The sequence below is a fragment of the Cololabis saira genome, chromosome 16 (assembly GCF_033807715.1).
Source record: "Cololabis saira isolate AMF1-May2022 chromosome 16, fColSai1.1, whole genome shotgun sequence".
Taxonomy (NCBI): domain Eukaryota; kingdom Metazoa; phylum Chordata; class Actinopteri; order Beloniformes; family Belonidae; genus Cololabis; species Cololabis saira.
Genome location: NC_084602.1, coordinates 37004825 through 37076913, shown reverse-complemented (window position 1 = coordinate 37076913; position 72089 = coordinate 37004825). Strand labels below are relative to the sequence as shown.

General features: G+C 42.7%; 2 protein-coding genes across 2 annotated transcripts in view; one reads left to right on the top strand and one right to left on the bottom strand.

Annotated features, from left to right (window-relative positions):
• The window catches only part of LOC133462355 (lysophosphatidylserine lipase ABHD12-like), a 12758-nt gene extending 3423 nt beyond the window's left edge, over positions 1-9335 (bottom strand). The window contains exons 1-9 of the mRNA XM_061743567.1: positions 9231-9335; positions 8888-9135; positions 4306-4408; positions 4063-4182; positions 3390-3420; positions 3253-3298; positions 873-1002; positions 758-795; positions 227-306 (exon numbers count right to left, since the gene is read on the bottom strand). Of these exons, the coding sequence (XP_061599551.1) occupies positions 227-306; positions 758-795; positions 873-1002; positions 3253-3298; positions 3390-3420; positions 4063-4182; positions 4306-4408; positions 8888-8990 (651 nt within the window). The 5' untranslated portion in view covers positions 8991-9135; positions 9231-9335. The remainder of the gene's footprint in view (positions 1-226; positions 307-757; positions 796-872; positions 1003-3252; positions 3299-3389; positions 3421-4062; positions 4183-4305; positions 4409-8887; positions 9136-9230) is intronic.
• A 13080-nt stretch (positions 9336-22415) lies between these two features.
• Positions 22416-69363, top strand: LOC133462188 (ninein-like). Its single transcript, XM_061743330.1, has 27 exons — positions 22416-22617; positions 23411-23528; positions 28775-28941; positions 32991-33036; positions 33679-33848; positions 34856-35002; positions 35365-35523; positions 36696-36832; positions 36918-37058; positions 38704-38878; positions 39028-39138; positions 39314-39403; positions 40819-40954; positions 41026-41147; positions 44128-45939; positions 48234-50920; positions 51215-51313; positions 52939-53008; positions 54269-54421; positions 55965-56081; positions 56171-56317; positions 56873-57052; positions 57894-58028; positions 59368-59439; positions 61644-61730; positions 65605-65721; positions 69145-69363. The coding sequence occupies exons 1-27, from the start codon at positions 22432-22434 to the stop codon at positions 69358-69360; spliced, it is 7797 nt and encodes a 2598-aa protein (XP_061599314.1). The 5' UTR covers positions 22416-22431; the 3' UTR covers positions 69361-69363.
• Positions 69364-72089: the final 2726 nt, after the last annotated feature.

Here is a 72089-nt window from a genome sequence, read left to right as displayed (position 1 = left end):
GTTATCTGGTGTGTTAGTCCGACCATAACAATTTTGATCCGGTTTTATTTAACTCGGATCGAGACGCATAAACGCTCCTGGGATGTGTCGCCCCCTTGTGGTCAGAGGTGGTATCGCCGCACCAGACTGGCTTTAAACCACGGTTTCAGTCAGAATAGTGCAATTAATTCATAATTATTTCTGAATAAAGGAACAACTCTGGGAAACAAATCCCCGGTGACCCCACCTTAGCGATCGGATGCTCCATCACAACGTCTCCAATCTTCGTGTACGGAGCTTCGAGGATTAAAGCGTCGGCAGCAGAACCTGACCACCAGACAAACATAAAAACACCATATGAAACTTAAATCCTCGTCTTCATGAATATTCATGAATGAAAAAATCTCATTACACTTAAAACAAGAGTCATTACCAGAAAAATAACTTATTTGACAATTTTCATCTGTTTCAAGTAAATTTTCACTTGAAATAAGTAGAAAAATCTGCCAGTGGGACAAGATTTATCTTCTCATTACAAGTAAAAAAATCTTGTTCCACTGGCAGATTTTTCTACTTATTTTAAGTGAAAATCTATTTGAAACACGTGAAAATTGTTGTTTTTTCCAGTGATGAGTCTCGTTTTATGTGTAATGAGATTTTTTTACTAAAAATGAGGCATTTTAATTAGAAATAAGACAAATATTCTTGTTAAGATTTTGAGTTTTTGCAGTCTTGCAGTCAGGTTTCTATTTCAGGTGTGAAACTAAATGTGACCCACCTTGCTCTTGTAGTTTCACCGCAGCGTTTGTCGCCACCCTACGAAATGAAGACAGGATGTTAAAGTGTGACTGTGTGAAAGGTGGACGGTGTTGAGGGTGACGTGGTGAACTGACCCGGAGCCCAGCGAGTGGCCCCACAGGCAGACCGGGCTGCCGCCGCTGCGCTGCTTCACCCAGCCGTGCAGGTGGAGGGCGTCACGGGTCAGGCCGGCCTCGCTGGGCTCGCCGCTGGAGTCCCCGAAACCTGGAGGAGACGAGCAGTCACTGAATAGGAGGGTCCAGTAACCGTGGTTACCGTCACTCTGAATAGGAGGGTCCTGTAACCGTGGTTACCGTCACTCTGGATAGGAGGGTCCAGTAACCGTGGTTACCGGACGCTCCTGCATCTCCCTGACCGGTTGCATCCTCATCCCATTCAATTCAATTCAATTTATATAGCGTCTATTACAACAGAAGTTGTCTCGATGTATGTATGTATATATGTATATATATATATATATATATATATATATATATAAAGATTTCTGACGAAATTTCCAATAGAAGGAAAGTTAAATGTCATATTAAATGAGGATATCATCAGGAAAACAGTTAAATAAACAGATAAATAGCTACGTCAGCTACTGTCAGTATGGGATAATTTGGTCCACAACTTTTGGATTCTGACCCTGTTTTTTCACCTTAATTTGGTTGGAAAGTGACAAATCCAACCATCCAATCAGGCGGCAGCTAGTTCTCTGCTTTTAACTCATCTACAGGTCCTGAAAGTAAATTAGAGGAACCTCTATAACTCTGATTTCATGAACTAAAAGCATCTATTACATCACTTTTACTCTGGAGGAGTATAAAAGCAACTTCTCCTGTTATCGGTTATACTCGCTCGTGCAAATGAACGTCAAATCCAGAAGAAACAGACCAATTAACTGCATCCAAGAGGTAAATAATCGGGATGTCTGGCTAAATTAACAATAGATGGAAAGTTAAATGTCGTATTAGACGACGATATCATCAGGAAAACAGATAAATAACTTCCACATCCAACATCCACCAACTAAAAAAAACATGGGTTTCTTATTTTAATGCAAAGTCAATGTAAAGTCACTGTGGTAAGTGGTAATACCACTTCTGACCACAAGAGGGCACCGCAATACAAGGAAGAATAGAGAATCAGAAGTTTGAACATGCCAGACAGGGAATTTGACTCCGGTTGTTTCGCTCACTGTACCCAGAATTAAATAGTTGCAAACAGTAAATAGACAAATGGCTCTTATTAACATATATACAATTTAAAAAAATTGTTACATAATCCCAACTTTGATCTTTATTTCTAAATAAATCTCAATCTTTTTCCTCTGATGTTTATGACGAAAGGTAAAAGACTTAGGGTGCGTCCCAATACTCCCCCTCGCCCTCCTTTTCTTCCCTAACCCTAACTTTTGCGCGTTCCCGTGAAGGTAGTGGTGTCCCAATTCCTCTTTTCACCTAGGGGGAGGGGGCATAACGAGGGCTAGGGGCTGAGAATAGCCCCTTCAAATCGAGGGATTTCAGATGCTGACTTGGCGAGCGAGGGGGTATGAAAAAAAGAGGCTCTGCGTCGATTTGACTCGCCGACCGAAGGCAAACAGGCAGACTGGTCTCAGAGAAATAGAGAGAAATAATCCTGTGACTCGTCAGATTTGTTTTGGATGTTTCTGATATAATAGTCTTCAGAAACCACAAAGTAATCCAGCTGTTATCTGGGTAATTTACACACTTTCAGATAAAGTTGCGGAAGATCACGCCAGAATAAAGGGATTTATGGTTCCGCGTTACACCAACGCAGAGCCTACGGCGGAGGTTACGCAACCTACGCCGTAGGCTCTGCGTCGATTTAACGCGGACCCAAGCTCCGGACCCGGCAGACAGAAATCTCTAAATTTCGGAGCAAATTTCTTAACAGGCGTAGCTACAACTGTTAGATTTCATCTATTAAACCAACATATTCCTAAATGATTTATTTCAGCCGGCGTGATTCTCAACAGAGCTGCGTCCCGGGAGAGAGTGTCTCTCCCGGGGCTGACGGAGCAGCTTGACCCGGCGGAGACGTCTCTTCTCGGGCTGTGAGCTGAGGCTGCTCCCCGGGGGCGGCGGCTCTTCTCATCTCCGAAAACATCGGGTCAAATTTCTTAACAGGCGTTATTTGGATAAACTGAGCCCCGGTTGGGGATCTTAAGGTTACCATTATACCTGAAAAAATATTAAAGCTTAATACAGTGCCATATTAACAGCGCTACAGCTGAAATTAAAACAGCTTTTGGCTCTCAGCTTCCTGATCAGGGAAGGGATGAAAACGAGGGGTAGGGGGAGAATTGGGACAGGCACCTGGGCCAAGTGCCCTAGATCTCAAGTGCCCTAAAATCTCCCCCTTCTTTTTTAGGGCTTAGGGAAGAAAAGAAGTGCGAGTGGAGAAAAGAAGGGCGAGTGAAGGAGAATTGGGATTGGGCCTATATCTTACCTCTGTAATCCAAAGATAGGACGTGGTACCCTGCAGCGCTCAGGATCTAGCGCAGAAAAAACACAACAATATTGTCTTGAAGCTGGAAAGTCAACGTGAGAAATGGAAGCAGTGGCGTCTCGGAGCAGGAATCTCACCTTCACCAGCTCCACTCGGTGACGTATCGCCCTGGAGGGATAAAAACAGACACGAGTGAGAAGAAAAACAAGCTGGATGAAACTAACGTTGTGTGTGTCTGTATGTGGGTTAATGACATGACGCCTATATTTTCTGAAAAACTGATTTTTTTTTCAATTCAAAAAAGGTTTAAATGGATAAAAAAAATACCATATATAAATTATATATTTTTTGTTTTTTTTACCAGGAATATTTGTCTTATTTCTAGTTAAAATGTCTCATTTTTAGTCCAAAAAATCTCAGTACACTTAAAACAAGAGTCATCACCAGATAAATAACTTGTTATTTGACAATTTTCACCTGTTTCAAGTAACTCTTCACTTGAAATAAGTAGAAAAATCTGCCAGTGGGACAAGATTTATCTTCTCATTACAAGCAAAAAAATCTTGTTCCACTGGCAGATTTTTCTACTTATTTTAAGTGAAAATCTACTTGAAACAGGTGAAAATTGTAGTTTTTTTCCAGTGATGAGTCTTGTTTTAAGTGTAATGAGATTTTTTGACTAAAAATGAGACATTTTAACTAGAAATAAGAAAAATATTCTTGTTATGATTTTGAGTTTTTGCAGTGCAAGTCATGTAATCCCCGCTGGACTCTATTAGCATCATATTCCCTTGGAGGATCCCAACCCACCTGGTCCCCAGGTTGCCATGGAGATAGATGATAACAGGTCTCCCGTCTCCCAGAGTCTCCTGGTACCAGTCGGGGCTTTTCCCAGCGGCCGCCTCCCATTGGCCGGCGGGGAGCGTGTGCCTGAGAGACACAAACATAACGGCTGAGAGACACAAACATAACGGCTGAGAGACACACAAACATGACGCCTGAGTTTCCAGGGGTTTCTGAGCGACTGCGGCGGTCGGGAGACGGCCTGCCTACCACACTCCCAGGGAGACGCCGTCCTCGCTGCTCAGGTAGAAGTTGCAGGTGTGATTCAGCACGTCTTCAGGTCGGCTCAGATCCACGAAGAATGGGAACCTCACTGTGGCGGAGAGGACACAAGGTGAGCAAGCGGGCGTCGGTTCGATGCCTCCCTTCCTGACAGGAGTTAGTGCAGATCCCGTCATAGCACCTCAGAAATTACATACTTAAGATCAGGGCTAGGGATCGATTCAAATGTCAAGAATCGCTTCCGATTCTTAAGATTCAGAATCGATTATCAAGATTTGATTCTGTCCGATTTGATTCTGATATTGATTTGGGTTAGTGTTATTAAAACTGTTTTTTTTAGCTGTTGCATGAATTATATGACTGTAGTTCTGCAACATATTAGTACGAGTATTATATTGAGATTCAACAGCAAGTTTTGGCAGCTAATGATGCTGTAAGGACCAATCAGCTCCCAGAATGCTGATACACTGCAAAAATTCAAAATCTTACCAGGAATATTTGTCTTATTTCTAGTAAAAATGTCTCATTTTTAGTCAAAAAATCTCATTACACTTAAAACAAGAGTTATTACCAGAAAAATAACTTGTTATTTGACAATATTTGAAAACCAGTCTCAGGTCATGAATTAATTACTTTTCTGTTCATGAAATGTGTGCAAATGTGGGAAATACAGTCCTCTTTTAATCCTTATATCAGGAAATAATCGTTTAAAATTATCTTGTTCTCTTTATTAAATCAGGTAAACACACCTTACATGTCATTATTTATTGAAGGAAAACTAACCTAAAGTCTTGTTTTCTCAGCCATGAACTTTAATGTTTGTCTTTCTGGCTGAAGTCTGTGGAGACTAAGTCATAGTTCTCAAGTTTTGTGTTTTTTTTGTCTTGCAATATCTCTGTGACATTACACAGTCCGACCTTGGGCCGAGCACCGAGGACACGACTCCTGGGAAGATTAACAAATGCCTTTGCTGTTCTTGGCTTGTGAATCATCTTTCTGGCAGCAGAACGATGGACTCTAAAGTGTTTAAAAAAAACCAAACAACCTCATAATCCTTCGCATGCCGATCAGCGTCAGCATTTGCTCCTCTAAAATAATTGCTGATGTCTTCCCTGCTTGGCATTGTCAGATTCAGATTCAGACGACTTTATTGATCCCTTTGGGAGTTTGACATCTCCATCTCACTCACTCAGCACTGTCATATACAAATCAAACACCCCAAAAGCCAAACACCCATTAAGATAAAAAGATACAAAATTGAAAAATAGACATAAAAAATAAAAATAAAAAGTGCAGTGCCATAAAATAGAATTATATGGATAGAAAAGAAAAAAAGTGTCATGTAATATTGCACAAAGTTATTGCACAGTCCGGTTTGTTGACCTGAACGCACCACACCAGCAATGTGTAAAAAAGCCTGATTTTATTTACCCTCTTAATCCAAATTGAAGCAGTAAGGGTGCACTTGACTATTTTTGTTTAATTATTTTATGAAATAGTCATATTTATATGACTACTATTAAATAGTCATATTTATATTCAGACTAATCAACCACTATGCCAAAATAATAATAATAATGATAATAATAATAATAATAACAATAATAATAATAACAATAATATAATATATAATAATAACCACAATCATATGCTGTAACAATGCACCTTTCAATAACCATGTCTACCTCATACTGCTGCACCTTTCACTTTAAAAAAAAAAGTGTATATATGTTAATAAGAGCCATTTGTCTATTTACTGTATGTGAGGAACCAGAGCGGCCTCCCCACGTACAAGGGGACAAGGCAAAACTGGAGATGGGTGATGAGGTGTAAAAAGAACCTTGCAGAGCATAGAATGCCAAAAAATAAGGCTGTTTATTGTGTGCAAAAACAAAGCACAAAGACATAAAGGCGGAAGGCAAAAACAGTATTCTAATAAAAAGCACAATGGGGCATAGCCTCGCAACAAGCTACCCCTACTCAGCCGCCTCTTCTGGTATACCGCTGCTGTTTATAAACCCTGGCAGGCTGGGGACGTTGATTGGACACAGGTGTGCCTTAATCAGCAGAACCAGGCACACCTGTGTGCTGCTCCCCAGCAGACCACGCCCAATCCTCCACTCTGCCACACACATTAAAACAAGTCCGGTGATGGTGAGAAGGGGAGGGGTTGCTCACTTTCTCACACTTCCCTCCCCCTCTGGAGTCTCGCCAACCCCGTTGCGAGACCGGAAAACGGCCATTTCCTCCGGTTGCCGGCCGCTTCCTCCCAGTTGCCGAGGACGCTTCCTCCCGGTATCCGAGGTCGCTTCCTCCCGGTATCCGAGGTCGCTTCCTCCCGGTATCCGAGGTCGCTTCCTCCCGGTATCCGAGGTCGCTTCCTCCCGGTATCCGAGGTCGCTTCCTCCCGGTATCCGAGGTCGCTTCCTCCCGGTATCCGAGGTCGCTTCCTCCCGGTATCCGAGGTCGCTTCCTCCCGGTATCCGAGGACGCTTCCTCCCGGTATCCGAGGACGCTTCCTCCCGGTATCCGAGGACGCTTCCTCCCGGTATCCGAGGGCGCTTCCTCCCGGTATCCGAGGACGCATCCTGCCGGTTGCCGACCTCCTCCTGGTCACCGGGTCTCCCAGACTCCTGCTGGTCACCGGGTCTCCCAGACTCCTGCTGGTCACCGGGTCTCCCAGACTCCTGCTGGTCACCGGGTCTCCCAGACTCCTGCTGGTCACCGGGTCTCCCAGACTCCTGCTGGTCACCGGGTCTCCCAGACTCCGCCAAACCCACGGCGTCGCTTCCCACCTCTTCTCTCCAGTTTTCAGGTGGCGCCAAAGATCCCACTCCTGACACCAAATGTGAGGAACCAGAGCGGCCTCCCCACGTACAAGGGGACAAGGCAAAACTGGAGATGGGTGATGAGGTGTAAAAAGAACCTTGCAGAGCGTAGAATGCCAAAAAATAAGGCTGTTTATTGTGTGCAAAAACAAAGCACAAAGACATAAAGGCGGAAGGCAAAAACAGTATTCTAATAAAAAGCACAATGGGGCATAGCCTCGCAACAAGCTACCCCTACTCAGCCGCCTCTTCTGGTATACCGCTGCTGTTTATAAACCCTGGCAGGCTGGGGACGTTGATTGGACACAGGTGTGCCTTAATCAGCAGAACCAGGCACACCTGTGTGCTGCTCCCCAGCAGACCACGCCCAATCCTCCACTCTGCCACACATATTAAAACAAGTCCGGTGATGGTGAGAAGGGGAGGGGTTGCTCACTTTCTCACACTGTACAATGAGCGAAAATAACCGAGTCAAATTCTCTGTCTTGCTTGACCTGATTTGGCCAATAAACCTAATTTATGATTATGATATTTGCTTCAGTTTAACACCTATAATGACCAGATTCTTATTTTGATCGGGCATCAATATTTATAGTATCTCCTAATAAACAGGTTTGAGGATCTAATAGAAGATGCACTCCTAGAAGTTTTGTCATGATGTCAGAAAAATCATGCCAGAAAGTTTTGTGCATATACTTTACATATCTAACTATGATGGAAATGAATACATATCTGCATCTTGAGGAGTATCTCTGTAAAGTTAACATTCATAAATTGTGCATAAGCATATAAATGTTTGACCAATTTGTTTTCTTACAATTGATCTATTCTAACAAACATTACATTGTTATATATAATATCAGTACTCGAGTTGAGAGGGAATGAGGGGGGATGGCATCCCCCCCTGAAATAAAAACGGTCAAAATCACCTCCCCTTGAAATAAAAACGGTCAAAATCATCCCCCCCTGAAATAAAAATGGTCCAAATCATCCTCCCTGTAAAACTGTCATCCCCCCTTTCCATCCCTTATGTCATTTCATCAATGAATGTGGTTTTACTGCTATTTCAACATTTAGAGTCATCACCAGAAAAATAACATCAGAAAAATAACTTATTTGACAATTTTCACCTGTTTCAAGTAAATTTTCACTTGAAATAAGTAGGAAAATCTGCCAGTGGAACAAGATTTATCTTCTTATTACAAGCAAAAAAATCTTGTTCCACTGGCAGATTTTTCTACTTATTTCAAGTGAAAATATACTTGAAACCGGTGAAAATTGTTGTTTTTTCCAGTAACGAGACTTGTTTTAAATGTAATGAGATTTTATTACTAAAACGAGACATTTTAACTAGAAATAAGACAAATATTCTTGTTAAGATTTTAAGTTTTTGCAGTGATCCATTTTACTTATCCTGTGAAGGACAGAGTCATATTGATAAGTTCAGAAAACTGTTTTTTATAGTTGTTTTGATGTATTTGATGTAAGCCCAGTGGATATTTAAAGCTTACAGAAGGCTGCATTTAACTGCTGCTATGTCATTCCTGCAGTATTTCTGCAGGTGTTTTGGTCACTGCTATTATTTCTAATATATTATATTATTTGTAATCAGCACAAATTATCTGTCCCCATATGATAAAATACACCATCCCCCTGATTTTTTTTTTACGAGTACTGTATGTGTATAACATGCAGTGACTGTAGTGTGAATAAATATTAGTTCTGCAGGTGTCGTCACTTACACAGGTGAGAGAAGATGACGTGTCCCAGTAACCATGGAAACAGGTAGAGAATGACAGGCACCGCCGCGTACACGCTCAGCAGATACGACACCGCTCTCCTCATTTCTGCCGCTGCCTTTTAGCAAGGCGACCTGCCTCTCCGTCCAAATCAGAGTCTTCTGCTTCAGAATGTCTCCTGGTTGGACTCCGGCCGGATTTACGAGTGTTGGGACATTCAGAGAAATTAGGTCAACGTTCATCTGAAGCTGCTACGGAAGAGAGAGCGATTTTTTAATAAAATATGACAAAAACTTGCACTTGCGATGTGAAGATTACACAAATTATATTTTCAAATTTTACTCACGGCTTTTAAACGTCACGGTTGGTGAGACAGACGTCTTTGGATGCAACAAAGAAAATAAAACATAAATAACTAGCTTGAGTGGGAGTTTCACACCGAGGCATTGTGGGTAATGTAGTTTTTGACGTACACGTGACTCGTTTTTTTGATTATTTATGGATTATTTCCTTCAGTTTCAACAACAAAACACTACTAAAGACGTGTGGAAGCACATTTTTTCCTTTTTGTCCATTCTCAGCTTCAAATTATATGTTTAAATATCTGTATAATTGATTTTATGTCCCCTTTTATTACTCCAAAATGTTTTTTTGCACATATTTATAGCCAATATGTGTTTCTTAGATATTTTCTGTTACATTTTTATTATTGTGCATATTTCTATTCCACATATGGTGGATTTTATTAAATCTCTTTTTAATCATATCCTAGTTATTTTTGGCCATTGTGTATATTTTTCTCTTTTTTGTTGTTTTTTTTTTTACACCAGCTAACAATTAATGATTCCCAGAACTTTCTGGGAACATTATGTTTTGATTTTTCTTTTTCAGCCACATTAAATGAAAAGAAGCTAAAAAAAAAAAGAAACAACCAACATTTTAGTTGATATATTGGCTGATAATTATTTATATTTTTAAAAAGCTACCCCAGACATCTGCACTGGATCTGTGTCTAGGTGGATAAGAAAACAGAGAACAAAAGCCATTAAAACATACAGTTATCTGTTATAACAATACAGGACTGTCTCAGAAAATTAGAATATTGTTAAAAAGTTCTTTATTTTCTGTAATGCAATTAAAAAAAAAAAAAAAAAAATGTCATACATTCTGGATTCATTACAAATCAACTGAAATATTACAAGCCTTTTATTATTTTAATATTGCTGATCATGGCTTACAGTTAAGATTAAGATTCCCAGAATATTCTAATTTTTTAGATAGGATATTTGAGTTTTCTTAAACTGTAAGCCATGATCAGCAATATTAAAATAATAAAAGGCTTGCAATATTTCAGTTGATTTGTAATGAATCCAGAATGTATGACATTTTTGCATTACAGAAAATAAAGGACTTTATCACAATATTCTAATTTTCTGAGACAGTCCTGTACACCCTAAAATAATCGGTAACTCATGCTTACTTTGTACATCTGGGCCTGTTATATTCTTTAATTTAAATAGTTTTAAACAGAAACAACACTCAGCATGGCCTGAAGTGTCTACTAAATCACTCATTTCCATGTAAATACAGTAACGGTAAATAAACCACTTTGTTGTTTTGAGTAAAGAACCTTCCCTTTTATGTTTGTTTGGCACAAATATGTAGGGTGTACACTGAAATATGAGATGCATAAGGGTTATTTGGTGCAAGAATTGCACAATACAGCTTTTAAAAGTCAGCAAGTCGTTTGCCACAGGCCAGGATGTGTCTCTGTACTTGAATGATGCTGGAAAAAACGACAGTCCAACGGAAGACAGTGATGCCATTTTAGTATTTCTGAAGTCCAGCCCAGCAGTTGCAGGTTCCTCCCAGACAAAGCCGCCCTTCACTTGTCTGGCCCATAGGTCTGGCCGTGTGCGCTCATACTACAGGTATTACGGCTGTGCGCTCATACTGGAGGTATTACGGCGCATGCGCTCATACTGGAGGTATTACGGCGCAGGCGCTCAACACCTTCCTTCAAAATAAGAGCTGGCTTTCTCTGTGTGGCGTTTCACAAGTGAAAGTGTTCTGTGTTTCAGTGTAAATTTTTTTTTTTAAACAAAACTTAATTGAAAATATACAAACTCTCAAAGAGGATAATGGACAAATATCAATTTAAATGCAATATGAAAAGAAAGGAAAATAAAAAAAATGGGGATTCTTGTAAGGAATACAAAAAACAAGGCGCTCTAGGAATTATATATGAATAACAAAATAAATCAAGCATTTAAATTCACATAATGGAGCATAGAAAAGGAGAGGAATTATTAAATTAAAATAACAAATAACGAGCATGTCTAGACTTATTTTACTTGCATTTTTGTTTTCTACTCTTTTGAGACATGTGAAAAAAATCTTAAAATCGTTAATAAAACCCCGGAAGGAGGGTTTACAATTTCTCCATTTGACACAATGAATATGGTACTTACCCAGTAACAAAATTATATGAATAATATCAGAAACAGAAAATTCCAAATCATCCATGAAGAAAATAATATAGCTTAATTCCAAAGGTGGAACATTATTCATTTTAAGAGATATCCAATTGTGTACGTCTGTCCAGAAACAATGAGTCTCAGTGTAATTGAATACTGAATAAAGAGAGAATGAGAATCATTTTATGACTATATAATTTTAAAATCAAATACAAGATTAAGCTTATATCTTAATGCCACTTGTTCTGAACTAAAAATCAAAGTGGTCAGTAGAAACATAAAGCTTAATTAAATAACTGTAAAATAGTCTGAAGGTAAAGGTAGGATAGCTTTTATATGGGATGTGAAAGGGCTTTAATTGTAAAATACAACATTACGCTGCAACCGACAGTGACCAAATATGGAATCACGACTCTTGGCAGTAGTGCCATCCATCCATCCATCCATCCATCCATCCATCCATCCATCCATCCGTCCATCCATGCATCCATCCATCCATGCATCCATCCATCCATCCATCCATCCATCCATCCATCCATCCATCCATCCATCCATCATCCATGCATCCATCCATCCATCCATCCATCCATCCATCCATCCATGCAAAATCCAAGATGGCGTCTTGCACAGTGTTTCGCTCTCTGCTACTTTCAATAACCATGTCTACCTCATATTGCTGCACCTTTTACTTTTAAATTGTATATATGTTAATAAGAGCTGTCATTTGTCTATTACTGTTTGTAACTATTTAAATCTGGGTTCAGTGAGTGAAAAAAACGAAAACAAATTCCCTGTCTGGCATGTTCATACTTGGCCAATAAAGCTTATTCTATTCTATTCTATATTCTATTCTATTCCATCCATCCATCGGTTTTATCCACTTTATCCTATTTAGGGAAACAAAGATCTGCTGGGGCAAATTGCAGCTCTCACTGGGCGAAAGGCAGAGTTACACCCTGGAGAGATTTCCAGGTCACATGGAGAAAAAACAAACATACACAAGTTGATGGACAATTTAGAATCACCAAATAATATGACATACAATTTTGTCAGTAAGTCAGAGTGCCTGGGGAAAACTCCCCCCAGAAAAGCCCTGTAGGGATTCAAACCTGATACCTTCTCCCTATGATTCAATCTTTGTAATTTTCATTTATTTCTATCGTCTATAGATTTCTAATTGCTCATTTGTATATTTTGTTCTTATAGGTATGATATTAAATTTTATGTTAACTATAGGTGGAGGCACCTGATAAGCGCTTTGAGTTTTCGCCTCTTCCTGCACTTTAATTTGTAAAGTTGTTACTTTTATTTGTGTAATTTTTAACTGTGCAAATAAATAAAATCTAAAAAATCTAAAATCAATTGTGCTAACCACCAAATCACAATACTTATTATTATTATTGGCAGATTTCAGCAGTTTTTTTGTAATAAAAAAAGACACAACATGAATTCATCATATTGAATAAAATACTTGTATGATGTAAAAAAAAATCATAAGTACATACTAGACTTGTAGTCCAGACCACCTAAACCGAGACCAAGACCAGAGAGTATCAAGACCAAGACTGGTTCAGCTCCAGACCGAGACCAAAAACAAACCTAGTAATGTCCTGATCCTGCGTGATTGTATTCCATCATCCTGGTTCTAGTTTCCATATGAGCTTGTTTTCAACTGCAGCTCAATAACACAGAGAAGTGGATGATGATGTTGAACTCACTATAAATGTTTCCATCCATCAGCTGAGATCAGATATGTGTGGCGACTGCACTACCGCTATTTCTACACTATTGGAGGATTGACTCCAGTGCTTTAAGGATTGACACGACTACTAACTAGTCCCAAAGTCCTCTAGCAGAATAACCAGCTCCAACACCCCCCTCCATCTCAGAAAAGGAAGGGATAGTAAATGATTTAAATTGGACTGAATTTGGAGATGAAACCTGAATTTTAGATATAAAAGATACAATTATCAACTTCAAATTACATTATTTAGCATTATAGGAATCAGATTACACCGTATATCAGTGTCACTGAAATTGACCTGATGCTTAATCAATCACAACGGTATGCAAATATTATTCATATATTCCTTCAAACAATAAACACAAAACTGTAATTAAATACAGACACACATGCAGATGCATGGGAAACAGTTAGGCACCAAATATAATATATTTAATTTTCTCAGATGGCAAAAATAAAAACTTTATTGATCCCACATAGGAGTAATTCATGTTATATCAGCTATAGAGAACAAGGTAGTGCCGAAAAACAATATATATCCCCCCTCACAAAAATAAGAAAAATAGAGAAACATATTTTCTCATTAACAAGACAATTTTTAAAATTTTCAAATAACAAAATAACATATTTGAACCATTTTCCAGACAATAAAATAACATTTGAACCATTTTTCAGACAATAAAATAACTGAAAAAATCAGAAAAATTGTTCAAATATGTTAATTTGTTACTTTAAAATTTAAAATATGTTTAAGTAAAATATGCTTTGTTGATGAGAAAATATGTTTCTCTATTTTTCTTATTTTTTGAGGGGTTTTGTGAGGGGCGCTTGTGTGCGTAATGTCTGTATCCTATCGAAGCCTGCTTTTATTTTGAAAGCAATACCGTAATATGCGTTCAAGCGCGCACCGTAAAACCGGAGCGGGATGGGCAGAACTGTCTGGGGTCGCCGCCTCTTCCTCTATCAACCGCTTTTCAAAATCCGCTAGGACTCAAGAGGAGGAGGATGCCGCTGCCCAGGACACAAAACGGCGACTAAAACCCCAGATCAGGACACTTTCTAATGCCGTTTCAGATGAAAACAGCATCGTAACACGAGCCGCCCGTCAAACTTCCAGCGGTCCGTGAACGTCCCGCTGCAGAAATGCTGTAGGAGAAAGTTTGGTTTTCAGTGTTTTAATCACTGACTTTAAATCAAAGGGAGGCAGCCTTTTCCAGATTTGGGACCTCTGGTGAGTTTATTAATTTTTTAAATTATAATATCTAAAGTTTGGAGACGTTCCTTGGTGATTTTGTTGGACATGTTAAGGATGAACTGGTTCCTCCAGTCAAACTTCCCACGCTTGTGAATAAAGGCTGATTTATGGTTCCGCGTTAATGCGACGGGGTAGCCTACGGCGTAGGTTTGGCGGCGACGCACACGGTCCGGTGCGCGTCGCCGTGTACCTTACGCCGTAGGCTCTACGTCGGTGTAACGCGGAACCATAAATCAGCCTTTAGGCCGCTTAGCTTAGCCCATCACTGTCAAAAATCACTCCTTTAAGCTTTTTTTCAGCTTTTAATCAGTGCAAAGCTGCACCCAGTCACCTCTTTAAATGCCTTTTTTGCAAAATTTGCTGCCAAAGGATGATTTTGTAGATCACATAAGGCAAGATTAAAGTCATCCTGGATGTTTTCCTCTTTTATTTTTGTCTCCAGTTTCAACATCTGATGAGGAAAAAAATGCATCTGGATATCTGATATGTCTGTGCAGCTGTTCATTGATTGATTTTTGTCTTATTTAATTATTTATTCATCTTCCTACACAAAGGACTGGATAAGATGCATTGTTTAGTCAGACCCAAGTGGAAAAGTGTCGTGTCATAGCAGTGCAAAATGAGCAAAAACAAGCCAAACAATACAAGATAAAATGAGCAAATATAGCTGTAAATGTTTGTTATGATCCGTACCATACACTTGTTTGAAATGTATTGCAAATAAAATCAAATAAACTGAAATTTAGAGGAGATTTGTGCAACAAAATCACATGCAAAGGTTAGTCAGAATTACAGTGTCAGTTTCATTTCCTAAATATTCTCAACTACATTTTGTGATTTGCAGTTTTTTGGGGGTTTATTTTTAACACAAATCTCCTTTTTGCTCATTTCCTGTTGTAGTTCCAGATATTTTTGATGATATGACACAATTAGAAAACAATCAACAACAGCAAGGTCTCAGTTTCCAGACCTTCAGCTGCTGCTTCATTGCTCTATTTTGCCCTCAGTTTTGTCTTCCGTAAGTGAAAATCCTGCTATTCTGGGCTGCGAATAGGCGACCGACTTGGGCGTGTAAGAATATTTAAGTTCTTTGCCTTCAAAAAGTCTTTTGAGCTGGTTTGAAAGCACGTTTAGGCTCACTAAGCACTAGCAAAGCCTGCACCATGATACGGCCTCCACCATGTCAGACACGTGTGTTTTAAAGGAGACTTTTCAAGCATCTGTCCCGCCTGACATCTGTTGATTTCTAATGACGTGCCACCAGTGAATGCTGGGATGTGTTGGGGATTAACCTCGCTCTTGTGACCCGGACCGGTTTGATTATTCGGCCCCCGCAGCAGCTGAAATGTCACGGCCGTCACAAAAGCTGCTGCGCTGGAGCCGAGCAGACGGACTCGGGGGTTAATTAACCGGCCAAGAAGTTGTTTTGTAGGAAGTATACGTGTATCCACGGTAAAATCTTCTCTCTTCCAGATCATTCCAGTCTAATTCACCAATTTTTTTTTATATCCATTTTCAAAGCATTTAATTTACTTATTGCTGATTCCGTACTATGTGCGACTAGTATATTGTAATAATTAGATACATGGCCCTTCCCTCCCAAATTTGCGAGTGTTATTTCCTCTAATTTAGATAAAGATGGGAAGCACATAAACCGTTTGTATTTTGAAGTCCTATAGCTTTTTAACTGCAAATATTTGAAGTGTTTCTTCTGGATTTGGTATCTCTGACATGACTGTTCAAATAAAAACAAAACCTACTTGGTTTTGTTTTCATTTCCGCATACTTTAGTTTCATGAAGGTTTATGAGCTTTTTTTTTTTGACTCACATTTTATTCCCAGACATAGAACATAAGCAAAAAAATCAAATGTTGAAACTATGACATTTTGCCATTTTATGAGCTTATTTTGAGTTTGAAAGCAGCAATGCATCTCAAAAAAGTTGAACATGGTGATTTTTGTGCAGCATCTTTTTTAAACTACTGTCTGTAGAGTTCTGTTCGTGAGCTTTAATGGCTAAGAAGTTGTTTTGTAGGAACTATACGTGTATCCACCATGGTAAAACCTTTCTCTCTTATTGTTGCCGGCTTCTTTCCGGCAGTTTTTACAAATTGAGATGATTTGGAGGAGCGTGTCTGCAGTGCCCTTGAGCCATTATTTCCCCACGTTTTGAAAGCCCCTGAAAAGGCCCAGATGCAGGGCGGGTTTTGTTCGGACTCTTTTGTCTTTGCTGAATGGGGGGACCCCGAGTCTGGGCTGTGGGGGACACCTGGCCGTGTGCTTGACGGTCTCTTTGAGAGCAGCTGGAAAAGCAAAAGGTCACATGTTGCATTTAAACACACTGGGAAGTTTCAGCTGTCAAGATAAACAAATATTCCACTTTTTTTTTTGCTTAAATCTTACATCAAGGATTGTTAATGTTTTCTGACTTTAGCTCTGATTGTATTGCATTTATTTTGTTGTCCTTTTTTGCTCTTTTATCGATGTTTGTGTGTAGTGCAAAGTCGACCTTGAGTGCCCTGAAGGCCCCTTAAAATGTATAATTATTATTTTAATTATTGTTATTATTATTTGAATTATTATCATCATTATATTTTTTTAAGTATTATTATATATATTTATATATATATATATATATATATATATTTATTTTTCATTATTATTGATATTATTATATATTATATTATTGATGTTATTATTATTATTAGCAGCATCATAGTTTAAAAAAAATGATCATTCCTCATTATTATTATATATAGTATATTATTATTACTATTTATTTTATTTATTATTATCATTATCATAGTTTTTTTAATTATTGTTATATATATTATATATATTTATTTTTCATTATTATAAATAATTTTTTATCATTATTCTTATGATTGTTTTATTATCTTTTAATTATTATTATCATTCTTATTATTGTTGTTATTATTATTATTAGCAATATAGTTTTTTAGAAATTATAATTACTCATTATTATTATTATTACATATAGTATATTATTATTATTATTACTATTTATTTTATTTATTATTATTACCATAATAGTTTTAAAATATTATTATTATTATTATTATTATTATTATTATTATTATTATTATTATCATCATTTATTAAAAGGTAGTGGTGAAGGGTCCACATTGAAGTTAAAGTGCAGAGATGTAAAACTGCTATAAAAAGTGCAGGTTGGGGAGTAAAAATAGTACAATTAGTTGTCCTGCCTCGTCACTCGGCTTCCGTCGGCTAATTCTGGATCTTTCAAGCCTCCGTTCTCTTGGCTGGAGCTCCGGGTGGCGACCCGGGCTCTGCTGCAGGACTCATGTCCCGGGCTCTGCTGCAGGACTCATGTCCCGGGCTCTGCTGCAGGACTTATGACCCGGGCTCTGCTGCAGGACTCATGTCCCGGGCTCTGCTGCAGGACTTACTGTATGTCCCGGGCTCTGCTGCAGGACTTACTGTATGTCCCGGGCTCTGCTGCAGGACTTATGACCCGGGCTCTGCTGCAGGACTTACTGTATGTCCCGGGCTCTGCTGCAGGACTAATGTCCCGGGCTCTGCTGCAGGACTTATGTCCCGGGCTCTGCTGCAGGACTTATGACCCGGGCTCTGCTGCAGGACTTATGTCCCGGGCTCTGCTGCAGGACTTATGACCCGGGCTCTGCTGCAGGACTTATGTCCCGGGCTCTGCTGCAGGACTTATGACCCGGGCTCTGCTGCAGGACTTATGTCCCGGGCTCTGCTGCAGGACTTATGTCCCGGGCTCTGCTGCAGGACTTATGTCCCGGGCTCTGCTGCAGGACTTATGTCCCGGGCTCTGCTGCAGGACTAATGACCCGGGCTCTGCTGCAGGACGTATGACCCGGGCTCTGCTGCAGGACTTATGTCCCGGGCTCTGCTGCAGGACGTATGACCCGGGCTCTGCTGCAGGACTTATGACCCGGGCTCTGCTGCAGGACTTATGACCCGGGCTCTGCTGCAGGACGTATGACCCGGGCTCTGCTGCAGGACTTATGACCCGGGCTCTGCTGCAGGACTTATGTCCCGGGCTCTGCTGCAGGACTTATGTCACTCCTCTCTTCCTCACCAGCCTGACTCTAACACTCGTCTGCTCTCTGCCAGATATAAATCCTCCCGTCACGGACGAGGACGAGCGTGGCTCGACGTGTGCTCAGTCATCTCGCCGACCGCAGTGAACGGGAGATAAAAAAGCTCCATTGTTGATCAATTACAGGAATAAAGCGTCCCAGATTTGGCGAGAACCTGGTCCGTGTTTCTGTAATCGGTTATAATTAGTTTAATTGCTCTAATTGGTGCCTCCAGCCTCTAATCAGACGTCTTCTACCGTATTTTCTGGACTATAAGCCGCTACTTTTTTCATAGGTTTTCAACCATGCAGCTTATACAAAGGTGCAGCTATTCTGTGGATTTTTCTTCCACCGCTCGGGGCGCTCTAACCGGAATTAGAATCAAAACTAAGACAAAATAAATGCAAAGAAGAATACGCTACTTCTTCTTTAGCAGATAGAAGTAGATTTCAAATAGATAAATAGATAAATAAATACCGGTTATTTTCTCTTGGTTCTGTCCCGTTTTAATCAGCAAAGTTGTTGCCGTGTTAAAAGACACTGTTAGGAAAGGATCTATTTAGGTACAAACATGTACATCATTTACAGTTCAAAATCCTTCTGTACATGTAGTAAATATCTAATCTAACAACATAAATATCTGTAGCTTGCATATCTTTTTTTTTTTTTTAAATAGAGCGGATGCGGCTTGTATGCAGGTGCAGCTTATAGTCCAGAAAATACGGTAATTGTTTTTTTTTTTTTTTTTTTTACAATATGTTTATCGTCGTTTTTTAAATCGTTTCAAACATACAACATTACGCATACATACACAGACACATAGATACATTTAACTTGCACCATTCTCAATACAAACGTAAATAATTAGTGATGCACCGAAATGAAAATTTGTGGCTGAAACCGAAAATGATAATAAACACTTGGCGGAATACCGAATAACATACCGAACATGGTTCTCCACAGTTTTTCCATTTATTTTGCCAATTTCTTCACCATTGCATAAATCAAATAAATGTGCTTTAGGCATGCTTTTCAAAGAAAAAAATCTTTTACATGAACATGAACAACTGAACATTTTTTAATTTCCCAGCATTTTTTAAATATTCCAGCTAGGGGTGTAACAATATATCGTGCCACGAAATTTCGCGATACAAAAACGTCACGATACGTGTCGTGGAGGTGACAAAGTGTATCGCGATATTGGGTTATTAATATTAATCTATTATGTTGACTAGTAACGCACATCCGACCACGCGTGACGACTGCGCCTCGACCCGCGAACCAAAATATTACTCTCTTCAGAAGAAACTAGTCCCGTTTTGCAGTCCCGTTTTGAGCTCTGAACCTTTACTTATGTAAGGCTGGTGTAGAGTTAAGCCTTACCTTATTAAATGAAACCTTTTTGGGGTCGTGAGTAGATAAACACGGGGGCAACTTCTGCGTGAGTTCGAGTGTACTTTAATGTCCCTCAACAGTGTAGGATTTTAGAACATCAACACAGCACCTAGTGCTGTATCACTCCGCCCAATCTAAAACATATTAACAATTACAGATAAACTGACTAGTGTAATTATAGTCCCTGATTTACATCAGAATATAAAGAATATATTTATAAAATAATGAACCCTGAATTACCAAAATAACCTTCGTAACAAAAATAAATCTCCTCGTACACTTATAAGGTGAGCATGAATCAATCTTTTTTATGATGTAAAATTGTATGTATTTATTTACTTTTATTTATTTATTTAAATTTAGTTGTTAAATTTCTGGAAAAGAAAAAAGTAAAATCATACATGAGAGAAACTATTCAGTTTGTGGCAAAATATTTGTACTTGTATGAAACTGAAGATGCATAATGCAAACCTGACATTTACTTTTAGTTCAGTTTGTGGAAAATGGTTGGACTGGCTTTCTCTTTAAAACGTAAACAGTTATAAAGCATTACAAACTGTAACAATAGGGCAAACACACAGCATTGTTTTGTATTTTGTGTCTTTCAAATAAAAGACAATTTTTTCCAGTCATATGTTCCTCATTCAAGGTTGTTAAAAAAAATACTGCTATAATATTGTATCGTGTCGTTATCGTGACCTCAATATCGTGTATCGTACCGTATCGTGAGATTAGTGTATCGTTACACCCCTAATTCCAGCAGACATTATAGCAACAAAGCACAATCACTTAAAATAAATAAATTAGCAAAATAATTTTTTTGGCCATCTTTGAGCTTACATTAGGCCTATAACTGACTGCTGAAAAATTGTAACATAGGCCTTAAAACGAAACAAAAAATGCATTTAAAGCAGCACAATGTAACTTTCACCTTTGTTTGAGTTTGGCGGCTCCTTTGGACAAAAGCGGTTGTGCTTTACCAGAAAGAACACTACATTTCCCATGAGCACCAATTTAACTACTGTCTGTAAATGTGGCGAGTGAGGAGGAAAGTTGTCCCAGTCTTGTCTGGTTCGTGAGCTTTAACAGCGCCAGCTTGGCTGAAATCACCGGTTCTGGACCTTTTTGTAGCAGAAATTGGTTCAGAACCGGACCAGGGGGGTCGTTTATGGATCTCCCCGGGCCGGCGGTCTGGTCACGGCGCCGGTGTTCTGTCGATTTCTGCTGCTTCGTTGAAAAATGCTACCACTGCATAAACCGACAGCGTCTATCTATTGATTTTTGCTACCCTATCAAAAAATGTGACCTAATGGTTTTCTACCTTTTTGTAGAGCTACAATTTTACTGTGTTTTACTCCCTAGGCCACGTCCTTTCCCCCCCCCCCCAAGTCCTTGTCTCTTGCCAGGCTGTCATTGTAAATAAGAATGTTATTAAAGACCTGCCTGGTTAAATAAAGGCGAATGACTGAATGAATATCAAATAAAGTGATCAAATTATTTTTTTCTTTTCTCTTTATCGTATAATGTTCACAAAGTGTAATGCAATTCATGTCATTGGTAGTGTATTTTGAAGGATAAAATACTCAACATCCCATATTAGCAGTAGCATAATTTGATAGTCCAGTAACATCCTATCAAATAATGTTCCCGTCTCTTAATGCATTCACGTAAGACAGATTTTTTGAGAGAAAAGGAGAAATCCGCACCACAAAATATTTGGAATATTACTAACTTATTTGTAGTTAAAATGTCTCATTTTTAGGCAAAAAAATCTCATTACACTTAAAACAATAGTCATTACCAGAAAAATAACTTTTTATTTGACATTTTTCACCTGTTTCAAGTAAATTTTCACTTGAAATAAGTAGAAAAATCTGCCAGTGGAACAAGATTTTTTTGCTTGTAATGAGAAGATAAATTTTGTTCCACTGGCAGATTTTTCTAGTTATTTCAAGTGAAAATCTACTTGAAACAGGTGAAAATTGTTGTTTATTTTCATTTTAACTAGAAATAAGACAAATATTCTTGTTAAGATTTGGAGTTTTTGCAGTGTAAAATTATCTCTGCTGGCTTCTATATATATATATATATATATATATATATATATATATATATATATATATATATATATATATAAATATACATCTTAGGAATTTTTGAGGATGTTACTCACCGTTAACCACAGCGTGGACTGAAGGGATGCAAAAAATTATGGGCGTGGCAATCAAACTTTGAAAACCGACCAACCAAAGTATCAGATCTGGACGGGTAGCGTGGATTGACAGAACGCAGGGCTCTGCGGGAAGCCCGGCCCTCTGGCGTTCACCTGGTTGTGGGGGTAATTGGATTAACTAAAGCCGGGCCGGTGGTGACGCCGGAGAGCTCAGTCGTGGCCGGGACTCTGACACGAAGCCACATGCTGCGTGAGATCGCTCTGTTTGTGAGTATGTTTCAGCTTCACCAGGTGCCGGTGGCGAGGGTTTGAGTCCTGGGCCGTCTACCGACCCCTGACCTTCCCCGGAGACCGGAGTAACCAGAGTAACCGGGTCTGTGTCTGCTTGCAGGGCCGGGTTCTTCCCCGCGGGATGGACGGAGGGGAGGACGAGTACGAGGAGCGTCTGAAGGAACTCTTCCACAGCTTCGACGGCGCCGGCCGCGGCGCCCTGGACCCGGACGAGCTGTCCGACCTCTGCCAGTCGCTGCAGCTGGACGACGCGGCGCCGGTTCTGCTCCAGACGCTGCTGCAGGGCCGGGACCGGCTCACCGCCACGGTGGGGTCACTGTTTTAGTTAGAGTTATTTAGTTTTAGTCATATTCATAATCCTTTTAGTTGTGTTAAGTTTCAGTCGACTAAAAATCTGAGCATTTTAGTATTATTTTAGTGGACGAAAACTGATGACATTTTAGTCTCCATGATGGATGGATGGATGGATGGATGGTGTTGGATGGATTGATGGATGAGTGGATGGATGAATGGTGATGGATTGATGGATTGATGGATGGATGGAGTTTTTAGTTTTATAGTTTTTGAGTCCACCTATCATTTTAGTTTTTATTACTTTTGTCCCTTTTTGCTGATGTCACGATGGGCCTGAGGGAGAGAGGGATGGAGGGAGGGAGAGACACAAACACAGACAGAGAGAGAGGGAGAGAGAGATGGAGTGAGAGACACAAATACAGACGGAGGGAGAGAGAAAGATGGAGGGAGAGACAGAGACACACAGAGAGAGACGGAGAAAGAGACTCCTAAGATGCTCAGCAGCACAAAGAGAAACTGGTGAATTCAGGGTCGGCAGCTGCTGACGCCGGGGTGTGACCTCCAACACACACACACACAAACACACACACACACACACACACACACACACACACACACACACACACACACCCCGTCATCCTCCACCCAGACAGCCAGGGCCACCCTCCACCAGGGGAATGACTCCCCGTCTCAGGAATGTCATGAACGTTCATTCTCTCCTCTTATCCAGACTCTGTTTACATTCTGTACCAGGAACCTTCGGGTCTGCGGTTCTGATTAAAACCTGGTTCTAAATCCTGCTGCAGGTCGACTTCAACCAGTTCAAGAATGCTCTCATCCTGGTCCTGTCGTCGACCGCAGAGCCGGCCCCAGAGGAGGAGGAAGAGGAGGAGGAGGATGATGAGGAGACCCTGCAGGAACCAGGTAACCACGGCCGTATCCGAAATCAAATACTATACTACTAGTACGTACTGATTTTGAGAACAAAAGCAAAATCTGCAGTATGCGAAAAATACCCGGATGTCTTACTGATTTGGAAAAAATCTGCAGCTGCATCAGACCAGTTTACCTCGCCTACTATATCCCAGAATGCAATGCGACCTTGACCGGACAGCACAATTTTTACTTCATTGAGAAAACACAAGTGCAATACAAAACAGCGGCGACCGGACAGCACAATTTTGTAATGGCGGAAAGGAGTAGTTGCACCGTGGAGAGGGAGAAGTAGCTTCTATTATTAGTAATATTATTTTTATTTTTATTATGTTTTATACCAAGTACGTAGAGGTGCACTAAATAAAAACCCGAACATATGAACCCTATTTTCTGGACTATAAGCCGCTACTTTTTTCATAGGTTTTCAACCATGCAGCTTATACAAAGGTTCTATTCTGTGGATTTTTCTTCCACCGCTCGGGGCGCTCTAACCGGAATTAGAATCAAAACTAAGACAAAATAAATGCAAAGAAGAATACGCTACTTCTTCTTTAGCAGATAGAAGTAGGTAGAAGCAGATTTCAAACAGATAAATAGATAAATAAATACTGGTTATTTTTTCTTGGTTCTGTCCAGTTTTAATCAGCAAAGTTGCTGCCGTGTTAAAAGACACTGTTAGGAAAGATCTATTTAGGTACAAACATGTACATCATTTACAGTTCAAAATCCTTCTGTACATGTAGTAAATATCTAATCTAACAACATAAATATCTGCGGCTTGCATATCTTTTTTTTAAATGGAGCGGATGCGGCTTGTATATATTTTTTTTTATTATTTTTTTTTAAAGATAGAGCGGATGCGCCTTATAGTCCAGAAAATACGGTAGCTTAATAAAATAAAATTCAATAGACTGACATGTTCCCAGAAGAAAAGAAAGTCCAGATTGCTCAGAAGGTTCATCATGTGACGAAGGTGCTCTTTGGTGGGAAAAAGGATGTCAAAAAAGAAGAAAAATCCAAGGCACTCTTCTTCAAATATAAAAAGCCTTTATTTGAAATTGCTATTTCATGTAGAGGATTAAAAAGTGGGTTACAGCCCCCGGGTTTCGGCCACAGCCTTCCTCAGGGTGTTAATCTTTTCTACATGAAATAGCCATTTCAAATAAAGGCTTTTTATATTTGAAGAAGAGTGCCTTGGATTTTTCTTCTTTTTAGACTGATATGTTCATTTTAATACATTTATAAAAATTGTGACGGCTCCGATGTACAGACAGAGCAGCAGCTGCTTCTGGGGCTCCAGTAAAAACGCCGTGATTTGGATAAACTGAGCCCAGGTTGGGGATCATAACGGTTACTTCTACGCCTGAAAAAATATTAAAACTTAATAAAGTGGCATATTAACAGCGCTACAGCAGAAATTAAAACAGCTTTTAGCTCTCAGCTTCCGCTGTCGTTTTGGTGCGAAATGCATTCTGGGATACTTGGCTGCTACTGCTGTGTGAACGGTCTGCTGGAGCGGCTACTGAATCGTTCATTTAGTATGCAGTATACAGTACATACTGATGCAGTATGTAGCATGTAGTACGTTAGGGCCAATCCCAATACACCCCCTACTTTCTACCACTAGCCCTAAAAATGAAGCCACAAACTTTAGGGCCCTTGTAATGTTCCCTAGGGATTGGGACACCACTTGCTACGTCACTGCGTGGTTTACGTTCGGGTACGTAAGCGACTGCGTAGTTACGTTTGCACAAACGTCACACCATATCAGGAAGCAGAGAGCTAAAAGCTGTTTTAATTTCCGCTGTAGCGCTGTTAATATGCCACTTTATTAAGTTTTAATATTTTTCAGGCATAAAAGTAACCGTTAAGATCCCCAACCTGGGCTCAGTTTACCCAAATAACGCCTGTTAAGGGCGCCGTACGCCGTAGGCTCTGCGTTGGGGTAACGCAGAACCATAAATCAGCCTTTATTCTGGTGAGATCTTTGCAACAACGGGTAAGCAAGTGATTATGTACATTCACTGAGTGAATATTATGAAAGTAAAATATATATTTCTCGCTAGAAATGTAATTAAAACACATTTTTATGCAGAAACTAACTCAAAATATTGATTTTATTCACTAAAAATGACAAATGTCCGCCATGTTTGTTTTTTGGTTTGATTCAGTCTGCAAATGATGACGTAAAGCATTCTGGGAAATTGCTCTGGCCCTCGGTCGGTGAGTCCGTATCTGAAATCCCTCGCTGTGAAGGGCTAGATTGATAACCACTAGCCCTCGTTATGCACACTAGCCCTACATGCAAAGAGGAATTGGGACACCACTACCCTCACAGGAACGCACAAAATTTAGGGATAGGGCTGAAAAGTAGGACTAGGGGGGGATTGGGACTGGCCCTTAGTATGCGATTTCGGATACAGCCCACGTCTCCTGAAACACGAGGCTGCTGGTTTGATTTCCAGCTTCAGGCTCGACCCGCGTGCTGAGTCAGCAGCGTCAGCAGCTGACTGTTTGCACCGTCACGCCCGGAGACGCGTCACGGCTTGTTTTCCGTGCAGACGACACGCTTCTTTGAGTTTCTAAATGTCACCGTTTGATGAGGCCTGAACAAAATAAATAACTCAAAGTAAATATTTACTTCAGATCTCTGATCAGGCGCCAAAGGTTTAACTAGCGGTTTAAAACCTACAAGGAAGAAGGAAAACGGTGCAGTTCCTCCTCTGACCACTAGGGGATTCGCTCCTTCAGCAAGTCCATCTCCTTCAAAGTTGGACATGTTAAAACGTCCAACTTTAAAGCAGTTTTTAAAGCGGTTTAAACAAAACATTTTGGTGATTTCACATCTGTCGTCACTGCTGCTGCTTAGAGCTTCCTCCTTTTCGGCTGCGAATAAAGACCTCAGAGTTTCACTGATGGTTTAAAACCACTTGCTGTGGGGAGTTTCTGTAACGGCAGTAGAAATGAGCAAGTTTGGACAGATTTATTATTATTAGGGCCCGAGCACTTACAGTGCGAAGGCCCTATTGTATCTGTTGGAGCTGTTCTCGTTGTTTTTATTTTTCTTCTGACGAAAGGAGGGCCTTTTTTCCCCCTAAACGTGCCCCAAAAGTCACCAAATTTTGCAGCAAGCCAGGCTTGGCGAAAAATGTGATATTTAATGGTTTGCATTAATGGCCGTGGCCTAACGGCTCAACAGCGCCCCCTAGAAAACTTTGTGCCTCAAGCCCCACAATACGGTTTGACGTACATGCACGAAAATCGGTACACACCTGTATCATGTCACAACTTAAAGAAAAGTCTCTTGGCGCCATGGCCGAAACCCAACAGGAAGTCGGCCATTTTGAATTAATCGTGTCATTTTGGCGCAATTTATGCCATTTCTTCGGCAGTTAATACGGCCCGAACCGTAACGTGCACCCAGGTGTGATATACATCAAAATGTGCATCTCCATCCTGCGACGACGTGCATTACTTTTCTCAGTCAAAAGCGTTACCGTGGCAACGATAGACGCCAAAAAGTGCGCCCCCCCTTCATCTGATTGGCCCATATTTGATATTTCCTACTTTCTGCCATAACTTTTGAATGGTTTGACTTAAAGACTCGTGGGTGGTGTCATCGGACTTAGTTTTCACTCCTTGATCTTAATGGGTGAAATTTGCACGTGCGAGGGCCCGTTCATCGCTGCTTGCAGCTTTAATTATTATCATTATCATTATTATTAATTAGCATCATAAGTTAGCACACGTCAGCCAAGCTGAAGTGGTTGGCTGTGATTGACAGGTGGGCGTGGCCTCCAGGCCTGTTTGTTTCACACCGTTTACAACACGGCGCCACGACAGTACAAGTACAAAAAAAACAACCTGTGATAGAATAAAGATCAGAATAAAGACTTTACTCAGATTCAAACGTTTTATTGTCATTATACGAGGCATACAATGAAATTAAAAGCAGCACAGAGTGGTGTTTTCCTTCAAAAGAAATGTAAGTAAAAAGTAAAATAAGTACAAAATAGAATAGACTCTGTAAAAAAAAACAAAAAAAAACGGTATATATACTCAAACGCGACCTGGGTTAAGAGACACAATACACACGGACTGAGGCTCGGCCTGATCTGGGTTTGGTCTCCAGTCCCGGACGTCGCTCATGTACCTGTCTGAGCAACTTTCCTCTAAACTCAAGTAGAAACATTTAGAATCTCAGTGCAGGACCCAGACGCTCGGGTTTTACCAACCTTGCTTTTGTTTTTATCCAGCGATATTTTTTTTTAATTTTTTTTTATTTATAAAAAAAAAAAGAAAAAATTAAATTTTTCTTATTTTCCTTTTTTCTTATTTTTTTTCTTTTTTTTCCTTTTTTTTCTCTTTTTTCCTTTCCTTTTTAATCTCGATACTTTGACATTTTTTTTTTCCGAAATTTTGACTTTTTTTGGGAATCTTGGCTCCAAGAAAAGAAGAGTTGATCCAGGTTTTGAAGTTTAAAGAGAAGACTGATGCCGTCACGTTTAGAGGCCTGACGTCAGATTTCTTGAAAGCCTTCGAAGGTTCGTCTGTTTATTTTTAGATTGCGATTTTCGATTTGGATCCACGTAACCGTCCAGGATTACTGGTGTTACGACATTGTGATGCGTCTTGGCTCTGATGACTCACAGCCGGACGAACGCCAGCAACCGTCTCTAATCTGAAACCTCTGGGATTTCTGTCCGTGACCTTCAGAGGTTTTAATCCTCATACACTGCAAAAACTCAAAACCTTAACAAGAATATTTGTCTTATTTCTAGTTAAAATGTCTCATTTTTAGTCAATAAATCTCATTACACTTAAAACAAGACTCATCACTGGAAAAAAACAACAATTTTCACCTGTTTCAAGTAGATTTTCACTTGAAATAAGTAGAAAAATCTGCCAGTGGAACAAGATTTTTTTGCTTGTAATGAGAAGATAAATCTTGTCCCACTGGCGGATTTTGTACTTATTTAAAGTGAAAATGTACTTGAACCAGGTGAAAATTGTCAAAAAACAAGTTATTTTTCTGGTAATGACTCTGGTAATGAGATTTTTTTGACTAAAAATGAGACATTTTAACTAGAAATAAGACAAATATTCCTGGTAATATTTCGTCGCTGCATCAGGGCGTTTTTCTTAGTTTCTATTCATGTCTTAAAGTAATAGAACAGTTTTATCTTTTAAATAACACCAGTTTTTGCTGTTTTTTTACTGTTTCCCGTCCTCAGGGTCTCCGGAGGTGCAGCCGAAGTTCGTGAAGGGCAGCAAACGCTACGGCCGGCGCTCCACACCGGAGTTCATGGCGTGTATTTCGGGCCGCTCCGACGACGTAAACCCCGATGACGAGGAGGATCTGGAGGACAACGGTGACTCGGCCGTTCCCAGGAAGCGTGAGGTGAAAACACTCATCCTCTCGCTGTCAGCGCGTCACCGCGGCGACCGCAGCCAGGAGCCCAGGCGTTATTCCTGGCTAATCGGCTTACCGCCACGCAGGCCAGATCATGACATGTAATGCAGATGCTGTGGCTCAGGACTCCCCGGCTCGTTGCGTAACGACGACTCGTCTGGAAATAACGCTGTGAACATTAATTCTGGATTATCGACACGCGGTGTGGCGACTGCTTGATCTTCTAGGCTTTTAAAACCAGGACCTCGGTGGATTAAATGTGACCTTTTTTAAGGAGTTCTGGATGGTTGATCCGCTGGATCCTGTCAAGTCAAGTTTATTCATAAAGCACTTTAAAAATAACAGCTGGACAAGCGAAAGGAAAGAAAACAGCACAACATGAGACACATAAATCAAATAAAACAATCCTGGTGAGTTAAATGCTAGTGAATAAAAATGAGATTTAAGAACAGCCATAGAAGGAGCCGGGTGTACAGGACTGTCTGAGAAAATTAGAATATTGTGATAAAGTTATTTTATTTTCTGTAATGCAATTTAAAAAAAAAAAAAAAAAAAATGTCATCCATTCTGGATTCATTACAAATCAACTGAAATATTGCAAGCCTTTTATTATTTTAATGTTGCTGATTATGGCTTACAGTTTAAGATTAAAATTCCCAGAATATTCAAATTTTTTGAGATAGGATATTTGAGTTTTCTTAAGCTGTAAGCCATGATCAGCAATATTAAAATAATAAAAGGCTTGCAATATTTCAGTTGACTTGTAATTAATCCAGAATGTATGACATTTTTGTAATGGCATTACAGAAAATCACAATATTCTAATTTTCTGAGACAGTCCTGTATGTGCAGCTCAGTCCAGAAAAAAAGGTTCAGGCTCCAAACAAAGACTACAATTAAATTGAGTAGATCAAAGCAAATATAATATAAGTGACTTTATTGTGCAAGTTTCTACTTTTCTCTGCCATAATGGAAACTTTTTTGTTAATTATTTCTCCTAAATATTTAGTAAAAACCAGGAAAAGCAGCCCAGATTTGATCAACCCGCCCAATCGGGAGGAAACCCGCTCAACCTGGCAACCCTGAGTGAGGCGTTGCCAGGTTGCAGGAGAACGGTTAAATGAACTTTCCCTTTTCAAAGTGTAAGAAAACTGACCAGATAAATTCCTTCTAAAATTAAGATTCAAAAATTAAGACCCTTGGATTGAGATTTAAGACAAATTAAGACATTTAAAATGCCTTATTTTAGGAAAATGAGATTAAAGACTTTTTAAGGACCCGCGGCCGCCCCGTTTTTTTTTTTTTTGTTTGTTTTTTTTTTAATAAAAAAAAACCCCTCAAACAGTCTGTAAATATTCCCTAGATCTGTATTTTATTGCTGCCAGACTGAGCTGATCCCCAAATGAACTTTTTAAAAAGACGGTTTGACTGAGTTCAGCAGCACAGAGGCTGGATTGATCCGTTAGAAGTACAGGAGGCGTCTCCGTCCTGCGGGCCGCCAAAAATAACAACAATCCCTTTCATTATGGTGGAAATTGTCAAAATTGCTCCACTTCCTGTTTGTCCTTTGGAGCGACGGTGCTGCAGGCGGAGGAGAGGGGGCGTGTTAGTCCAGACAAACACTGCTCTGGTAGTGTGTCCTGGTGTTTAGTGATCCTCCCCCCCCACAAAGCCCGTCCTCCTCCAGGACCGGCAGATGGGTCTGGGTCAGGGGGGCGGGGGAACAATGGGCCTCTCCACCCCCTCCGTCCCGGATGCCGACAGACCGAGCATCGACACGCTGCCCGCAGCATCACATCTGCTCCTAAAATTGGACAATAACAGGGTCACGGCCCGACCCGCTCCGGTTCCTCCACCTCCACCAAAGCTTCAACTAGTCGTCTAGTTCCTGGAGAATATTTCAGACGGGAAGATCTCTCAGACTTCTGTCACTTTCTCCGTCCCAGTTGTTGTTTTTGTCCTTTAATGAGATGCTCAGACGCGCTTGATTAGTCTTAAACAAAAGAAACAGGACTACTCGCCCCGCAGATTAGTTGAGCTTAAAGGGGGCCTATTATGGAATTAATGTCTATTTTAAACAGGCCTTGAATGTCTTAAAAACAAGCTTTTGATAGTTTTTTTCTATATAAATTAGAAATTCAGCCTCTGGGCATTGTCTTTATCTTTACCGTTTCTAACCTCATTATCTATGCAGGATTCTGAGTGGGCGGGGCTATGATAATGAGGCTCTGTGCTGATTGGCTGCCTGAATGACGCAATACACCGCTACGGAAAAATGGTGGAAGCTCCGGCCGGCGGAGTTAGACCCCGTCCACACGTAGCCGGGTATTTTTAAAACCGAATATTTCCCCCCCTCCGTTTATAAAAAAATGTGCATCCACATTACATCGTTTTTAAAAAAAAAAACCCTTCCACACGTAACCGAAGATCTGCGTTTTTGACCACATTCATAAGCATTTCAAACCTGTAGATAATCTGCGGCTCCGCGGCTCCACTTCCCCGGCAGGCGCGTCTCCTTCTCCCCCCCGTGTCCCACCACGGAGCTGCCGCGTTATCGACGCAGCCCTACGCCGTAGCCTACGCCGTAGCCTACGCCGTAGGGTACGCCGTAGGGTGCGCAACGCCGCGTACCCTATGGCGTAGGCTCTGTGTCGGTGTAACGCAGTAAGCGGTGGTCAAGACCAGAGCCCATTTATTTAATAAATAGCTTGGAGAACAGATGCTGGATCATCTGTAGTAAACAAAAGGCGCACGTCAGAGCAGATTTGTTGTTGTTTTGGCGCATAATGTGACGTTCGAAAACGCAAAACTCCGGTTGTGTGTGTCTACACGCATCAACATAAACGGAGTTTTCAAAAATCTTCACTTTGCCCGGAGTTTTTTTAAACCTTCGTTTATTTGTGTTTTCATGTGGATGACAGGTCAAAACGTAGGAAAATATCTCCGGTTTAGCAGATATCCGCAGATATCCGGCTACGTGTGGACGGGGTCTTAGTTGTGGGCGTGGTTTCACGCATCGGAGGCCAAACTATGGAAATTGCATTTTGGTTATGTAACGAAAGGAGCAGAATCTGAACGGCTCGTAGATCCACATCTACGGTGGCCGAGAGAAGAGCGAGGAATAAGAAGAACAACGAACGAGAAAATAAGTGAAATCGTGTTCAACGTCGCTACGTGTAATTTTTAATAATAATAATACATTTTATTTATATAGCGCTTTTCAGGGCACTCAAAGACGCTTTACATTAAAACAAAACACATAAAACTGCACGGCACTTTAAAACCTCATTTTGTACATTTCCGGTCTACATTTTATTTTACTGTCTATACTTTTTATTGTGTATACATTTCATTCTATTTTATTTTATTTTATCTCTTATATATTTGTTTTTATATTTGTATTGTGTTGCACCAATCCCCATAACAAATTCCTCGTGTGAAAACTTGGCAATAAACCCCTTTCTGATTCTGATTCTGATAATACAAATTACAATACACAGGACGGTACATAAGGACACAACATGACACAGGACATTAATCACACATTAAAAGCTGCTCTGTAAAGGTGAGTTTTGAGATGGGATTTGAATGCTGGGAGGTCTGTACAGTCACGGATGTTTTTGGGGAGGGAGTTCCAGAGGGTGGGAGCAGCGATGGAGAAGGCTCTGTGGCCCCAGGTCCGGTGCTTATTAATGTGTTAGGCCAAAAACACCGGTGCATCGGCAAAAATAGTAGGTAATTGCTGTTGTGGCTTTTTTATTTGCGTTGTTTTTTTTTTATTTGCAGCGGCGTTTCTTTTTGTTTGCAGCGTTTCTTTTATTTTCAGCAACGGCGGGTCTGTACACATCACACTGGACGGATCATCCGGGCGGCTGTACAGACACTGCAGAATTTGGTTGCTTTCCTCCTTCTCTGAGTTGGCAGGCTGAGGGGAGACCACTTTATATATGTTAAAGCAAGAAAAAACCTGTTTTTCATAATAGGTCCCCTTTAACTTGTTTTAACTTGTTTTGTTTTTCTTTGTTTCTCTCCTGCAGCGCTGGAACGCCCACGACACGAGCACGGAGGAGTACGAGGCTGAAGGTACGTCTCAGATTTGGGCGTTAAAGCTCTTAGAAACCTCCCAGAAATCCAGTAACCCCAACAAACACCAGTGTGTTTCTATGGAAACCGGAAGCATCAGAGCTCAGATCAATAATTAAATTCATAAACCTGTAACAACCTTTCACATCCATTCTTTCTGCTGTGTGAATGTTTACTTGGAGCTGGAGGGGCTTCCTTGGCTGTGATTGGAGGAGCTGCCACAGGAGTTGTCAATCAATCAATCAAACTTTATTTATAAAGCACTTTTCATACATATATGTAGCTCAAAGTGCTTTACATGTTTAAAAATTATTAGTGATGCACCGAATGTTCGGTAACCGAAATTGTTCGGCCGAAAATAGCAAAAATTGAATGAAAAAATTGGCAAAATAAATGGAAAAACTGGGAAGAACCATGTTCGGTATGTTATTCGGTATTCGGCCAAGTGTTTATTATTATTTTCGGTTTCGGCCACAAATTTTAATTTCGCTGCATCACTAAAAATTATACAATTTAAAAAAAGTAAAGTGGTTTTATGTCATATTATCTTAATATAATAACAGAAGTAGACCCGCCGACCGCGGCCTTGGCCCGCCAGGAATCTCTCGTCCGGGAATCACCCGTCTCTCGTCCTGATTGCAGGTCAACTGCAGCTCTGGAACCCGGACGAGCCGTCCCGCGGACCGGCCGTCCCCCCACCGGGCCGTGTGCAGGAGAGACTTCGGGACGCCTGCGAGGACCTGGGGATAAACTGGGACGGATGCGCCGCTCGCTCCGATCTGCTGGTGCTCTGTGATCACCTGGGCCTGGAGGTGAGTGTGTGCAGATAATACACAAGTGTGTTCATAAGTGTGTAATATCTATTTTTTAAATTAAAGGAAAAAATTGGTATTGGAGTATTTAGAATCAGAATCAGAAAGAAGTTTATTCGCTATTGAGGATCATGTGTGGCATTGGGCTTTAGAGATGATAAAGAGCACCTCCATCAACGCTCGTCATTGCTTAATCCAGTACAAAATTGTACACAGGCTCCATTACTCCAGAGAAAAACTTTACAAAATATACCCAGAAACTTCACCTATATGTGAAAAATGCAATGTAGAGAAAGGAACATTAATGCACAGTTTTGCAACCTGCCCAAAGCTTCAAACTTTTTGGACCAATACAGTTGAGTATCTTTCCAAAGTACTGATAACAAAAATAACTCCAAACCCATTTCTTATTATTTTTGGAATTCCTCATCAAATGGGAAATATAGATCCTGCAAAACTCAGGCTTATATCAAATTCTTTGATAATGGCAAAAAAACGTATTCTACAATTCTGGACTTTTGAAATCGCTTCTTCAAGCAAACTTCATTACAAATCCTCATCGGATATCATTTATATCTTTAATTCCAATGGATTTGGTTAAAACAAAACTGCCACTCGGGTGTAAATAATGTAAATGTAAATGTACTTTATTTATACAGCCCTTTACAGCCACCTCTAGGTGAGCCAAAGGGCTTTACAGAATAAAACATACAGAAATACAACATACAATCATAGGACGGAGCAAAAAAATAAAGAGAATAAAAGAAAAAGAGTAAAAAGTGTGTATTAAACTACTGGATTTTAAAAGCCATTCTAAATAAATAGGTTTTAAGCCTTGATTTAAAAAGGCCCAGGTCAGAGAGAGTGTGTAAGTTGCAGGGGAGTTTGTCCCAGAGCCCGGGGCGGCGATCGATGACCCGGGGCACCTCCAACAACACTTGGTTTGATGATCTCAACGCCCAAATAATGTAATTAAAAAGCTCTTTTGTTTGTTTTGAACGTCTCAGCCCGGCGTGGAAGCTTTGAGTCTCACCGACGACGGAGTGGTGAACGTTCAGGAGTTTGTTTCCTCGCTCATCAACCAGTACAAACCGCCGACGCCATCGTCGTCGTCCACGCCGTACCGGCAGCTGAAGCGCCACCACTCCACCCAGGTACAATATAATTTAATACTCTCCCGACTCCAGCCGCTCGCAGAAACGCGAAAACAAAAATCTGATCTGTTTTTCTGAATTAACAAAAAAAATTATCTCAGAATTCTGAGAAAAGTTTTAATGAATTTAATGATTTTTTTTAAAATTATTATTATTAAAACATTTCTCGGAATTCTGAGATAATTAAGTCGTTAATTCAGAAAAACAGAGAAGATTTTTTTTTCATTTGAAAACTTTTCTCGGAATTCTGAAATAATTATCTTGTTAATTCAGAAAAACAGCAGTTTTTTTTTTTTTTTTTTTTTTCTTCATTGTATTTGTGTGAAACAAAATAAAAAGAGTAACGAGCCGTGTGGTTGCAGCCGTTCGACGAGGGCGGCCGCCGGACGTCCGTGCTGTGCAGCACCATCGGGACGCGTCTCTTCTCCACGTTGGACGACGGCTCCGGACACTCGGCGGCCGAGAGCGTCCTGGACGCCTGGATGGAGGAGGGCGTGGAGAACAGCGCCGACATCCTGCAGGTGCCGCGCCGTTTATTTTGAGGCTTTTATTTTGAAGGAGGTGGGATAATAATCCTGCTCCGCTTGCTCAGTCGTCCAGGGCGTCTACAGGTTGGACCAAGTTAAATTAATGAATAAATTAAAGACTTTAATACCATTTTCAAACTAAATTCAAGACTGAAAAGTCACTTTGATCCCAAGTTGACATTTAGCCATCTATGCTTGCCTCGTCTCGAGACTACGCCGACTAAGAAATCAAGCGCTGAGGTCGAGGTTGCCAGATCTGGCTGACAGGTTCCAGCCCAAACACGATGTAAAACCCGCAGAAATTATGAAAAACCAGCTCAAATCATACTTTCTCTATGTTAAAACCCTAAATTATTAAATGCGTAATAAATTTCAAGTCCTAAGTAAATGAATCTCCACAACACCACTAAACAGCCAAAAAGATTTCAGGCTCCAAACAAAGACTACAATTACATTGAGTAGATTAAAGCAATTATAATATCAGTGAGTTTATTGTTTAAGTTTTTACTTTTCTCTGCCATAATGGAAACTTTTTTGTGAATAATTTCTCCTGAATATTTAGTAAAAAACCAGGAAAAGCAGCCCAGATTTTATCAACCTGCCCAATCAGGCGGAAACCTGCAAAACCTGGCAACCCTGAGTTAGGCGTTGCCAGGTTGCAGGAGATTCTCCTCAAAATGGTTAAATAAACTTCCCTTTCAAAATGTAAGAAAACTTTTTAATGATGACTGGATAAATTCCCTCTAAAATTAAGATTTAAGACAAATTAAGACAATTAAAGGCCTTATTTTAGGAAAATGGGATTTAAGACTTTTTAAGGACCCGCAGTCGCACTACAAAAACTCAAAATCTTTCCAGGAATATTTGTCTTATTTCTAGTTAAAATGTCTAATTTTTAGTCAAAAAATCTCATTAAACTTAAAACAAGAGTCAACACTGGAAAAAACAACAATTTTCACCTGTTTCAAGTACATTTTCACTTGAAATAAGTAGAAAAATCTGCCAGTGTAACAAGATTTATCTTCTCATTACAAGCAAAAAAATCTTTAACTAGAAATAAGGCAAATATTCTTGTTAAAATTTAGAGTTTTTGCAGTGCGCCTTTTTTTTTTTTTTTTTTTTTTAAATAAAAGATTTTGACGGTTTGTTGTCTGGTTCTGTGCCAGGCTCTGAACTTTGACCTGGACGGGAAGCTGAGCCTCTCCGAGCTCACGGCGGCGTTGGAGAACGAGCTGCTGGTCACCAAGAGCGGCGTCCACCGGGCGGCGCTGGCGAGCTTCAGAGCCGAGATCAGACACCTCCTGTGAGCAAGAGTCCCTCCTCCTGCGGCTCAGACGCCCCCAGACGATCTTTAGAACCAAGCCTGACCCGTGTTTTCCTTATTTCAGCGAGTGCGTCGACAGAGAGATCAGGGAGAAGGAGAAGATCCGGTCGGACCTGGAAAAAGCGGAGAAGCAGAAGATCCAGCTGGCCACCGAGGTGGACGAGCACCACTCCGCCATCGAGCACATGAACAACCTCAACCTCAGGTGATGCATCGCTCCGGCCCAGACCGGTAGTCCAGACCAGTAGTCCGTAACCGAGACCAGGACCAGAGACTAGTTCAGCTCAAGACCAAAAACAAACCTAGTAATGTCCTGATCCTGCGTGATTGTAGAACATCATCCTGGTTCATCTAGTTTCCATATGAGGTTGTATTCAACTGCAGCACAATAGAGGGAATAGGCATGACGTCACAGATGCGACTTCGGAGCGGGTTACAACCACTGAGTGTCAGAAAGACTGAGTGTCAGCGTAAACTTTCAGTTTGAGCAACTGGAAAACATCTAAAATGGGAAGGAGCTGTTGTGCGATCGACTGTACTCATAGATTTAGCAAGAAATCGGAGTTATCGTTTTACAGACTGCCGAAAAATAAGCTTAAGAGAGACAAATGGATCGCTGCAATTTCACAGAAACAACTGGATTCCAGGCACCGAAACGTGGATTTGCGGTTCCCATTTTGTATCAGGTAATGTTGGATTTTTGGGTAGCTAACGGTAAAATCATAAAGTTCGGTGTCCTCATCACTTTAATTTCACCAACAAATCCTGCCTTGAAGTCGGACCAAGTGTCAAGACTTTTGTAAGCCTTCAAGCTTTGCTTCTTGTATTTTTATATGTTTCTTGTATTTATGTATCTTATGTATTTTGCACTACCATTGCCTGTTGGATAAAATGAGGAAGCCGCGGGCTGCTCTCGCACTGACTCCCGCTTCCTGATTCAAACGTCTGACGGCCCCCCGACCAATCGGTGGCGTGTAGTGTGATGACGTCAGATCCAGGGCCGACTCAGCACGCTCAGAACCTCGGCAGAAAAGATACAGAAAAAGTATCTGCTTGGCACGGCTCCACCTGCCTCGGCCCGTAGTGGAAAAGTGCAAGACGGGGGCGTGGCGAGTAGAAGCGCACTGAGTAGATACTAGTGGAAAAGGACCATTAGGCTCCACTTTAGCATTCCTGACACTCGTTTAGTCTTGCAGACACACTTTCTACTGCCGTTAAACTTTTACCGTTAAAGTCCGAAGTGCCGGATGTTTACGAGGTCTCCGTGAGACGCCTTCAAAATAAAAGCACTAAATATCGGTCTCATTAATATATAACAAATAAAATAAAAGCCTGGCTTTTAAATAACGTTAATGAGACATAAAAATATTAAAATACATTTATAGAAATACTCATATTAAAGGTAATTTACAATTTCCATTATTTTATTTTTTCGAAAATTAAGTATTATTATTATTATTATTATTATTATTATTATTATTATTATTATTCCTATAGAGAAAATAGCACAATTTTTAATGCAGATCTTGTCATTTTATTTAGTTTTTATCTGCTACACCTTTTAGATTGGGCCGTGAAAATATTGTCAGACATTAAACCGGTTCTGGTTCAGAAAAGGTTGGGGACCACTGCCCTACGGCGTAGGTTTAACGCAGAACCATAATTCAGCCTTAACACCCGCCCTTTCCAAATGTTTGAACCAGACCTTCTCTAGAGGCATTTTAACATTATGTTTAATTGTTTGACAGTTCGAAATAATGCAGTTTCTGTCTATGGAAATGAAACGTGAGATGAAGTAGCCGAGGTTCTGTTCCTCAGTTCTTGTAGTTCTCTCCTCCGTCCGTGTGCAGGAAGCTGGAGCAGGAGCACCGGGAGAAGCTGGCGCTGGTCCGGACTGAGCTGCTGGGAGAACTGGACCTGATCCAGCAGCAGGCGGCGCTGCAGAGACTCGAGCTGGAGGAGGAAATATCCAAGATCAGGGAGGACGAGACCTTCCTCCGGGACCATCTCTCCATCTCTGTGAAGGTAGGGAGGGAGGGATGGATGGATGATGGATGGATGGATGGATGGATGGATGGATGGATGGATGAATTGATGGATGGTTGGATGATGATGGATGATGGATGGATGATGGATGAATGGATGATGACGCACCAACCTGGTCCGTGTTTCAGGAGAACCGGCGTCTGGAGATGGAGCTGCTGGACGGAGCAGAGAAGCTGCTGGAGGCCCAGACTCACATCAGCCGGCTGCAGACCAGTCTGGATGACATCACCAGGGAGAAGGTGGGCAATGCATGCTGGGAAATGATGCATGCTGGGAAATGATGCATGCTGGGAAGTGATGCATGCTGGGAAATGATGCATGCTGGGAAGTGATGCATGCTGGGAAATGATGCATGCTGGGAAATGATGCTGCCTGTCTGAAACAACCCAAACCAACCGTGTTGATGTGTTGTAGTTCGGGGAGCTGGACCCGGGCAGCGCCGACTTCCTGCTGCAGGAGGAGAAATTCAGGCAGCTGAGGGCCGGATACGAGGCCCAGTGCAGGGTAACGTTCATCCATCTGTTCATCCATCCATCCATCCATCCATCCATCCATCCATCCATCCATCCATACTTCTGTTGTGCCACAAGTAGATGCTGTTTCAGTTATCAAGAGAGTTATTAATAATTGTCCTTCAACAATTATTAATAAGGTAGATTATTTATCAAATTGAATTATCAAAATTACTTAATAGAAACGGGGCACCACCTGGTCGTTACCAGGAAAATGATAACTACAGCAAAATCAGTCTCAGTCTCTCGCGTGCGTGCGTGATTGCGCGGGGGGATTAGTAGGAGAGGAAAAGAGTAATGGAGAAGAAAAGTAAAATAACAGACACTCTTAAATAATTCCTCGCTACCAGAAACCCAAGACCTTCTGATCTTTCCCACACAAAAATGCACCACCGTAAAACTAAACTTCACACGTGCGCTCTGGTCATTCAACCGGGAAATTTGGAAGGGCTTAGTTTTCTGTTGTAGATGAACATGTCATCACGATCCAGCGATGTGGATGCAGCAGTAGACAAATAAGAAGATAAACAAAAACACTTAAGTTAATAAACACAACTATGACGGGATCAGCAGTCCAGCTCACAGCGTAAATTAACTTTTAAAGTGTGTTACTAAGTTTTCTCTGCCCAGACACAAAATAGCCTCTTACGTGGATCTTTGTAGTTGAAGAAAAAATGTGGTTTGGTCTGACCGGTCAGCGTTCCTTGGTGAACAGCTGGGTGGTTACGCTCAGCAGGTGATCCTGATAAAGCGGCTCTCACTCCCTTCTGTTATCTGTGCTGCGGGTGAGGGGACAGCAGCTTGGCTTCCTTCAGCTTCGGGTCGGTCTGAAGGCGTTCACGTTGAGGCAATGCAGGGTCCCGGTTCGGCTTTCTGGGCTCGGAACCGCGTGGGTCACTCGTGCAGCGCTGCAAAACGGATGCTCCTTTGGTCACGAAAGGAGAAAGCCGGCCCTTGGCTGGTCGCTCCTGGTGCTACAGCAGAGACCTGTAGGGGAGAGGAAAGGCAGAAAAAGAGAGAAGCGGCCAGAGAGAGGGGGACCTTCTCTTTTATAGCTGCGTCCAGGAAGTCAATGTTCCTTCCTGCAGCTTGGGGTCCTTGTCCAATCAGAGTGTGGTCCCTTATCACCAAGGGGCCACATATGCTAATCCTGGCGGAGCTCTGTGTCCATGGGGTTTTCCGTTGTTCCAAGCCGTGTGGCCACGGTGTCGTAAAACTTTAAGGCTGGCTTCGGTCGAAGGCCCGAAATCCGGCCTGGTAGCCTGGTCAAAGCCTGACTGTTCACATGATCACACATTTTATATGAGTCTATAATCACACATGAATTCATAATCACATGGGCAGTGGTCCAACACTTCCATCCATCCATCCAGGTCCAGGTTCTCATCCCTCTCTTTCCTCCTCCAGGAGCTGCAGGACCGTATAGACGAGCTGCAGGCGGAGCTGCGGTCCTTCACGGCCCTGGGCCGGGCCCCGGATCCGGGCCCCAAACCCCTCTCCGAGGAGCTGGAGAGCAAGAGCCCCGGCACCGAGTCGGACCCAGGTGAGAGCCGGACCGGTACCAGGTTCAGACCCCAGGACCCCCAGAACCCCTCTAACTCCCTCTGCGCGCAGGCATCGGCTCGGAGGAGGTGCAGCCCTTCGCCATGAGCCTGGAGGCCGAGATGATGCTGGAGCAGCTGAAAGAGCAGCACCTGCAGGAGGTGGAGGACCTGCAGCACCAGCTGGAGAGCAAGGTGAGGCTGGGGGGTTCAGGGTTCAGGTACGACTAAAAGGAGAATGAACGTGACTAAGGCCCAATCCCAATTCAACTTCAGTCGCCCTTCTTTTCTCCACTCGCACTTCTTTTCTTCCCTAACCCCTAAAAAAGAAGGGGGAGATTTTAGGGCACTTGAAATCTAGGGCACTTGGCCCAGGTGCCTGTCCCATTCTCCTACTCCCCCTCGTTTTCATCCCTAACCTGATCAGGAAGCTGAGAGCCAAAAGCTGTTTTAATTTCAGCTGTAGCGCTGTTATGGCACTTTATTAAGTTTTAATATTTTTTCAGGTATAAAGGTAACCTTAAGATCCGCAACCGGGGCTCAGTTTATCCAAATAACGCCTGTTGAGAAATTTGCTCCGAAATTTAGAGATTTCTGCCTGCCGGCTCCGGAGCTTGGGTCCGCGTTAAATCGACGCAGAGCCTACTGCGTAGGGTACGGCGTAGGGTACGGCGTAGGGTACGGCGTAGGGTACGGCGTACGGCGCGCGTCGCCGCGTACATCAACGCGGAACCATAAATCCCTTTATTCTGGCGTGATCTTCGGCAACTTTATCTGAAAGTGTGTAAATTACCCAGATAACAGCTGGATTATTTTGTGGTTTCTGAAAACTATTATATCAGAAACATCCAAAACAAATCTGACGGGTCACAGGATTATTTCTCTCTATTTCTCTGTTTGCCTTCGGTCGGCGAGTCAAATCGACGCAGAGCCTACGGCGTAACCTAACAGCCTTTACTCCGGCGCGATCTTAGTGAACAACGGACAAAAAAGGGATTATGTACATTCACTGAGTGAATATTATGAAAGTAAAATATTGGTTTGTAACTAGAAATGTAATCAAAACGCATTTTTATGCAGAAACTAACTCAAAATATTGATTTTATTCACAAAAAAATAAGAAATGTCCGCCATGTTTTTTTTTTGATTCAGTCCGCAAATGACGAAAAGCATTCTGGGAAATTTTCATACCCCCTCGCTCGCGAAGTGAGCATCTGAAAACCCTCGATTTGAAGGGGCTATTCTCAGCCCCTAGCCCTGGTGAAAAGAGGAATTGGGAAACCACTACCTTCACGGGAACGCGCAAAAGTTAGGGTTAGTGAAGAAAACGAGGGCGAGGGGTTCAATTGGGACGCAGCCTTTAACTAAAAGGATAGCTGGACCCAAAGACTAGACTAAAACTAAGCCATTGAGATAACTGGTGATGAAGCTGCCGGGTCCCTCAGTCGGACTTGATTCATGACTTTAACTCAAAGTGCTTGATTTAACCGTGACTCGTGAGAATATGTGGTTTAACTCAACAAATCCGTCTCTGTTAGGTCTAAATCAACATTACATAAGTTTGTAACGAGGAAAGCCAACAGAGACTACTGAAAAGGTTTTAATGCACTTCTGCAGAAGGGGGAGAGCAGAGCAACAGGGGTTCTCTGTGAGAGCCCCTGACAGCAAATGCTTCCCAAAGTACTCTCCTCCCAGAAAATTATTTTATTGAGAAACTTGATAGGAACTGACCGTATATGGACAGTGAACAGTGGACAATGGGTGGAAGTGATAAAGTGTGATTGAGTCATGACACTACAGTAGAGTGATTGAACCAGGACAGTCCAAAACCTGAGTAGATCAGGAAGTGGCTGTTGTGACATCTGTTAACAAAGCATGTGACAGTTTTCAGAAGGACAAAAACAAATTTAAAGGTTAATTAACCTTACAATTCCCTCCTGTTGTCCTTATGAAACTTCAACTAATATTTGTCCATTAGGCTTAGGATAAAAGCATCAAACATTTGAGAAATAGCAAGGGCAGCTTATAACGCACTGAATGCAAGCTTGTTAACAAGTTTAAGTCAGTAGCATAAATATGTCAAGGGAGATGCGAAAAACCCAGGTCTTATGAGGCAAAATTCCTCTCCGACCCTCCTAGAAAGCGATCACCCATTAAAAAGGCCAAGACACATTCAAGCTTAAAACAAATCATAGTAAACAAAATGAAACAGTTTACACTCCAGTGTCATCATAATCATCCTTGTCATCAGTTGGGGTTCGTTGGAGTTGTAGCCAGTCAGGTTGGGGTAGTCATCTTCAGGCCGGCTGGTGATTAGGCGTCAGGTGAGTTCTTCAGCGGACAAAGGTTTTGATACCGTCCGACTTCCGGCCTACTCAGGGTCTGGAAAGTTTTTTACTAGCTTGCACTGTGACTGGTGAACCCACGTAGATCGTTCAGAAACCTTTACTGCCGTCGGGGTCGCAATCTGGACAACAAAGGGGCCGTCCCAATGGGGTGATGACCACGTTTTTTTGTTTCACCACTCGAATCAGGATCTGGTCACCCGGTTTCAGCAATTCCTGCGTAGGAGAGAGAGGACAAAGTGTCAGCTTACAAGAACTTTGAACATCTTTTCAGCAAATAATTTACTCATCCACATCGAGAGTGGATCTGCCTCTTCGGCTTTCTCTTGCCATGGCTCTCCTTCCCATAGAGGGAGTTGGAACGGGCGACCATGCACTACCTCAAAGGGTGTGAGGCCTGATTGGTTTGGGACGATTCTCATGTACATTTTGACTAATGGCCATGGTTTTCCAGTTTTTTTCTATGGTTTTCCTGAGCCTTAGCTTAACAGTGCCATTAGTTCGTTCCACTAGGCCTGCACTTTGTGTGTGATAGTCCTACAAACATTTTTAAAGTAGGTTTTGGAATATTTATACTTTGTGTACCATACCCTTCATCCCTCCTGTTGAGACATGGGACTTCCCATGGCTCAATTTAGGTTTTTTGGGAGTACTGGTTTGTTCCGCACTACATTTAGGCCTTCTGAAGTTACAGTAGCACCTTCATTTAGCCAAATGTCTTTTTCAAGGAAGTGGCTGTTGTGACATCTATTAACAAAGCATGTAACAGTTTTCAGAAGGACAAAAACAAGTTGAAAGGTTAATTAACCTACAGTCTCGATCCACAACAGATCAATGAATTCAACGAGGCAGCGGAGAAGCAGCAGTCGGCCCACGAGGAGCAGGCGGCCGCCGCGGCCCGGCAGAACCAGCGGGAGGTCCAGGCCCTGAGGGACGACATGGCCGGCCTCCACAGCTTCACGCAGGAGCTCCAGAGCCAGCTAGAGCAGGCGGAGCTGGAGCGGGCGGAGCTGGATAAGAGCCGGGCTGAGGAGCTCCAGGACCGGCGGGAGGAGGAGGCGGCGAGGCTGGAGGAGCAGATGGCGGCCCTGAAGGCCCAGCAGGCCGCAGAGATGGACAAACTGACGGAGGAGAGGGAGGAGCTACAGCAGGAGAGGGCGGAGCTTCAGAACCGACAGGAGGACGCGGCGGCGAGGCTGCTGGAGGCCCACGCCGCCGAGCTGGGGAGGATGGAGGAGCAGATGGCGGCCCTGAAGGCCCAGCAGGCCGCGGAGATGGACAAGCTGACGGAGGAGAGGGCGGAGCTTCAGCAGGAGAGGGCGGAGCTTCAGCAGGAGAGGGAGGAGCTACAGCAGGAGAGGGCGGAGCTCCAGAACCGGCAGGAGGAGGAGGCGGCAAGGCTGCTGGAGGCCCACAGCGCCGAGCTGAAGGAGGAGCAGGCGGCGGAGGTGGAGGCCCGGCTGGCGGAGGAGAGGGAGGTGCTACAGCAGGAAAGGGAGGAGCTACAGCAGAAGAGGGCGGAGCTTCAGAACCGATGGGAAAAGGAGGCGGCGAGGCTGCTGGAGGCCCATGCCGCCGAGCTGGGGAAGATGGAGGAGCTGAAGGAGGAGCAGGCGGCGCTGGTGGAGGCCCGGCTGGCGGAGGAGAGGGAGGAGCTACAGCAGGAGAGGGCGGAGCTTCAGAACTGGCGGGAGGAGGAGGCGGCGAGGCTGCTGGAGGCCCACGCCGCCGACCTGGGCAGGTTGGAGGAGCAGATGACGGCCCTGAAGGCCCAGCGGGCCGCGGAGATGGACAAGCTGACGGAGGAGAGGGAGGAGCTTCAGCAGGAGAGGGCAGAGCTTCAGAACCAGCGGGAGGAGGAGGCAACGAGGCTATTGGAGGCCCACGCCGCCGACCCGGGGAGGATGGAGGAGTTGAGGAACCAGCAGGCCGCAGATGAGAGGGCGGAGCTACAGCAGGAGAGGGAGGAGCTGGAGAGACGATTACTAGCCGACTGGGACAGACAGAAGAAGGCGTTGGAGGAAAACCACGAGGAGATTCTGAGGGCGAGGCTGGAGGAGGCGACGGTTCGGTTCGAGCAGGAGCGAGACGGAGTCGAGGCGGCGCTGACGGAGCGGTGGAGGGAGGAGAAGGCCCGGCTGGACGAGCAGAGCGCCGAGACCCTGCAGCTGCTGCTGGAGGAGGAGATGCTGAGGCTGGTGAGGGAGCAGGAGGAGAAGGAGGGCGGCATGACGGAGTGCTGGGAGCGCGAGCGGGCGCAGCTTCAGGACCGGCTGCTCGGAGAGAGGGAGCAGTTCCAGCGGAGGGAGGAGAGGCTGAGGGAGGAGTGGGAGACGGAGAGGCTGCAGCTGGAGGAGGACTACGAGGGGATGATCCGGGACCGGCTGGAGGAGGAGAGGGAGAAGCTCCGGGGAGAGAGGGAGCAGGAGGAGAGGCTGATGGAGGAGGAGAGGGAGAAGCTCCGGGGAGAGAGGGAGCAGGAGGAGAGGAGGGCGGAGAGGCGGATGGAGGAGGAGAGGGAGCGTCTGGAGGAGATCCATCGAGACGCCGTGAAGGAGCTGAGGGCCAAACACGCAGAGGAGAGGGACGAGCTGGCGGCGGCACTGGACAAGCTACGAGACGACATCAGCCGAGAGAGGCGAGTGTTTCCCTCCGTCACGTCCAACCTGAGCCTCTCGTTTTAAATAATAATAACAATTCACACAAACATTTAGAATCTGAAAAACAAAGAAAAAAACAGACAGACAAAAGAAAAACAACCATCTAGTCCATGGGTCAAAGGCCAAAATTTGACCTTTTTGTACCACTCAAGGTGGCAAAACCTAGTAACATTTTTTGAAAAGGTCTATTGATGATATTTTGGTATGCACTGCAAAAACTCAAAATCTTAACAAGAATATTTGTCTTATTTCTAGTTAAAATGTCTCATTTTTAGTCAACAAAAATCCCATTACACTTAAAACAAGACTCATCGCTGGAAAAAACAACAATTTTCACCTGTTTCAAGTAGATTTTCACTTAAAATAAGTAGAAAAATCTGCCAGTGGAACAAGATTTTTTTTTTTTGCTTGTAATGAGAAGATCCGACTGGCAGATTTTTCTACTTATTTCAAGTGAAAATTTACTTGAAACAGGTGACAATTGTCAAATAAGTTATTTTTCTGAGGATGACTCTTGTTTTAAGTGTAATGAGACTTTTTTTTAACTAAAAATGAGACATTTTAACTAGAAATAAGACAAATATTCCTGGTAAGATTTTGAGTTTTTGCAATAATATAATAACAATAATAATAATAATTTATTATTATTATCAGAAAGAAGTTTATTTCCAAGTAGTTTAACACACAAGGAAATTGTTGTTGTGATTGGTGCAATACAAAAGAACAAATAGAGCAAATATTATTGTTAATAAGTCAGTTCGACACTCACGACCTCCGGTCCCTCGGGCAGCTCTTGATCAATTAGATAAGCTATTCCTTTATTGATCCCCAGAGGGGAAATTCAGCTGCTACAGCAGCTCAAAGTCGGACAACATGAACTCAGACTAAATAAACGATAAAGATAAATTATGAAATTAGATGGAATTATGAAAGTATGAAAAATAAAAAAAAATACAGTGAAACTGAAACGGAACAAGTGTACTGTAAAGTGAATAAATGTACTATAAACATAGTAAGTACAGTATAATTAATAGTGTTTTATACTAATATAGTATAAATAACCGTCGGTCATCAATTCTGATGTGACCACCAGGGGGTGGTTAACCAGGTGTGTTGATCAGTTTTTTCATCACGTCTGTTACTTAAAGGAGCATGAGGCAGGATTTATGAAAAAAATTCGTATACGTTTTAAGTTTTCTAGTAATAATGTCAGATGAAGCGTTCCAAACCAAAAAGAATGAGCCCTCTAGTGTATCTGTCCGTTGCCTTGAACAGGCTGTGTGCTGCAAAATGTGCTGCAATTCGGACTCCGAATTTCCCGCGCTGTCCTGCGGATGTGACGTCACATGACGCTGCATGTGCGTTCTCCCCGTTCTCCCGTGCCGACTTCACTGTTGGCTGCAGTACCTCCGACGGCCGTCGTGGTGAAGGGTGGCGCTAGAGAGTCTCATTTCTTAAAAGGAGCCTCATGCTCCTTTAAAAGGAATAATAATATTAATAATAATAATCATGTTTTTAATCACGTCGGTCAAAACACGCCAAAATCATAATAATAATAAATGTGAATATCTCAGAGATTTCTCTCCAAAACTCGACCAAAAATAAATAAAAAACGTGAATATCCTTGATAAAACCCTCCATAACTCCTGAGGAGTAACGATGGCGAGGAGCCAGCGTTACAGACGTGTGACACGTCTGTGGTCTTACCCAGAAGTTAATAACTAATACGATTAGTCGATTAATCATCTGATCATCGATAAATTAATCGACTATAAAAATGGTGGTTAGTTTGCACCGGCGGCGCCTCCGGAACGCCTCAGACGAATCCGTATTCCAGGTGGTTTTACGTAGAAACGGAGTCACGTGCAAACAGGAAATGGACCAATCAGAACCTTTTCATCTTAAAAAGGTCCAAAGCGAGTTCCCATGATGCACTGGGGCGTTTCCTGTGATGGGGCATTAATGCAGAAGAGACTACTTTATTATTCACTAGAAAGACATGAGCAAAGAAGACGAGGGTTCTGGTACCATTTAATCTCTCTTTAATTCTTTTTTTCTTTAAATCGTTCTTTCTTTCTTTAATTCTTTCGTTCTTTCGTGCTGCCTTTCTTTAATTCTTTCTTTCTGCCTTTCTTTAATTCTTTCTTTCTGCCTTTCTTTCTTTTTCTTTCTTTCTGCCTTTCTTTCCTTCACCTTTCCTGACGTGTTCCTGCTGGTTTCTTGTCCCGTGTGGTCCAGAGCTGCTGCCGTAACAAACTCTGACCGTGTGCAGGAAGGAAGTTGAGCTGAGCTTCGTGCTGAGACTGCGCGAGGTGGAGGAGCGGTTCTCGTCCGACCAGGACTCGTCCGCCGGGCGTTTCCAGGCCGACGTGCTGCGGCTGGAGCGGCACTACCAGAGCGAGCTGGCGTCTCTGTCGGAGCGGCACGCCGAGCAGACGCTGCTCTGGGAGTCGGAGCTGGCAACGGCCGTCGCCGCGGCGACGGAGGAGAGGGCGGGGCTCCGGCGGGGCTGGGAGGAGGAGCGGGCGGCGCTGGCGGGCGAACACGCCCAGGACGTGGAGGCCCTGCGGGCAGAGAGCCGGCTCCTGCAGGAGCAGCTGGAGGAGGCCGCCGGCACCGCCCAGAGGACGGATATCCAGCTCAGCCGGCAGCTCAACGAGCTGCATGGACGCCTGCAGGAGCAGCACACGCTCCGGGCCGACGCCGAGCTGCTGCTGGCCCGCACGGTGGAGGACTTCAGGGGGGAGAGGGCGGAGCTGCTGGCCAGGGCCGAGGAGATGGAGGCGGAGCGGGAAGAGCTGACGGGGAAGGTGGAAGAGCTGGAGGCGAAAAACGCAGAGCTGGAGGCAAAGAACACTGAGGTGGTGGAGGAGCTGGAGGCGAAGAACGCCGAGCTGGAGGCGAAGAACGCCGAGCTGGAGGCGAAGAACGCTGAGCTGGTGGAAGAACTGGCGGCGAAAAACGCCGAGTTGGAGGCGAAAAACGCCGAGCTGGAGGCGAAGAACGCCGAGCTGGAGGCGAAAAACACAGAGCTGGAGGCAAAGCGGGACGAGCTGACGGCGAAGGTTGAAGAGCTGGAGGCAAAGAATGCTGAGCTGGAGGCGAAAAATGTCGAGCTGGATGCGAGGAACGACGAGCTGGATGCGAGGAACGCCGAGCTGGAGGCAAAGAACGCCGAGCTGGAGGCGAAGAACGCCGAGCTGGAGGCGAAGGTGGAGGAGCTGGAGGCAAAGAACGCCGAGCTGGAGGCAAAGAACGCCGAGCTGGAGGCGAAAAACGCCGAGCTGGAGGCGAAGAACGTCGAGCTGGAGGCGAAAAACGCAGAGCTGGAGGCGAAAAACACAGAGCTGGAGGCGAAAAACGCAGAGCTGGAGGCGAAAAACGCAGAGCTGGAGGCAAAGCGGGACGAGCTGACGGCGAAGGTGGAGGAGCTGGAGGCGAAGGACGCCGAACTGGAGGCGACGGACGCCGAGCTGGAGGCGAAGCGGGACGAGCTGCTCTCCGTCTCCGAGAACCAGGTCGCCGAGGGGATCCAGCAGATCCAGGCGGAGCGGGACGACCTGACGGCGAAAGTCTCGGAGCTGGAGGTGAAGCACGCCGAGCTGGAGGAGCTGCTCAAGCAGGCGGCGCTGGACTTCCAGCTGGAGCGGGAGGAGCTCATCGCCAGGGCCTCGGAGCTGGAGGCGAACCACCAAGAGCTGACGGCCAAGGTGGAGGAGCTGGAGGCGAAGGTGGAGGAGCTGGAGGTGAAGCATGCAGACCTGCTAGCCGGCTCCGAGAGCCGGGGCGCCGAGGGGATCCGGCGGATCCAGGCGGAGCGGGACGACCTGGCGGCAAAAGTCTCGGAGCTGGAGGCGAAGAACGCCGAGCTGGAGGAGCTGCTCAAGCAGGCGGCGCTGGACTTCCAGCTGGAGCGCGAGGAGCTGCAGGAGAACCTGACGGCTGCCGAGGCCGAGCTGAGGGACGAGCGAGAGAGAGGTGCAGAGAGAGAGCAGCTCAGGGTCAAGGTGGAGGAGCTGCGGGTGGAAGTCTGTCGACTCTCGGCTCCAGCAAGAAAACCGGCGGATGAAGCCGACGAGGCGTCAGACGCTCGTCAAGACGGCGTCGAAGATGCTCGTGATGCCGGAGGAGACGGAGACGCTCCCGACGAGCTGGCCGAAGCTCTTGAGTCCCGTAACCATGACGACGAACCGCAGAACCCGCCGGAGGGGGAGCATGGGCAGCTTCGCGAGGCCTCGGCTGCAGGTTCGAGGCCGGAGGAGGCCGGTAACCCCGGGCAACGGCCGGCGGACGACGCCGAGGCAAACACGAGGGAGGAAACGGAGTGCGAGGGCCTCCTGGGAGTCCGGGCGTCGCACGCCGCCGCGGCGGCGGAGGAGAAGCTGCTGCTGCAGCAGAAGATCTCGCTGCTGCAGCAGAAGACGGAGATCCTGGAGAACCTGCTGGCTCACCACGGCGACCGCGTCTCGGCGGGCCGGCGGGCCCTGGAGGAGAACTACGGCCTGAAGGTGCAGATGCTGCTGCTGATGGAGCAGCTGCGCCAGCTAGAGGCGGCGGCGCTGGCGTCCGCCTGCGAGAACGCCCGGCTGCAGGAGCAGAACGGCGACCTGGAGAGGCGGGTGCGGAGCCTGGAGGGCGGCGGGGACGTCGTCTACGGGGACGAAGACGGGCCCGCCGTCCTGGCCGGGGAGGTCCGGAGGATGAGGGCGGAGAACGCCGAGCTGCTGCGGCTGCTGGGCGAGGTGGAGCGGCAGGACGAGACCCCTGACGGGGGGGAAACCCCCGTCGAGGCCGAAGCCTTCCTGGACCTGGAGGAGGAGGACGAGGATGAGGAGGAGGAGGAAGACAAGCCCCTCCAGGAGTCCTGCCGCAGGTCAGAGCGGCGCAACGGCGAGCTGCGGCGAGCCCTGGCCGCGCTGCAGGACCGGTCGCAGGCCTTAGACCAGACGACTCGCGCTCAGAGGTAACGAGGACGAACTCCGGCGGCGTCCGTCCCTCGTCTCGTGCTGGTCGTCCTCTAGAGCCCCGGTGTGATGTCACAGCCCTAGAGCCCGGTGTGATGTCACAGCCCCCTAGAGCCCGGTGTGATGTCACAGCCCTAGAGCCCGGTGTGATGTCACAGCCCTAGAGCCCAGTGTGATGTCACAGCCCCCCCGAGCTCCTTCCACCCCCGTAGACCAGCTCAGATCTGAGTCCTGGATCCTGGACCCCGAGTCCAGACCTCCTCTGACCTGGGTCTCCTCTCTCTCCCCCGCAGGTCCGAGACCAGCCGCCTGGCCGAGGAGAACGGCGTCCTGAGGCAGAAGATCTCGGCGCTGAAGGACGGAGACCTGAGAGACGTCCAGGAGGAGCTGATGTAAGAACAAACTCTGAGCATTTTAGTCTTGTTTTAGTCAGAATTGTCCAGGACCATTTAAAGCGGCACTATGTAACTTTTCCACCTTAATCTAATATTTCATCATCATCATTGTGATGGTACATCAACTTCCAACAGGTTTAATGAACCTCTGTCATGGTCTGAGGGGGTCTGTATCGCCTTCACTGGCACTACGTAACTTTGAGGAGCATGGTAGGAACCCTGCCACACTACTGGTAAAGCACTACCGCTTTTGTCCAAAGGAGCTGTCGGGTCCAAATCAACATTACATAAATTCATAACGAGGAAAGACACAGACTACTTTGGAATGGGTTTTTAGCGCACTCCTGCAGGAGGGGGAGAGCAGAGGAGTGCAGGGCAACGTGGCCCTCATAGAGAACTCCTGAGCTTCCCCAAGTTCCTCCCCTCTGCATGATGCTTTTATTAAGAAACTTGACATGAAATTACCATATAAGGACAATGAACACTAAACAATTAGACAGTAGACAATGGGGTGGAAGTGATAACGTGTGATTGAGTCCTGACATTACAGCTGACCACTGTCACCAGGACAGTTCAAAACCTGAGTAGATCAGGAAGTGGCTGCCGTGACTTCTGTTAGCCAAGCATGTGACAGTTTCATAATGACAAAACAAGTTCAAAGGTTGATTAACCTCACAGAGCCGCCAAACTCAACAAAAGCTAAAAGTTACATTGTGCTGCTTTAAGTCTGGTTTTTATTCCTCTACAATATTGCATTTTCGTTGCGTCTCATTTTCCTCAGGTTTGTTGACGACAATATTTAGTCATAATCTTTGTTGACGAAAGCAACTTTAGATGGAAGGACGAAAGGATGGATGGATGGATGGATGGATGGAGTTAGTGTTTTTTTTCCAGCCTGTTTAAATTTTAGTTTTAGTCTAGTCTTTGGGTCAAGCTATCATTTTAGTTTTTATTAGTTTTAGTCACGGTCATTCTCCTTTTAGTCGTGTCAAGTTTCAGTCGACTAAAAGTCTTGAGCATTTTAGTCTTATTTTAGTCAGAATTGTCCAGGACCATTTTAGTCTAGTTTTAGTCAAAGATTGTATTTAGCCAAACCCATTTTACAATTCAAACAAGGTTATCTTATTATTATATTATTGTTACCTTATAGACTCAAGAATACATTCATTCCAGATACAGAAGACTCTAATTTGAGTTTACAACATATTTATTTTTCCGCATTTCTCCCCGTCTTTTTCTTTTTCCACGACACATTGGGTTTTCTTTTCCACGTCTATGTAGGAAAGTGGATCCAAAGATCTAAAAACTAAACTGGTTTAAAGACTAAACCAGAGGAAACTATTGAAAACATGGACATTAAGGACCTTTGTTGGAACATTTCCTCTCGTCTTGGTCAACGAAAATGAAAACACATTTTATTTAGTAATCTACATTTTAGTCTGGTTTTATTCCTCTACGATATTGCATTATATATTTAATTATCGTTATCGCCACATGACCAGCATTTTCGTTGCGTCTCGTTTTCCTCAGGTGATAAAGGTTCGTTGACGACGATATTTAGCAAGTTTAGTCTCAACCGCTCCAGCTCACTTCTTCTTCTTCTCTTTTATTCTCTGTTGCAGACAAACGTTGGAGCACTTGAAGAAGGAGAAGTTTGCAGCACAAAAGGCGGAGGATCATTTTAAGAAGCAGGTATTGAAATGGCCGAGCCGGCGCAGATTCATGACAGAGTTGTGAAACCGTTAGCTGAAAGAAGGGATCTTGGGAAGGCAGTGTGTCTAAAAAAACACATGAACACGCCTGATTCAGATCAACAGATCATCGTCGGCCTTCAGGGCGGCTGCACGTCCTTACGCTGAAAAGGAAAAGATTATTTAATAGTTTTGAGGAGAAATAAATCTGTTTACCAGTTGTTAGACACCTCAGTCAGGGTTGCCAGGTTGAGCGAGTTTCAGCCCAATTGGGCTGAAAAATATAGGACTGGCCGGGTTGATAAAATTTGGGCTGCTTTTCCTGGTTTTTACTAAATATTTAGGAGAAATTATTAACAAAAAAGTTTCCATTATGGCAGAGAAAACTAGAAACTTACACAATAAACTAACTGATATTATATTTGTTTTAATCTGCTCAATTTAATTTTGTCTTTGTTTGGAGTCTGAACCTTTTCTTTGGCTATAAAGTGGTGTTGTGAAGCTTGAAATTTAGCGACAAATGGCTCAAAAATTCCAGTTTCTCCGGACATTGGGTTCATAGTGTGTGACTGTCTTTTTGGTCTTAAATTTAGTTTGAAAATGGTATTAAAAAGTCTTAAATTTAACTTTGTCTAGAGGAAAGAACCGCTTACGTAAGCGGAGGGGGTGGATTTATTAAGGCAAGACTGGGAGACGGAGACATTTTCAAATAAGAATTAATCTGGATGCAGCAAAGCATCATGGGAGGAGGAGACAACCTGTCTTTTAGAGATGTGTCCACGGAGGAGCTACGTGGACCAAGTCCTGTTAGAGCAGATACCTGGTTGTTGCTGCAACTTTCACGCAAACGCAGAGACGTAACTGACGTTTCCAGAGACGTAATGACGTGGCTCCTCTTAGCACCGAGCTGTGGAAAAACAAACCGGTTCTCAGCTGGTTCCCAAGTTGAACGAGTTGTGAACCAGAACCAGCACTGGAACCAGTTTGGTGGAAAAGGGGTATCAATGGGACCCTCTTGTTGGTTTGGGATCTCGTCTCTGTAAAGCACGACTAAAGAGAGACATGGACTCTCAGCTCTTGTCAGGAGGAGACGTTAGGGAGTCGGCTAAGATACTCTGGATGTGAATAAACGAATAAAAACACGATGAACTTGGGACAAACGCCTTCCGGATGGATCAGAACCGTAAAATCGAGCTGTGAGGTTCTGGCCCGAGACGATGAGTTGTGTCTGGTTTTCCTGAGGTTCCTCGTTTCTCCCCAGATTTCCGAGCTGCGTTCTCAGAGCCGGCAGCTGCAGGACGAGAACGGGCTGCTGGTGGAGAGACAGGCGGAGAACGCCGCCGACTCGGACGGCCTGCGGCGACGGCTGGCGGCGCTGGCGACGGAGGAGCTTCCCCCCGAGGACGAGAGCGAGGTGAGACCCCGACGGATCCATGGCGGCGGTTCGGTGGTGGTGGCTGGTTACTAGGGGTGTAACGATACACTAATGTCACGATACGGTACAATACACGATATTGAGGTCACAATAATGATATGATATTATAGCAGTATTTTCTTAACAACCTTGAATGAGGAAGATATGACTGGAAAAAAATGTCTTTTATTTGAAAGATACAAAACAATGCTGTGCGTTACAGTTTGTAATGCTTTATAACTGTTTAAGTTTTAAAGAGAAAGCCAGGCCAACCATTTTCCACAAACTGAACTAAAAGTAAATGTCAGGTTTGCATTATGCATCTTCAGTTTCAGACAAGTACAAATATTTTGCCACAAACTGAATAGTTTCTCTCATGTATGACTTGACTTTTTTCTTTTCCAGAAATTTAACAACTAAAATTAAATAAATAAAAGTAAATAAATAAACTATGAGAAGTCCCAAACTCCAAATGCAACATGACTGTTATTGATCTTGTGCCAGAGCTTTACATCTTTACATCATAAAAAAGATTAATTCATGCTCACCTAAGTAAAAGTTCCGAGCTCAAAACCCCCCAAGAGTCCCGTGATCGGTGACCTCAAAATGGTACTAGTTTCTTCTGAGCGGAGTCAGATTTTGGTCCGCGGGTCGAGGTCGTCACGTGATCCCGCTGCACCAATAGGATGTTACTAGTAAACAATATATTAATAACCCAATATCGCGCTACAGATGTCACCTCCATGACACGTATCGTGACGTTTTTGTATCGCAAAATTTTGTGGTCTCGACATTTCGACTTTTTTCTCAACATTTCGACTTTTTTCTCGACATTTTGACTTTTTTCTCGACATTTTGACTTTTTTTCTCGAAATTGTACTTCAACATTAATCTCGACATTTCGACTTTTTTCTCGTCATTTCGAATTTTTTCACAACATTTTGACTTTTTTCTCGAGATTTTGACTTTTTCTCGACTTTTTACGTCCACGGGTCGAGGTCGTCACGTGATCCCGCTGCACCAATAGGATGTTACTAGTAAACACAATACATTAATATTAATAACCCAATATTGCGCTACAGTTTGTCACCTCCACGACACGTATCGTGACGTTTTTGTATCGCGAAATTTCGTGGTCTCAACAAATTTGACTTTTTTCTCGACATTTTGACTTTTTTCTCAACATTTCGACTTTTTTTCTCGAAATTGTACTTCAACATTAATCTTGACATTTCGACTTTTTTCTCGACATTTCGACTTTTTTCTCGTCATTTCGAACTTTTCTCGACATTTTGACTTTTTTCTCGAGATTTCGACTTTTTCTCAACTTTCTTCGTCCACGGGTCGAGGTCGTCACGTGATCCCGCTGCACCAATAGGATGTTACTAGTAAACACAATACCGTACATTAATATTAATAACCCAATATCGCGCTACAATTTGTCACTTCCACGACACGTATCGTGATGTTTTTGTATCGCGAGATTTCGTGGGACATATATTGCTCCAGCCCTGCTGGTTAACGGGCGGTGTTTGTGTGTCAGACGGCGGCCTGTGTGTTGGCCCTGGAGGCGGAGCTGACCCGGTCCCTGGAGGACGCCGCGCGGCTGCAGACGAGGAATGAGCTGCTCTCCCGGCAGCTCTCTGACCTCGGGGAGAAGGTGAGGATCTGCAGCTCCGTCTGAACGCCTGGTGGAGGACGTGAGGACGCTACTGGACCACTGATGGACTGTTCTCTGTCCCCCTGCAGGTGAAGACGGCGGAGGAAAGCCTGCAGGCCGTCGGCCGGCAGAGCTCCCGTCTCAGGACCGACCTGCGTGTCCTGCAGCAGGAGAGAGACGCTCTGAAGCAGGAAGTTGCAGCGCTGCAGAAGCAGCTGCAGAACGCCAACGACAAGGTGAGACTTGCCAACGCTCAGGGAAACGGTCCTCGGTGGCCCGGGTATAGAATATATTTTGTAGTAGAATTTCCTTCTTTTTTTTTTACTTTTTTCTTTTCTATGTTTCTTTTCTTTTTCTTTACTACCTCTTTAGGTTTGCTTTTAATTTTTTGTCTTGTTCTGTATATTATGTGTCTGTATTTTATGTGTCGGACCCCAGGAAGAATAGAATAATGGGGATCCAAATAAAACTATAAACTATCTCTCTATATCTTTCTCTCTGTCTGTCTCTATCTATTTATCTATCTATTCTCTCTCTCTCTTAAAGTGCTTAACAGAAGTTTAAGAACAAATAAATGCTAAAACAAACACAGCAATAATTAAACACACAAAAATTACAAGTAAAAATCCCAAACTGCTAAAAGTGACTGTTAGGTTTGCTCCCTGGACCTGTGTGATCCTCCATAGATTCTCTGCTTATGTTCTGTATTTCTCCACGTCATCGTCGACCAGTAAAGACGTCTGAAATCCCACATTCAGACTGTTTAGGTGACCGTTATCCTCTCCCCTCAGAACCAGATGCTGGAGCTGGCGCTGCACTCCGGCGGCCTGCAGAACCAGAGCCAGAACAAGAAGCTGCTGCGGGAGGAACGGTCCCGGCTGCTGGAGCAGACGCTGCTGCGGCAGGAGAACGAGCGGCTGCAGGCCGAGGTCCGGGGCGTCCGGGCCGACCTGCTGCAGGCCCGGGAGAAGGTGAGGCCGGGCCTCCTCCACCCCCCACCCACCGTCATCGCTGTTACCGTTACCCTGCATTCACACTGAGGGCGTCACTGGCGTCACAGGCAGCCGGCTGCCATTCAGTTTCTATGAAAACGTGTGTCGAGAGGCAGAATCTCAACTTTACACTGCAAAAACTCAAAATCTTACCAGGAATATTTGTCTTATTTCAAGTTAAACAAGCAGTATTTTTTTTTATCTTATTGCCCCTCAAGATTTATCTTCTCATTACAAGCAAAAAAATCTTGTTCCACTGGCAGATTTTTCTACTTATTTTAAGTGAAAATTGAAACTTGAAACAGGTGAAAATTGTTGTTTTTTCCAGTGATGAGTCTTGTTTTGAGTTTTTTTTTTTTGACTAAAAATGAGACATTTTAACTAGAAATAAGACAAATATTCTTATATTTATATTTATTTATTTTTATTTATATTCTCTATATTTTTGAGTTTTTGCAGTGTATGCAAATGAGCAGCGCCGACACCGAGGCAGCGTCCAATCACAGACCGGGATTCCCAAAGCAAGAACCCTCAATGCAGATTGTACTTTCATGTACACAAACGTACACTCATTCACATGCGTACATGAGCAGAGCTGTGCACTAACAAACTTATTTCATCAGGAATTAATGCTGTTTTTACTTGAATTTGATTTACTCATGTGAAACACGATGGTTGAGGAGCTGGATGGATGAACGATTTTATTTGCTACATCGATCCAAAGCAGCGCGATGCGTCAGGCGATTTTTTACGCGTTCAGTGTGAATGCAGGGTCAGCCGTCCCGGCATGACCCGGTACCAACCTCTGCTCTGCCCGCAGGTCCGGCAGCTGGACGCCGCCCTGCTGAAGCACAAGCAGCCGGGCCAGCGCAGCCTGGTCCGGGCGCTGGAGCAGGAGAACCAGGCGCTGAAGCAGGAGCTGCAGGAGCTGCAGGCCCAGCAGGACCAGACCCAGGTACTTGGCCGGGGGGTACCGGACCGGGGGGTACTGGACCGGGGGGGTACTGGACCGGGGGGGTACTGGACCGGGGGGGTACTGGACCGGGGGGTACTGGACCGGGGGGTACTGGACCGGGGGGGTACTGGACCGGGGGGTACTGGACCGGGGGGGTACTGGGCCGGGGGGTACTGGACCGGGGGGTACTGGACCGGGGCAGGGGGTCCTTGTGATTAGAGATGCACCATCAGGATTTGGAGGGCCGATCACCGATCTCCAAAACCAGTATCTGCCGATCCCAATATTGCAGATCACAGCGTGAAATCCATAAATTCGTCAATATTGTTGTCTCATGTACAAACACTGACATTGTATTATTAGGTATAAAAATTAGGAGATGAGAAAGTATCATGAATTGACTGTTTTATTTCAGGCTGAGGCAATATGCAATATTTCACCCTCTAGAGACTCTTAGAGACGACTTAGACTCAGTTACAAAGAGTAAGTGTAGCTCACTAGCTTCAGCTTTCCTGTGGTAATAATTATGTACAACATGTGCAGCAACACAGACACCAGCAGACATGTCACTCTCTAAAAGTTGAGACTTGAGTTGAGACCTTAGTTTTCCTGTGGAAAACTAAGGTTAATGGAATTAAATCTTAAATTAAAAAATTAATTATTAATCATTAAGCTTTGTGAAAGCTTTAGCGGTAGCATCCGCTGCGTGTGAGGAAACTCTCTAGAACATCCAAATGTCAGAGACCGGGAAACGATAATTTAAAAAATATATATTTATTTAGACTCAATTTATTTTCCATTTACTATTAATTTTTGTGAATAATTTACCCATCCAAATGATGTCAAATGAGTGAGAGTGAACTTTGTAATATTATAAGCCCTCTTGGCTTCCTATTGTTCATTTTTCATTGACTGTTTTTTTTTTTTTTTTATAGCAAAAAGTGCAAATAAAAATATACACTGATGTTAATAAATAACCTATATAGGCCCATACTTTTATTTAAAAGCAAGGTGCAAAATAAAACAAACATCCCCAAATGCAGTTGGTCCCCGAGTTGCTTCCTGGTTATAATGATTGTTCCTTGGACAAAACCAGTTGAAAAGCTCTGGTGTAAGGGAATGAATTGAATTCCAATAACTTTGTAAACGGTCGCATTCCCAGAACATATGCAGGAATGTCCTGAACTATTATTTTGACAACGCCGATCAAAACCGATTATATTATTATCACCCGATACCGATGGATCGGTGCATCTCTCCTCGTGATGGCGGTGATGAAGTTACAGCTCTGAACTGTTTCCAGGGTTCCGGTACCGGTGCCGGGCGGAGCTGCACAGAGCTGGAGAGCCTTCAGCAGGAGAACGAGGCGCTGAAAGCCCAGATGGCCCGGCTGTCGTCTCAGGTGCTGGAGGTTCGTCACAAGTCACCACTCGCAGCATTCACACGTTCACTGTTCATCCCAGGTTTCTCTGGCCCTGATTTCAATGTCCGGGAAAAAGAGAACAAATGCAAAATTAAAGCTGCAAGCAGCGGTGAACGGGCCCTTGCCCGTGCAATTTTCACCCATAAAGGTCAAGTACTCAAAACTGAGTCCGATGACACCACCCATGACTCTTTATGTGAAACCATTCAAAAGTTATGGCAGAAAATATGAACTATCAAATATGGACCAATCAGATGAAGGGTGGGCGCGCTTTTTGGCGTCTAGCGTCGCCACGGTAACACTTTTGAAAGAGAAAAGTAATGCGCATCGTCGCAGGATGGAGACGCACATTTTGATGTATAACACCCCTGGGTGCACGTTACGGTTCGGGCCGTATTAATGGCCGAAGCAATGGCATAAATTGCACCAAAATTACATGATTAATTCAAAATGGCCGACTTCCTGTTCGGTTTCGGCCATGGCGCCAAGAGACTTTTCTTTAAGTTGCGATATGATACAGGTGTGTAGCGATTTTCGTGCATGTACGTCAAACCGTATTTTGGGGCTTGAGTTTTCTAGTAGTTTCCTATACACGAATCCAGCAAAACCCGGAAGTCGAGCGGCCGCCATTACTGCGGTGGCGGCTCCGCTCCTCCGCTCCAGCCCATAGACATATATACGTTTATAGATCCATGCTCCACTCCCATGGATCTATTACTCCGCTCCCTGCCAGGCTCTCTTAATGTATTTGTATCATCGGAAAACTCCTGTCCCGGTCACGTGCATTTGTTTTGATAGTGAATGAAGACGGGACGGACTTTCAAAACTACTTTTCTGTTTCACCAAGTGAACAGACGGAACGCAAAAAAAAGATGTTAAACTGCTGGAAAGGAACTGGAATTTACCGGGATACCTTAAACAAGGAAGCCAGGGAGCGGTATATGAAGAAAATAATGATTATTAACGGTCTGGATCCATATGAAATCACTACTAAAGAATGGAGCTCCGATGAGGATTTACTGCCGCAGTTCTGCACAACCCACGTCTTACTACCTTGTTTAGTGTTTGGGAGCTGCTTTGGTAAATGTTTGACTCGCCATGTGTTTCAATACATTTGTATAATAGTACAACATACAGTACATCTTTTTTATTACTCTTACTTCTCTTTTCTTTTTTTTTTACCGCTATATTATGTTGAAGAGGCTCCGAGGCGTGAGCAATATTTTTTTTTCCTCGTGAGATTATTTTTTTCTTCTGCAGCTACAAATAGAGTTGATATTTTTTCCTCAACAAACTAGTTTTATCTGAAGATTGGGGTTATGTATGTATGTATTCTGTATCATCCGGAGCTGAGATAGTTCTGCCCTTCAATTAGAGACCTGTAATTGCGTTTTTTTTGGTCATCGGACGCCAGGCGATCAATAAAATATTTTTCGATACCTAAAATAAAACAAAACATAAACAGGTGTTGTTGTTTTTTTTAATCACGTAGCCTTTCCATAATGATTACATTTCGCGCTGCTAACGTCACACGTAACGTATGCTATATTACAGTGTTTAATCATACACTCCCTTATCTCCCTATTCCTCTATTCTTTCCTGCTTATCGCTCAAACAAATCATTATTTATAAATTAACATCAGCATTAATTTAAGATACCTTCATTATTTATGGAAGGCCACTGTCTAACATCATCAATCCAGCTATAATGATGCTGTAGAGCGTCAGGTTACAATAACAGCGCTGCGGTGGCAGATTGACACCTGTCACCGCAGCGATGGCGCCGCCGCAAGATGGCGGCGCACACAAACCGGTCACCGGATTCGTGTATTCTCTGCCATAACTTTTGAATGATTTGACATAAAGACTCGTGGGTGGTGTCATCGAACTCGGTTTTGAGTACTTGACCATAATAGATGCAAATTAGCCCCGCCCCTTCTTCTGATTGGTCGATATCTGATAGTTCCTACTTTCTGCCATAACATTTGAATGGTTTGGTGTAGAGAGTCGTGGGTGGTTTCATCCGCTAAATGTCCAGGTCTGAAGAATCTACATCAAGTCATACAAGCTTCCACTGCAGCGTGAACGTGCACAAGGGTGGAGGACCGTTCATCGCTGCTTGCAGCTTTAATTGGTCTTAAATTTAGTTTGAAACGATGGCAGCGGTTTCATGAACTCGTTTCCTCCTGCAGACGTTTCAGGCCCAGCTGGTGGGACTGCTGCCGCCGTCGCCTCACCGGGTTCCCCGACACCGCGGTGACGATCCGGACAACGGGCAGGTTCGTTTCCATCCCTTTTAGTTTGATCTCCTGCATCTTCACCTTCACGTCCTTCTGGTTTCTCTCTCTCACCTTCTTTCATCACATCCTGGTTTTGTTTCTGCTGTTTTACTTCTAACCTCGTCGTTAACGGGGAGCCGTGCTCTTCACGGCTGATGTTTCGTAACGGGATCAAACCGTTTTCAATATTTTTATTACTTAAACTCAACGAAGAAGTCAAAGTGGTTTAAAAGTTGTGGAACGCCTGAGTGTCCCGTCCTCACGGTGATCCTTGTGTGTTTTATTTATTTGTTTTCCATTTCCTTTAGTTTGATACGTGGATTTGTGTGTCTCCTCATCCACATGTAGTGTTTGTCTTCGGGGTTGGGTGTTTGCTGCGTCGTGTCCGGTTCTGCTTCTGAACCCGGTCTTTGGTTTGTTTCTGCACCTCCGGGGTGACGTAGTTGCAGTTCGTGTGAAACGTCAATAAACATCAGTGTTTCTGTGGATGTACGTTAGTTTCTCCCCCTCGGTTAGTTACGGAAGACACAGCTGACACTAATGAATGATACCGGTTAAGTCCTTACTTACTGTTGCTAACGTTATTAAGAAGCCGCGTGATAAATCTGACTTAAATAAACAACTTTTCATACAGTACAGATGCACAAAAAAGAAATGTAGAGATCAAAACATAAATATGGAAATAAATGAAAAAACAGGGCACAGTTAACTTTTACTTCGTCTAATAAGACAAATCGCCTAGAAACTGATGTCTACAACTTTACTTATGGAAAAGATTACTTACATTACAAAGGGCAAACTATCATTATTTCAAAACATTTGGGCTCCTTTTATGGAATATATGGAGTGTGGATTTAAGCGGTCTGGTAGCTACCAGTGATCCTCTGCAGATCATTTCCTTTCTTTTAATACTTGATTTCTTTATTCTGTGTGAATTGTACATTCGAGTTTGTATTTCTGAACTAGGCACAATTGTGAAATAATTTGGGCTAACCCTGGGAAAATAGAGAATCGCCTTCGGCGGCGTATGGGCGGACAGTTCTAACAGTATGTGCGTGCGTCACCATGGCAACCACTGGTCACGGTTGATGTTTACAGTCGGGAGTTTGAGCCACCGTGACCTTCGCCCTCCGGACTCGGTTCAGGCGGTTTTCACGAGTCACAATATCGTCCCGATCCGTGGAAATCACTTAAATCATCCATACGTCCATGAAGACATGCATTAAAAAGTAACACATGAATCATCCCGCTAATCAGCTTAAATGTATAAATAATTCAGTCATACTTTTTCCACAAGTCCATCAGTTACCCAGTAATTTAAAAAAAATGACTTTAGAGAGCTGTTGTGTAGATTTACTCTAGATGCTTAAATGTGCACATAAATACACAATAATCTTTCCGTTTCTACGGTAACGATGCATTAATGTCAGCTTGGGTCTTCCGTGGAGCCGGGAGGATGGATGGGGGGGGGGGGGGTTTACGATGTGAGTGGACCGCTCTTTATGGAAACGTATTGCATTCACTTGGAGAGAAAAAAAGCTTTGTTTTTCGGGATAATTTTTTCTGCTTCTAGTGGGTTTTTTTTTTTTTGCCCTGTTTTTTGTGGTAATTTTTTCTAAGGTATTTTTTCTGTTTGTCAAGGTAATTCTCTCTGCCCTGTTTTAGGTATTCTGTTTTTTGGGGTAATTTTTTCTGCCCTGTTTTAGGTATTCTTTCTATTTTTGGAGTATTTTTTTCTGCCCTGTTTAAGGTATTTTCTTCTGGTTTTTGTGGCAATTTTTTCTGCCATGTTTTCAGTATTTCTTCTGTTTTTCAAGGTAATTTCTTCCGCCATGTTTTAGGTATTTTTTCTGTTTTTCAAGGTAATTTTTTCTTCCCTGTTTTAGGTATTTTTTTGTTTTGTTTTTTTACCACAAAATTTTTTATTTATTTCCAAGTGACGCAACACGCCTCCGTATCTCTCTGAGCTCAGTTAGTCCAAAACATCAAAACATCTCATCATCTCTGCACCAGAACTGAACTGTGTTAAATCGGCCTGAGAAATGTGATCTTTTAGTGGTTTTACACACAAGCGTGTGAAGATCTGCTGGGGGGGGGTGCTGTTTACGCTCTGGTCTTTACGGCGGAAGCGTATTGCATTCACTTGGAGAAAAAAAACCTTTGTTTTTCGGGATAATTTTTTCTGCTTCTCATTTGTTTTTTGTTTTTTTTTTACCCGTTTTTTGTGTACATTTTTTCCGACCTGTTTTATGGTAATTTTTTCTGTTTTTTGGGATATTTTTTTCCGCCCTGTTTTAGGTATTCTTTCACTTTTTCGAGGAAATTTTCTGCAATGTTTTAGGTATTTTTTCAGTTTTTCAAGGTAATTTTTTCTGCTCTTCATGGTTTTTTGTTTTTTTTTACCTGTTTTTTGTGTTAATTTTTTCCGTCCTGTTTTAGGTATTTTTTCTGTTTGTGGTAATTTTTTCTGCCCTGTTTTAGGTATTTTTTCTGTTTTTCGAGGAAATTTTTTCTGCCCCGTTTTTATGTATTTTTTTTTTTTTTTTACCACAAAAAATAGAAAAAGATTACAGCAAAAAACAGAGCTTTTTTTATTTATTTCCAAGTGATGCAACACGCCTCCGTATCTCTCTGAGCTCAGTTGGTCCAAAACATCAAAACATCTCATCTCTGCACCAGAACTGAACTGTGTTAAATCAGCCTGAGAAATGGGATGTTTTAGTGGTTTAGCGGGTGTGAAGATCTGCTGTAGTGTAGTTGTTTAGGGGGGGGTCAGAGCTGTGGTCAATTTCCCTGCCTTCTCTCTGCAGGGCGCCGTGCCGGAGCAGCGGGCGGCTCACGCCGACAGCTACCGCCGCATCGGGGGATTGTAGCTCCGCAGAAACAAAGAAAGAAAGAAAGAGTCTCGCTTTTGCACGTTTCTGCAGACTTGAACTGATCGATGTCTGTACCGCCCGCTGGGGGCGGAGCCTCCCGCTGGGGGGCGGGGCCTGGGGAAACCCCGCCTCCTCCTGCTGCTGATGATGCTGATGCTGCTTCTCTCTCGAAGGGACCAGGATGTCGACACTAACCGTCTGAACTGTTCCCCATGTTCGTATCCCCGCTGCAGAGCTGCACTTTGTAAAGCAGCCGTTTTTGTAGTTTTTAAAGATCAAACCGAGCTTTCTTATGTGAATGAGGTCAAATCTGGTGACGGGTTGCCTTATGACGACGGAGGAGCGTCGCACTGAGGCGTCTTCCCGCCGTCTTAGCCTCCTCCGTCAGATTCCCCCCCGTCTCCGTCTCCAATCAGGGATGTAAGCGTCTTTTATCTAAACCTGTTTTAGGTTTCTGTCTTTATCTAAACCTGTTTTAGGTTTCTGTCGCTGCAACACGACCAAAGTGAATCACGTCCTTCCCGTTTCAGTTTCTCCATCACTACGATGTTAGAAGTTTACTTGTTTATCTTTTATTTATTGTTAGCTACTGTTCCATGATTGTCACGTGGTGTCATCAATAAGTTAGTGAAAGTTTTCCCACAATACCTGGACCTTGTTTCACTGTAGGGTTTATTTTATTTATGCATCAAATATTATTATTTTTGTAGAGGTACTTATATGGAATTATTTTATATATATTTATTTTATTTATTTGTCTTTTTTAGAGCTTTGTCTTTTTAGAAATGTGCCACAAGTCATTTAAAATCATATAAAAATAAAGCAAATAGCCCAAAATGAACCTGTTCTGTGTCTTGTTTCTTGCTTCTCCTGAACTTCCTTCTTCCTTCCATTCTGAAACTCTTCAGAAGTTTCTTCTTCTTCTTTTAATCCTCGTCTAATCCTGGTCATTTCCTGGGATCTGCATCAGCTTGGTGACACGTCTGACTGTGTTCCAGCAGGAGGACAGAGAGAGGAAGATGAGGCTCATGGAGGAGCGGATGAGGGAGATCGAGCTGTCGCTGCACAACGTCAAGCTGCTGCTCCGGGAGAAGGTGTCGCAGCTGAAGGAGCAGGTTGGTCCGGAGACGCTCACGGGTTTTCCTGGAGACGCTCACGGGTTTTCCTGGAGACAGAAACAGACGCTTTTCCTCCTGTTTCAACTCCTATCAGGGCGGCCGCGGGTCCTTAAAAAGTCTTAAAAATTCTTCAATCCCATTTTCCTAAAATAAGGCCTTTTAAATATCTTAAATCTCAATCCAAGGGTCTCAATTTTTGAATATTAATTTTAGAGGGAATGTATCCAGTCATCATTAAAATCATCATCATCATTTCTTACACTTTGAAAAGGAAAGGTTTATTTAATCGTTTTGAGGAGAAATAAATCTTTTGTTGTTAGACGCCTCAGTCAGGGTTGCCAGGTTGAGCGGGTTTCCTCCCAATTGGGCGGGTTGATAAAATTTGGGCTGCTTTTCCTGGTTTTTACTATAAATATTTAGGCAAGGCAAATTTATTTATATAGCACAATTCAACACGGGGTAATTCAAAGTGCTTTACATTGACATTAAAAGCGGCAAGACATAATTAGACAGTAAATAACAAATAGGTAAGAATAAGAAAAGAAGTAAAATAATACTAGGCCAGAGTGTTATCATTCCTGAGGTGGAGCACATTGCTTGTCTTATCTGTAATATTTTGTTTGTGAAAAAGTCAGCAAAGTCATTACAGGTCTTTTTTGACATCAGTTCAGGGGGGATTGAGGCTGCAGGGTTTGTCAGTCTTTCTACCACAGAAAACAGTGCGCGAGTATTATTACTGTTTCTATCGATAATCTCTGAAAAATACGATTCCCTTGCATTCTTCAGTTTCAGGTTATAGTTGCCAAGACTCTCTTTATAAATTTTGTAATATACCTGAAGTTTGTTTTTGCGCCACTTGCGTTCTGCTTGCCCTTCTCTTTTTTTTTTTTTTTTAAGATTTTTTTGGGCTCTAGTGGCCCTTTATTGAAGATGCAGACTGGAAAGGGTTAGAGAGAGAATGGGGACGACATGCAGTAAAGGTGCGCAGGCCGGGATTGGAACCTGCGACCGCTGCAGGAGGACTGTAGCCTCAGTATATGAGCCGCTGCTTAACCCACTGCGCTACCGAGCGGCCCATACAGACCCTTCTCTGTGCTTTAACCATTGTGGCGTTTCTCCAGGGTGACTTTTTCCTCCCGGACAGAACTTTGGTCTTAATTGGGGCGATAGAATCAATAACAGTCATAACATTGGAACTGAAACTGTTAACAAGGTTATCAACTAGAACTGAGGACAGGGTTGTTGATGATGTAAAACCCTGGGTGAATAATGCACAGGTGTTATCATTTATATAACGGTTTCTGATTACCTCTGCTTCACCTTTCATAGGATTGGCAACAGTGGTCATTTTAAACAAAACACAGTAGTGATCAGACAGAGCAACATCGTTCACTACAACCTCTGAGATATTAAGACCCTTGGAAATTTAGGAGAAATTATGATGTCTTAAATCTCAATCCAACGGTTTTAATTTTTTTTTTAATCTTAATTTAGAGGGAATTTATCCAGTCATCATTAAAAAGTTTTCGTACACTTTCAAAAGGGAAAGTTTATTTAACTGTTTTAAGGAGAATCTGGAGTTTTTCCCAATTGATAAAATCTGGGCTGCTTTTCCTGGTTTTTACTAAATATTTAGGAGAAATTATGAACAAAAAAGTTTCCATTACAGCAGAGAAAAGTAGAAACTTACACAATAAACTCACTGATATTTTATTTGCTTTAATCTACTCAATTTAATTATAGTCTTTGTTTGGAGCCTGAAATTTTTCTGGCTATTTCGTGGTGTTGTGAAGCTTGAAATTTATTACACATTAATAATTTATGGTTTGAACATAGAGGATGTTTGATTCGAGCTGGTTTTTCATTATTTCGGTGGGTTTTACATCACGTTTGGGCTGGAACCTGTCAGATCTGGCAACCTCGACCTCAGCGCTGGTGGAAAAGGGGTATTGGACATCTACTGAAGTTTTCTTGAAGAGCAGCATGGTGACGGGTTGTGAAAATGTAAAATTTAAATATAAATGTACTTTATTTATACAGCCCTTTACAGCCACCTCTTGGTGAGCCAAAGTGCTTTACAGAATAAAACATACAGAAATACAACATGCAATCATAAGACAGAGCAAAAAATAAATAGAATAAAAGAAAAGGAGTAATATATATTTTGTAATTATATATTTTTTACCTTTTTTACCCTTTCCCTGCATGTGTGTGTTGAGTGCACTGCTGCTGCACAAAGTGAATTTCCCCATTGAGGGAGAAATAAAGGATCATCTTATTTTATCTTGTAAAAAGGTCACCATACTACTGGGTATTAAAAGCCATTCTAAATAAATACGTTTTAAGCCTTGATTTAAAAAGGCCCAAGTCAGGAAAAGATGAACACACCCACCTCACGTCCATCAAAGTTAACTTTTCACCACAAGGTGGTGACTGAGGAGTCGAGGACGGGGTCAGAGTTGTGTTCGAGCAAGCAGCAGTTAGGATTGTGCTCGATTTAATCCCAGAAAAAACATCTAAAAGAAGTTTGATGCTGAGAAAAAAAAAACTGTCAATAAGTATTATAGTCTGAAATAAGTTTTTATCCTATAAACATGCCTGGAAACAGTTGGTGTAATTACCTCTACCTACCAGAAGGGGGAGACAAAGGTGCTTAATGTTTGTTTTCTGTGCCACACCCTTGTGCTGTCCTTGGGTCAAGGGAGGGTGAAGGGAGAAGAGAAGGAATGAAGGAAAGGAGAAAAGATGGAAGGAAGGAAGGAAGGAAGGAAAGAAGGGAGAAAAGGTGGAAGGAAGGAAGGAAAGAAGGGAGAAAAGATGGAAGGAAGGGAGAAAGAAGGAAAGAAGAAAGGAAGTAGGGAAGGGAGAAAGATGGAAGGGAGGGAGAAAGGAGAAAAGAAGGAAGGAAGGAAGTAGGAAAGGGAGTAAGGAAGGGAGAAAAGATGGAAGGAAGGGAGAAAGAAAAAAAGAGAAGGAAGGAAGTAGGAAAGGGAGGAAGGAAGGGAGGAAAGAAGGGAGAAAAGATGGAAGGAAGGGAGAAAGGAAGGAAAGAAAGAATGGAGAAAGACGGAAGGAAGGAAGGAATGGAGAAAATAAGGAAAGAAGGAAGGAAAAGCAAATAAGGTAATAAAGGAACGAATGACGAAAGGGAGGTAGGAAGAAAAAGGAGTAAAAGAGGAAAGGAAGAAGGAATGAGAGAGCATGGCAGGAGGAAAGAAGGATAGAAGAATTGGGTCATTTTGACCCAAAGACAGCACAAGGGTTAAGAGCCTCATCATCCATCAATTGCTATTTAGATTAAGATTTCTGACATTAAAACTGTACTTTTACTGAAGTTTGGCTTGAAAACACAACATTATTACCGGAGAGGAATCACTTTACCTGCAGTGTTTGTGATGGTTTACTTTGTTGCGTTTCCAGCTGCACAAGAACGGCAAGGCGGACGTGTTGATCCAGGACCTGTACGTGGAGAACACGCAGCTGCTCCGGACTCTGCAGGTCACCGAGCAGCGGCAGTCGCTCGCTGAGAAGAAAAACTACCTGCTGGAGGAGAAGATCTCCAGCCTCAACAAGATCGTCCGCGACCTGAACCCGTCGCATCTGAACTCACCGCCTTACGGCTACAAATCCCCGTAGTTTAACTCCACTTTAACACTTTAGCACGACTCAAAGACCAAACACTACACTTGTACACTGCAAAAACTAAAAATCTTACCAGGAATATTTGTCTTATTTCTAGTTAAAATGTCTCATTTTTAGTCAAAAAATCTCATTGCACTTAAAACAAGAGTCATCACCAGAAAAATAACTTATTTGACCATTTTCACCTGTTTCAAGTAAATTTTCAATTGAAATAAGTAGAAAAATCTGCCAGTGGAACAAGATTTATCTTCTCATTACAAGCAAAAAAATCTTGTTCCTCTGGCAGATTTTTCTACTTATTTTAAGTGAAAATCTACTTGAAACAGGTGAAAATTGTTGGTTTTTTTTCCAGTGATGAGTCTCGTTTTAAGTGTAATGAGATTTTTTGACTAAAAATGAGACATTTTAACTAGAAATAAGCCAAATATTCTTGTTAAGTTTTTGCAGTGTAACGCACTACAACCTTTTGGTTTTAAATGTTTTGTTTTTGTACTCTGGGGACACGTGTGCAACAGATAAAGCCATAAAACTGACAGAGTTTTATTTTGTGTAAATTTTAACTGTTTTTATTGTATTCTTTTATTAAGAAATTATTTAACGTTCTGGACCTTTTTGAAGAACCAAACCTGAGGTCAGACTGTAAAGCAGACATTTTATTTCTCTATAATTTATCATTTTATGAATATTTTTGAAAGAAGACACTGATGGCAGTAAAATAATGAATAACTGTCTCGTTCCAAAGAGAAATGAAGAGAGAGATCATGAAGAAAGAGTTACTCGCTGTGTTTTTGATCTTATGTGTTTATTTCTACAGAAGTCTGTCTGTAATGAAATCATGTAAGGACTAAGTCCAGCCATCTTTTATTGAACACTACCTGAAACTCCAGAAGAGTATTAGGGCCATGCAGGAGAAAAAATATTTGACAGGGGAAGATTTTTTTTATTATTCTGCACTTCGAGAAAAAAGTTGAAATGTCGAGATTAATGTTGAAATACAATTTCAAGAATAAAGTCGAAATTTCGCCTTTTCTCTCAACATTTTAACTTTATTCACGAAATTTTGACACTTCTCAACATTTCGATTTTTTTTATCAACATTTTGACTTTTTTTTTCGAAATTGTACTTCAACATTAATCTCAACATTTTGACTTTTTTCTCGACATTTCGCCTATTTTCTCAAAGTGCATGATGAAAAAAAAAATCTTCCTCTAAAATATTTTTATTTTTCTCCTGCCTGGCCCTAATACTCTTCCGTAATAAACTGTAAATGTCTCGTACTGTATTTGCAAACACTTATGATTGTATCAATTATATTTTAAAAAAGAGCCAATGATCTGCAGCCACATGTGACGCTGCAGGTGATGAATGTGTCGTGGTGAATGTTTTAGGTTCATATGAAGGAGTTTGAGTGAGAACTAAAGCGAAACAGGGTCATGTCTGGTTGCAGATTTTAATAAAAGTCTGGAACTGTGTCCGGCGTTTCATCAGTCTGACATCGGAAATAACATTCCCATCTTGTCTAGTGTCACATATTCTGGCAGAGAAGAGTTTGTGGGATGGAAAGAAAGTGATTTATTAAATATGACATGCTGCTTTACCTCAAGTTGGAGAATACTGATGCAGAACATTATTTGTAACTGTCATTTTCGTATCGGCTTGAGTTTGGGGCATGAATGTAGCCTACATTTTCAAGATTTCAATGTAAATCTTTTAAATTGAAGCTACAACTGTAATTTTTATTAAATATTTTAATAGTATTGGGTGAATTTCTTTGCTGCACATTGTTAAACAAAAAGTGCTAACTTTTCTAATTTCATTATGGATTTGTGTTCAACTCTATGGAGGTAAATTTGTTTCTTAATTATTCAATCAAAAAAAGATTCCTTCACTCAAAAAATATATTTTCAATTAAAAAAAAATTCACTTCAATCAGAAAAATGTTTTTCAATCAAAGAAAAAAAGTGTTTGAATGCAAAAAAATATTTGAGACTCAAAACAATGCATTTGAACATTGTTTTTCTTTGATTATTATAAGGTCAAGACAGTTATAAATAAAAGGTTAGTCAGAGGATACAGGGAAAAACTTTTCATAGTTGATTAAAAATATATAGCTTTTTTTGTTGTTTATCAAATAAAGAGATTTAATGAGATAATTTAATTCTAGTAGAAAAGGGGCAAATTTAGGAGTAGGACCAGCAAAGTTTTGTTTGTGAATAAAGAAGTTAGCATAAATAATGATAAAATGCAATAGGTGTTCAAGAGCACGATCTTTAGGATAATCAAAGTAACAAATAATATCTTTAATGTTAAGTAAATAAACAGATTTAGCAGCATTGAAAAAATGAAACTCAAGATCACTCCAAAATTTTTTGGATATGTCACAGTGAAAAAATAAATGCAGAGATATTTCTGTTTCGTTGTAACAAAAAGTACAGGAGTCATTAACATCTGTACATTTAGCAATGATACAGTTGACAGGGTTGTGGTGTAGAATTTTGAAGTGGACTTTTATTTTTATTTCTTTATTGAAAGACAAAATGCAAACAGCACAATCCACCACCAGGGGGCGACACACACTCAGCGGCGGAAAATCAGGACACAATAAACTACAGAAATACATTAAAAAGAGACACAAACTTAAGGCCTTGATGGCCTTTGCATTGGTGGAGAGACTATTGGTTCTAATATATTGTTTGACCTCATTTTCAAAAATACAAAAAAG

Bases quoted from the DNA above. Each gene is read 5' to 3' on its own strand.
- LOC133462188 (XM_061743330.1), top strand. From the start codon at position 22,432: ATGGACGGAGGGGAGGACGAGTACGAGGAGCGTCTGAAGGAACTCTTC. The intron at 37,059-38,703 runs GTGATGCATCGC...GTCCGTGTGCAG, and splicing joins ATGAACAACCTCAACCTCAG to GAAGCTGGAGCAGGAGCACC. The intron at 51,314-52,938 runs GTAAGAACAAAC...TCTCTGTTGCAG, and splicing joins GACGTCCAGGAGGAGCTGAT to ACAAACGTTGGAGCACTTGA.